The 60,948-nt window shown below is 45.1% G+C and overlaps 2 long non-coding RNA genes across 4 annotated transcripts; both read left to right on the top strand.

The window, feature by feature from the left end:
- The first annotated feature begins 3,341 nt into the window (after nt 1–3,341).
- LOC128334063 (uncharacterized) lies at nt 3,342–10,042 on the top strand. 2 transcript variants are annotated; one of them, XR_008311170.1, is made up of 3 exons: nt 3,342–3,446; nt 6,714–6,833; nt 8,024–10,042. It is a non-coding gene; the product is annotated as an uncharacterized LOC128334063 (long non-coding RNA). The 2 variants fall into 2 exon arrangements; XR_008311169.1 differs by lacking the exon at nt 3,342–3,446 and adding an exon at nt 4,318–4,488.
- Nucleotides 10,043–20,571: 10,529 nt separating this feature from the next.
- LOC128334061 (uncharacterized) lies at nt 20,572–26,742 on the top strand. 2 transcript variants are annotated; one of them, XR_008311166.1, is made up of 5 exons: nt 20,572–20,632; nt 21,895–22,114; nt 23,650–23,749; nt 24,994–25,113; nt 26,538–26,742. It is a non-coding gene; the product is annotated as an uncharacterized LOC128334061 (long non-coding RNA). The 2 variants fall into 2 exon arrangements; XR_008311167.1 differs by having other exon boundaries at nt 20,577–20,596.
- Nucleotides 26,743–60,948: the final 34,206 nt, after the last annotated feature.

The raw sequence follows: 60,948 nt of genomic DNA, 5'->3' as shown, positions 1-60,948 counted from the left end.
AATCAGGGGGCCTGAAGGGTTAAAAAAGGTGCCAAACAGCTCTTGAATCAAATTCTAATTGAATTTTGAAAATTTGAATTGAATTTGAATCAAATTGCCCTTTTAAGGGGTGATTCAATTTTATTTTGAATCACTCGAATCACCAAGCTTTGAGTTGAATCTATTCAAATTGATATGCACATCCCTGTTCACTGGAAATGAAAGTATGCAGTCTGAGAAACCAGGGTCCAAGCATCCCACCACACCTTAGATCCTATTGCCCTTCAAGACTGTGGCAAGCCACAGTGGCCATTTTGGATGGGAGCTGTAGTTCAACAACATCTGGGGACCCAAGTTTGAGAACTCCTGCCTTAAATTTTCTAACTTAGCCATGACTTCCTGCCATGATGGTTCACCACACTCACCAGGGGGATGTTTGTTTAGGAACGGTCTCCTGTGAGTGCATTTCTTTGTTTCTAGTAGCTGATGCTCTCAGATGCTATGATGGCAGGATGATGGAGAGAAGTGTTAGATTGTGTCCTCTCCTCCTGCTCTCCTGCTCTCCTGCTCCTGCTCCTCCTCATGCAAAAGTTCCATAGTGCTTTCAGTACTAAACCCTAAAGCTTCCTGTTCTGGAAGGCAGCCACTAAATTCAAACCTTCAAGCCCTGCAGTTTGGGAAACAGCATCTCCCATTCAAGACTAAAAGCCAAACAGTCCCAAAAGACATGATCTAACATTTCTCTCAGACCACAAAGCATACACAGATCAGAGTCAAGCCCATCTATTGTAAGCAAATTACTCCGTAGAGTACAGTGCCCTGTCAAAATGTGAGATATGGCCACCTGTGTGGCTCAGCCACCTTATTGACTTTTGTCTCTTGGGTTATGGATGCTGCTCTCCTTTGCAATGGGTAAGTCAAACAGAGCAACTTCAGTAGCTGGGGCCGAGTCCTCCGCGGCTTTATTTATTTATTTAAAATATTTATCCCCCGCCTTTCCAGTACTCTACTGCTCGGATCAGCTCACAACATGAATAAAACAGATACAATGTAAAATAAGAGATTAATAAAATTAAGCAAGTTAAGTTAACTCAAAAACCCAGGTTAAAACAATTAAAATAACCAAAAAAACGTTTAAAGTTTCAAATTAGAAGTTATTAAATTGCTGATGGGGCACGTGAGCATTTGATTCAGCAAATACCTGCTGCCAATATCTGATGCCTAGTGCTTCCTGTCCTTCCACTATAGACTTGTAGTGGCCAAGTAGACTTGACTACTGCAATGTGCTCTATGTGGGGCTGCCTTTGTATGTAGTCCAGAAACTGCAGTTGGTCCAGAATCCAGCAGCCAGGTTGGTCTCTGGGTCATCCTGGAGAGACCACCTGTTTTGAAAGAGCTTCAATGGCGGCTGAAAAATTTCCGGGCAAAATACAAGGTGCTGGTTATAACCTATAAAGCCCCAAACAGCCTAGGCCCTGGGTATTTAAGAGAACGTCTTCTTTGCTATGCCACCTAATGGTGCAGCAGGGAAATGACTTGACTAGCAAGCCAGAGGTTGCTGTTTCAAATCCCCGCTGGTATGTTTCCCAGACTATATCGGGCAGCAGCAATATAGGAAGGTGCTGAAAGGCATCATCTCACGCTGCGCAGGCAACGGTAAGCCCCTCTATCTATAAGTTATCTATAACAATTGATGATAAAATTCAGCCATCCCAGGTCCTTGGGAAGGACTCGATGTCTGGATAAAACAAACCAGCCAATAACACCTGCCTGACTGTGTAAACAAGAAATAATAATAATAATATTTTTTAAAAGGATGCAGAGTTGGCACTCTGTACATGCCAACAGAGCCAGCTGGCTTGGGATTGCCTGGTTACTGTGTGTACAAATCTAGAGTTCCTCCTATTCTACACACAGCCACAGCATTCCAGATTGCTCAGTGATATGTGTCATTTCAACCTGAATGCCCTCTTGCTTATGACTCCAAACACTCCAGTTCCTACAATGGATCTTATTAGAAAGAATTCTGGATGTGCTCCTCTTAATAAAACCTAGCAGCTATATAGTGCTTTCTGGGTGTGCAAACACTTCACCTATATTATCTTAAGGTAATCCTAAAAAAACTCTGGCCTGGTTCAGACGTAGCAGGAAATTGGAGGTCCCTTCATCTCCCGTTTCCAAAACTGAATGTCTGAATTTGGGTAAATGCAATTTGTGGGGGGATGTGGTCTATGGTTTCCCTCACCAAACTCAACTCTGAACCTTCAGTCAGAGTGGAATTTTGCCACAACAAATTCCATTTCTGCAGTTCAGCCAGTGTTACATCTGAACACTGGCACTGCGGTTTTTGATCCAGGGTCCGAGGGAAGAAGTTACTCCCTCGCTCCAGCCCGATTGGCTGTGTGGGCTGTCCTTCTGTTAAGAAGGAAGCCCGCACAAGCAGCTCCCTTGCCTCTCTGCAGTCTTGATGACTGCAGAGAGACTGCTCTCCCCAACATCCAAATGAGGATGGGAGATTGGGGGCACAGAACTTACATACCGAGTCAGACCATCTGCAACTTCATTGTAAGTCCCAGGGGCCAGTGGGCTCGTGTGAAGCTTTGGCCAAAGCTGAATACTCCACTCAGTCCCTCTGGCACCAAGCAGAGGTGACTGTTCCCACTCTGCAGTGCTGTGCTTTGCCTTGTGCAAGGGGCACAGTCCTCTAAGGGAAAAGGAGCCCTCTGGAACCCCTGCACCATCTGGGAAGGTATACACGGCCTGCTGGGGAGTGTAGTTCTTCCTAGGGTTTTCCTCCCAGAGCTCTTAAGAGAGGACACTCTCTCTCTCTCTTAAAGGGCCCTCCCAGCACTGAGAAAAGTGAAATACGGTGCAGAGGGCAGCACTGTGGGAAATGGTTTTCGGGGTGGGAGCCCAAGTGGGCCCTGTTTGAAAAACCATGAAGTCCACTGGGTCACTGGCTGACATACTGTGCAGGGAGCTGCGGATCCAAGGGGGATCTGTGCTCATGGCTTCTGAGGCACTCACCAGCCTGTCAATGCTGCTAGCAATGGTAGGGGCTGCTGCACCCCACGGACGCATTGCATCAATCCAGCGGTGACCTATTTCCATTAAGAATAATGGCAGAAACGGCACAGCAGTAATGGCACACTCCCTTGAACAGGGGTCCCCAAGCGGTGGTCCTTCAGATGCTTCTGAACTACAACTCCCATCATCCCCAGCTACTGATTAGTGGCTTGTGTCCGGCCCCGCCCGGCGGCCCCTCTAGTGATGCCCCGGGTGTGAGGCGTCACCCCCATGGGGGCGTGGCTTGGGCTCTGGAGAGACCGAGCTGCCCCCCACCATCCATTTCATTGCTGCCCCGAAGCTTTGGAACACACTTCCTGCTGAACGAAGAGCCTCCCCAGCTCTTACAACTTTTAAAAAGGCATTCGAGAGGCATCCGTTCACCCAAGCTTTCTAATTCGGTATTGTTTTCATTGTGTTTTTAATAGTTCTAATGTTTTGAATTTTAATGGTTGTAATGGTTTAACCTTTTTATCTGTTGTTTTTAAAAAATTGTTTTGTTGTAAACTGCCCAGAGACTTGCATTTTGGGTGGTATACAAATGTGTTAAATAAATAAATTAATAAATTTCAGGCAGTACTGCCTGACAGCCTTTATTTCTGTTTCTCTCCCTCCAGCAAAGAAGAGAAAGGGAAATAAAGGCTGTCAGGCAGAGGAGAGCTGGTGTGGTGGTAGCAAGCATGACTTGTCCCCTTAGCTAAGCAGGGTCCACCCTGGTTGCATTTGAATGGGAGACTAGAAGTGTGAACACTGTAAGATATTCCCCTTAGGGAATGGAGCCACTCTAGGAAGAGCATCTAGGTTCCAAGTTCCCTCCCTGGCAGCATCTCCAAGATAGGGCTGAGAGAGACTCCTGCCTGCAACCTTGGAGAAGCCGCTGCCAGTCTGTGAAGACAATACTGAGCTAGATAGACCAATGGTCTGACTCAGTATATGGCAGCTTCCTATGTTCCTAAACACTGCCTGTAATGGATGGGGGAAGAGCTCAATCGGGGCTCTCTTTAACATTCTTAAAGTAAAACTAGAAGTGGAAGGCAGAACAAACAATAAATTTATGGAATGGGGGACTCATTTTATCCCTTCCTGAGTGCTCAGTTGACACCTGCTCAGGCTTATCTCCATGCATGAGAAATGCCACCTACTTATTAAGCTGTTATTAAAAGCAAAGCCTCGAGGGCTGGCTGAAAGTTGGCAGCCGCACAGAAAAGAGAGGTATTTCTTTTAAAAGCTTAGTTGTTTGCCCCACCCCTGATTTGTGGTCCGATACACTCAGATTGTTCTGATGTTAATATAAATAACCATCAATTACTCACCGACTTGGATCCTGATCCACACCCCAAGCATCCTTTTTGCCTAGTACCAGATTTGGTCTGGGAGGAGAAAGCTTCAGCATGAATCCAATTTTGTCTCTTGGGTTCTGGGTGTTGCTCTCTTTTGCAACGGGTAAGTTTTGGAGACTTGGGCAGCTTTGATGCCTGGGGCTGAATCCTCAACTGAGCTCTCCCTCACTCTCACTCTCAGTTTGACTGGATGGTGGAATTCATCTAAACCAGGGATGGGCAAAGTTGGCCTTCCAGCTGTTGTTGAACTACAACTCCCATCACCCCCTGCCAGAATATATTGGTATAGGCTAATTTTTCTTCCAGCTAAAAGCCTCTGTTCGTCCCAGTTATAAGTGTTTCTTTTGACAACATTGGTTACCCCCTTTAAAATTTACCCGGAAGGCTGGGCTGGCCATTATTTTAGTTTTATAATTACATTTACAAATATTCTAAATGAGTTAAGGGAAGTAAGGAGCCTGAAGTGTTATATTTGTTTGTGCCTGAGCTGAACTGTATCTGGGGTTTATTCTGTCATTTGTTTTCTTTCCTAAGAAAGGTTAGCCAGCTGTGCTTGTGCCTCTTGCCTCCCACTGCCATTAGGCGGCTACATTTCAGTGTTATTTATGATTCATAAATGTTCCTGAAGATTTCAATTAGACTTTATACACGCTGACACCTTAAAATTCACTTCAAGCTTCCATATTTAGCACACTGAAATTGGTTTGCATTGCTTAGCGTAAGCATAGCTAGGGTGGTTGACAGAAATTCATTCAGTCTGAGGTTTAAAACAAGTCAATGGAACAACATTTATTGAACAGAAGGTTTCCACTGAGGTTTGTTTGTCTTACTTTATGCTACAAAATGGTAGAGTGTTTATGCTTGTTTGCTGCAACATTGCCTTTGCCACAACAACTTATTTGTCTTTACCGATACTTAGATTTCAGTGTAACAGATGCAGATTCATAGGTTGTGCTCTATCTATCTATCTATCTATCTATCTATCTATCTATCGCCAGCATGGTGTAGTGGTTAGAGTGTTGGACTAGGATTGGGGAGACCCGAGTTCAAATCCCCATTCAGCCATAAAACTAGCTGGGTGACTCTGGGCCAGTCACTTCTCTCTCAGCCTAACCTACTTCACAGGGCTGTTGTGAAAAAGAAACTCAAGTATGTAGTACACCGCTCTGGGCTCCTTGGAGGAAGAGCGGGATATAAATGTAATCATAATCATTATCATCATAATCATCAGTCTATCTAGTTAGCACATTTGTATACCGTCCCATACAAAAAGGTTCCTGGGCACTTCACAAAGTGCCCCCAAAAAGTCCACTTCATGCCACTTCTTATTAACCCAGCTTATACATAAAGCTCTCTTTTCTTTGAGACCTAAGAGAGGCTCTTCCCTGCGTTTCTCCTGACGCAAAGCCCTGTCTAACTGTTGTTCTGTCTTATCACTCCCTCTAATGGAACATTTTGATTGACAGCTCTCTAGATTCCAAAATGTCTAGTAAGCCTGTGCACAGCCCTAAAAACCGGAGTCAGGTCCAATCTGACCTTTCCCGACCCTACAAATGTCAGTTCGGGGTCCTTTGGACCCCTCCAAAAATTGGCAGTCAGAGGCAGGACAACGGAAAAAATAATAATAAAAAGTAACTGCAGCTACTCACTGTAAACCCGGAAGAAAAGTAACACAACACCAGAGAGTTTCATGGGAAGTGAGGTAACATCAGCGAGTCCAAGGGGACAATACCTCACACCCGAGAATCATATGAGAAACCTGGAAATTGGCTGGTGGGCTGTTTGGGAGTAAAAAAATGGACTAATTTTTTTTAAAAATGATGAGATGTGGGCAGGCAGGAAGATAGGGCAGAAGGAACACCCCCCCCAAACACAACAAAAAGCTTCTTGTCACATTGACATTTTAGAAGGGGTTCAGAAAAGTCCCATTCGAACTGGTGTATTTAACTTTGGGTTCTTCTTTCTTATTAAGAGGGGTTTGGATAACTTCATGGAGGAGAGGTCTATCAATGGCTACTAATCGGAAGGCTATAGGCCATCTCCAGCCTCAAAGGCAGGATACCTCTGAGTACCAGTTGCAGGGGAGTCACAGCAGGAGAGAGGGCATGCCCTCAACTGCTGCCTGTGGGCTTCCAGTAGCATTTGGTGGGCCACTGTGCAAAACAGGATGGTGGACTAGATGGGCCTTGGGCCTCATCCAGCAGGACTTATGTTCTTATGTTCTTATGTTCTTAACCCTATACCTGCCAAAATACCACTGTGCCATAGTATGGATTCCATTTCTTCTTTGCCTTCCTAATGGTTCCCCTCTCTCTTTGCTCTGCCCAGTGTGTGGTCTCATGTGCTACAGATGTGACAATGAGCGGTCAAATGGCACATGCTTCCAGGCAAAACCTCCCTGCATTGCAAGACCGGGAGAATCCTGCTACCGTCAGGAGCTCTACACTGGTAGGTGTCCACTCCAGAGGATGCTTGGATGACCATTCTTGGTCTTAATGGAGCTTATTCCTGGAACCCACGTTCCATGTCAGGGCCTGCATTGGTTTCAAGCACTTGTGAAAGGATGTGCTTCTGAGCATGCACATTGAGAGGCAAACTGAATAGGGCAGAGGCAGCAGCAAATGTAGACATAAATGGGAGTTTGACCTCACTTTTACATTTATTTGTAAATGAAATGTGTGTGTGTGAGAGTGAGGTGGTGGGTGCAGGGGTAGAGCTATAATTAGGCAGACCCGTCTGAAGAGCATGCACCTCCTGTAGAATCCTGAGGAAAGAGTTGTGGTATGCAAGGCCAAGGCAGTTACGGAGTAAAATCAGGAATATTAATGGTTTATTGAAATAGATATTATGTACAGAGAGGCAAGTGCAGACTAATTTTCAGTGCTCTTGCTGCTGGCTGTTTGTTAGCCCCGCCTCGACTCCAGGACTGGAATAAATGTAACTAAAGCACCATTCAAAAGCTGGCCTGGATCAAGGAATGGATTATCCCAAACCACCACACCTCCTCGCCTCCAGAGCCACTTCGCTCGCCTCCCCCTCCCCCTGCTGGTCAGCCACCCCTGCGGCTGTCAACCCACTCGCTTGCCCTCCACACCATCCCCTTGGGCGCCACTCCCACTGCCCCCTTGCCAGTTCCTCCCAGTCCAATAATTAATATAAAATAGCAGTCATTGAATCTTCCATTCAAATCTGGATGTTTAGAGCAGACTCACTGAAATAACAGTACTTCAATTAATATAAAATAGCAGTCATTGAGTTATAGATGTAGTTATAGATGTAGCTTTAAATACAACAGTTCAGTAGCCTACCCATCTGAGATTTGGGGGAAAAAGGAACGGAGAGACCCTGGAGGAGGAAAAAGTACAGGGATTGCCACATTGCCTGTCCTGCAGCACTACAACACTGGTGGGAAAGACACCTGCCTGAAATCTTGGAGAAACTGCTGCCAGTCAGTGTAGACAATATTGAACTAGATGGCCCAATGGTCTGATTCAGTATACAGCAGCTTCCGACATTCCTATGCTCCTAAGTACAAGGACTGCTATTTCACCTGGATTGGTGTACCACAAATAGGAAAATGGGAGGTTTTCTCTATTATGCAGGGGTTAGAGGCTCACAATCTCTCTCTTCCTTTCCAGAATATGTTCGCCTCTATAGTGTGGCAGGTTGTGTCAAGGATTGCCAAGAAATTTCAGGAGGGCAAAACGTCCAGCATGTCTACAAATGCTGCAGTAACGCAGATCTCTGTAACTTCTCTTCTTCCTAATCTGTAGTGGTGGAACAGAAGGGCTCAGCATGTCTTTCGTCGGACCTGAAGCGAAATGTGGGGAAACGCCATTCACTCTGTACTGTCATACCTTGTCCTGGTTCGTCTCTTCCTCCGTATGGCTCACTGGCCTTTTATCATGAATGCAGAAGAAAGCTCCCTCTAGAGCGGCAATGAACTGGGGGTTGCTCTTGGGGGAGCAGGTTGGATTTTGAATTCCTGGGCAACTTCTCTGAATTCTGGGACTGTCCCTTGATTAATTTGACCATATGAGTTGTAATTAACCAATTAGATTTGCACATGGGTAATCAATCAAAGCAAGTCAACTATTAGTAGACAATGCATAGTAGACAGTGAGGTTATTCTCACGAGCTCAGAAACCCGGGCAAGGGGAGCTAAGCATGGTTTTCGGAGGTCGTGTGCTGCAATGAAATACCCCTCCCATTAAATGGGTGCTCCACTAACTCAATTTCCCTGATCATAAGATGCCACTGCATGGGTCTGTGCCATGGTGACTTGTGAGGAGACCCCTGACTGGGAGGCTACAGCAAGCCTCCCAGCATTGGGGGTCTCCCCAGAATGCCCCATGCACTCGCGTGGGGCATTCTGGGAATTCTAGGGGCCAGGTGGCCCCCCAATCCCCACTTCCCCTTTCGGCTCCATGACAGAGCCAGTAATCATGTGGGCGGCCAGGGTGAGCTCCCTGCTTGTCTGCGGGGAGAGTCTGGTGAGGCTCTACACATGGATGTAGCACCTCAGAAGATTCATTCACACAACGCTCATGATCTGTGGTCATGTGAACTCAGAAAGCAAGGTAAGAAGAGGAGAGAGAAATCATGTGAGAGATGGATGGGATAGGGACAGCCAACCCACCTGCAGGTGGACGTGGGAAGCTTGGCGTCTTCTAAGCCTTCTGCAATCACAGTTGCAACACTGCTTTCCTTATTCACACTAGCATTGCAACTGTGATTGCAGAATGCTTAGTAGGCATGGAGCCCACCTCTGCAGCCAGGCTCATGGGCTTTGGAGAGCCTCAGAACAGCATGGATGTGTCTTCCACCCATCAATGGTTCTCTGTGCAGTATGTGAGTGGACAATAACTGGGAATCTTAACTTAAGTCAAAGAATCAGTATGAACTTGTGACCTAACTGATTAATTGGTTAAACATTGAAGCCCCTACTTCATTCCAGTGTGGACAGCAACCCTTAGAACTGATAATCTCCTTTGCTAGTTTTTTCAGCGTTCCCAGTAATGGCTATTGCTACATTTCAGTGTGTTTAAAAATAAAAGGTGTGGATTATTGTCAATTGCACCCTAACACTATCATCCTACCATTCATCAATAAAGCTTCAGTTCTGTTTAAGCATATATCCCTCTCAGTACAGAAATTGCTTGAAGCAGAGATGCCCGTCTTTTGCTAGATCATGAGGTCATTCGCACAATCTGTTTTCTACCTGGGTTTGGGAGCTTTGTGTGCTCCCAATTTTCAGTCAGGTGGAAGCAAGAAAGGAGGAAAACCTGAGTAGATGTGCTTGTGTGCAAGCAAGGTAGGAGGAAAACCTGGCTTCCCCAGAAGCATTTCTACCCAGGTTTTCCTCTTACTTTGCTTCCACACAACCAAAAATTGGGAGCACAAACAACACCCAAACCCGGGTAGAACACAGTTTTTGATTGTGTGAATGGTCTCCATGCCTTGTGTCTCTTTTCTAAATGCAACATTTGCTCTGGTGCTGGTGGTCCAGTCCTCTCTTACAGCAGCTTTCATGAAATATATTGTATTTTTTATTTTTTTTTAAACACACTTTTTTCATGGAGTACCATTTCCTCTGCCAGTCTCTAACTTTGGTCCTCTGTTGCCTTATCAAATAAACTTTGGAATCCTAAAATCTATTGTGGTTTATCTGATATTTTTAGCTGTCTCTACAGTATGGTTGTCACCTTAAGTGGTGCAGTGGGGAAATGCTTGACTAACAAACAGAAGGTTGCCACTTCGAATCCCCGCTGGTACTATATCGGGCAGCAGTGATATAGGAAGTTGCTGAAAGGCTTCATCTCATACTGCACAGAAGGAGGCAATGGCAAACCCCTCCTGTATACTACCAAAGAAAACCACAGGGCTCTGTGGGCACCAGGAGTCAAAATCGACTTGACGTCACACTTTACCTTTACTTTACAGTATGATTAACTCTTCTTACTTGTACTGTCTCTACAGTATGGTTAAGTTGGCCCAGGAACAGTTTAGAATGTGCCAGTACAGCAGATGACCAAAACAAAAAGCAGGATGGGATCCATAAGCATCCTACCTTACTTTTAACCTGTGTGAAATTCCTGCAAGAAAATGCCCTTAGGTATCCAGATCAGCACTATCCAGCTGATCAGTACTGTTTACCATTGTATTTCATATTTGGTTTGGCCTCATGGTCTGTGAATGCTGTTTCACACAATGAGGTCATTTATGCAATCAAAAACTGTGTTCAACCTGGGTTTGGGAGCTGTGTGTGCGCCCAGTTTTCAGTCATGTGGAAGCAAGTTAGGAGGAAAAACTGGGTAGAAGTGATTATCTGGAAGAAAAGTAGGAGGGAAACCTGGGTAGAAGTGATTGTGTGAAAACCTGGGTAGCCTTTCCTTCTAGCTTGCTTCCACACAATCACTTCTGCCCAAGTTTTCCTCTAACCTTGTGTCCACACAAGCACACAGAGCTCGCAATCCCAGGTAGAACACAGTTTTTGATTGCATGAATGTGTGTAGCAACATAGGTCTGTCAGTAGTGAGCATGCATGCAACCCTAGCTCCCTAACAAATGAATGCATGTGACTTTAGAGACAAATGTTTGCCACCTCCATGTGTTTGTCAGAGGCCCGAACTGGCTTGTATTTGAGCTGAGCCAGACCCTAGTCCGGAGAGGGGCAAAACTGAACCAGTCTAGTTCAAATTCAGTTTGATTCAAACTGAACTGGTAAAAATAAAAATAAAACCTGGTAAAACTGTTTTGCGCACATCCCTACCTTGGGCTTTCCCTGAGAAGAAACTTGTGAAGGAGACCTGAGGACAATTTTTGTGGTTTTCTTTTGTCTTCTTCAAGAACTGGCCACTTGGTTCTTAAAACACACCACATTTCCTCAGTTGTGTCCACGTCCCCACTTCCTTGATGAGTTTGGAGCAAACATGCCAAGGTGCTGGGGCACTGGCAAATTAGATCGTCCAAAGAAAAGGACATAAAACAGTCAGAAAGAAGAGAGGTTCCAGGATGATGAAGCTTGTTTTAGCTTGTACCAAAAGAAACGGGCAGGGACATTAACAATATGCCAAGGTGAACAGGTGCATGGGTTTAATGATGGAAATTTACCATTGAAAAGGCTCTGAAAATAGAAAAGGGGTGGAATGACGATGTCCGGAAACAAGGAGAGCACATGACCTCTGTCCAGCTGCATCATGGAAGAATCTGAACAGAGGTAGCCAGTGTGGGTTGTGGCTGCTCCTGGAACAAATATGAATAGCAGATGATGCAACAAACCACCAGCAACAAAGAGCTTTGCTGAACTAGATGCCCCTTTACACAACTTGGGGAACATTTCATGCCAGTCTGGATATTCTCTGTTTCATACTCATGCCTACTCACCTGGATAAAATGGTGACTCTGTCATTAGCCAAGGTCACTGTGCAATCCCAAGAGGAACCATGTAAGCTAACAAATGTCTGTTTAAGTGGAGAATGCATCTCCAGCATCATTCATGATCCAGACACGTTGTGCTGTGACCTGCCTTCGTCACAGCTGAAGCAGTTGGGAAGTCATTCCATCCTTCTGGCCGCCTATCCTGAGATCATGAGTCTGTTCTCGTGACCAAATGGGGTGGGCTGGAAGGGAGGCACATTCCAACCCTGTGTCTCTTAGGTGACTCAAACTAACCTACCCAGCCCCCAGTTGGGTTTTTAAAAACAACAACAAAAAAAACAACAAATTTCCACACAATGGGGCTGCTGTGTGCTCCAGGAGGGAAGGAAAACCAAAGCTGGGCCTGCCAGTATCCCACAAGGCACTGTGTGAGCAGTGGAGGGGCAACCCTTAGTGCAGGAAGAGCTCTCCTCACCCTGGCCCCACTTTCCACCCAACTTTATGGTTAAGATGGCCACTGGGAACCCCGGAACAGTTTAAAATGTGCTGGTGCTGCAGATGACGAAAACAAAAGGTAGGCTGGGCTCGGTTTGCATTCTGCCTCACAATCAATCAATCCATCCATCAATCCTTTATTACGGTAAGAGACCAGCATAAAATTGATGACGTTGTTATGACGATATGATGGTACATAACTTGACAAAATCTAAAATTAAGGATGGCTGCAATTTAAAAAGGCAAGTTAAAATACATATTAGTACATATCATCAAAAGGCTAAAACTTAGAAGGATTGCAGTTTAAATAGTAAAATAGATGGAATATACTCATTAAAATGAAATAAGCTAAAAACCTAAAATTGCTGAAGCTAAAAGAGACAAAATAATGATAATATAATGATACAGTTTCTATTATAGAAATGCCCAGAACAAATAAAAAAGGGGAGTATAAAATTGTAAAAGTCCAGATTTAAAATTATAAAAAGCAATAAAAAGAGCGGGGGGGGGGGAGGAAAACAATGATATAAAACAATAGATATGGAGGCATGGGCAAGTGCAAGGTCAACATTCTACCTCACGTTTATTCCAAGTTTGGAACTGCTGGGTTGGGAGCTCTCCCCCAGCCACAAATGGCCACAAGTTACTGGGTTAATCTCCTCCTACCCAGGAATCTTTGCTTGTCAGAACAGACTCCATATTTTTTTGGCATGAACATCAGTTTTCTGTCGTCGATTCACAAACGTATTCCCACTTGTGTTGGTATTTGGTCACTTACTAATACATGGAGGTGGCAAGCATTTGCCTAAAGTCGTCAAAGGGACAAAGAACGTCCTTTGAAGCTCTCAAGCTGTGCCTCACCAATCAGATTATCATCAAACCTTCATTTCAGGTGGGAAGCTCAATATGGACTCCTGGAAGGAAGTGGTCAACAATCCCACGGAGCTTAAATTAATCTCTGCCCACTTCTGGGAGCCAGTTTCTGTGTTTCCTTGGTCACTCTTTGGTTCCATTGAGAAGACTGGCTCCTCCGTTGAGTCGTTGGCTATAGTGCAAACAGAAATGATGGATAGGGTCCTGCATTTCAGCTTGATAGTCCTGCTGTGCTGTGTCTCGGGTGAGTACCAGAAACAGAATTGAGCAAAAGGAAGATGGGGAACAGGGGTATGTAGATACACCTTTCTTTGAAGGCAAGTTGTCAGTAGAGCCCTTTGCAGACATTAATATATCTTATTAGCCTTATCCATACATTATGTTGAACACTCGTCCAATGAGTGTACAGTGTACACAGGTACAGATCTGTGCACGGGTACAGATTCACACATTGTGTTGAACATAGGTACAGCAGTACACATTATAGATAGCTTGATAGTTCTGTATCCAGATTCACTTTTTAAAGGAATGCAGGTACAGCCGTTCATACAAAAATGTGCACGAGTTTATCGACATCTGTACACTTGTACATTACAACATTTTGTCTGAATTAATTATGTCCTCCAACGCCATTGCTGGCTGCATCTCTGGGCAATTGCTTGTTTGGTGTTTACTGGCCTCCATGTAAATATGCAGCCACATTGGAGCATGGGCAGCAGGCATTTCAGCATTGGGGGGCTTGGCTAAGAAACATGACCCTATGCTCACCCACATCCGTTCAGAGTGGGTGAGCATACTCTACTGAATGCAGAGTAGAGGGTTGCCAGAAAAGGACATGAGATAATACCTGAAGTGGTGGAGAACTGCGTGACTTTCTCTTCTTTTGAGTATAAGTTAAGTGCACATCAGGAATCAAAGCATGCAATGAGAAACATGTATTTTACCTTTCAGTTAGGTTCTGAGGAAATGTATTGAGCGGATGTTTCCCCATGTTCCTTGAGGAAGGAACATATGGTTGCCCTTGTCTTGCTCTGCAACCTTCTCTTTATCTTGCGCATGGAGACCTGTGGAATTACAGCCGATTGTAACTTACAACTCACTGGAAATTGGTTCCTTACTTTTCTGCAGCTGAAGCTCTCCGGTGCTGCACCTGTGAACACGGTATACCTCCTGTAATGTGTGTCAAAGGGAAGGGGAGATGCACAGCCAAGCCTGGACAACTGTGCAGATATACCTCCATTAAGGAAGGTATGTTCTCCCTGAAATTAACCACGCTCTGACCCCTACCAGAATTTTTCATTCTTTTTTAGTCTTAAGGAACCTAACCCCTGAATTCCCATAGGGGTAAGGTTTCTTTATTCACAGTTTATGTACTCCTGGTTTCAGGCAAGAATGGAACCCCTATGAATAAAGACGGTCTCCTGCATACCGCTTTTCAACAAAAGGTTCCAAAGCGGTTTACATAGAGAATTAATTAATTAATCAATAAGATGGCTCCATGTCCTCAACGAGTTCACAATTGAAGAAGAAACTCAAGGCAGATGCCAGCAATAGCCACTGGAGTGATGCTGTGCTGGAGTTGAATTGGGCCAGTTGCTCTCCCCCTGCTAAATAATCACTCCTTTAAAAAGGTGCCTCTTTGCTCAGTTAACAGGGGCTTCTCCTTCTCCAAAATAATTGTTAAAAAGAACCTTATCCCATAGAAACTTAAGCTCTTCTTTGGAGGCCCTGCTGCAAGACCCCAAATGAAGTGAGTTAGGTGGCTACTAGGGAGAGGGCCTTTTCAGTGCTGGGCCCCCATTTATGGAATAGCCCCCCCAGTGAGGTTCAATTAGCACCACTGTTATGGTCTTTTATGCACCAGGTGAAGATATTTTAATTCGCCCAGGGTTTTAAAAGTTTTGATGTTTTAAATTTTTTTCCATGTGTTTTTATTTATTGGTTTGTTTTGTGAGACACCCAGAGAACATTTGTTATGGGGCAGTTGAAAAATATATACACACTTTTACCCTTATATTCTACAAATCCTTCACCTTGCCACTTTAGAATAAACTGCCATTAAATCATGAAAATACATATAATCTCGATACTCCATCCAATACATAAAAATGCCATAAAACATTTAGCACCGTGATCTTACAAAACTGAAAAATGTGTATAAAAGTTAATATATGTATTATACTGAAACTTTCAGTAATTAACAAAGGGCTTCCAGTCAGTATAAAAAAAGGTTTATTTTGTATGTCACCAAGAACACAAACAAACTTGGGGTCAACAACTGTGCTATTTGCCACACGTTACCATTATTTTATAACAAAAGATTTTACATTCTGGCAGTGGCAATAACCACTTTGGCAGCTGTTAATAAATTTGATATTAAAGATTTATACTATACTGCTAACGGGTTTGTATACAGGAAGCAAACCCTGCTTAGAAATGGATTGTGTTCTAAAAGCTCAGTTGTAAGTTGGATGTTGATAACCTGGAATCCATATAGTTCCTAAGAGGGACAGATTGTATGTGTGGGTTGGCATTTGTAAGTTGGGGATGTTATGAAGGGGATGTAAGTTGGCATTTGTAAGTTGGGGATGTTATGAAGGGGATGTAAGTTGGCATTTGTAAGTTGGGGATGTTATGAAGGGGATGTAAGTTGGCATTTGTAAGTTGGGGATGTTATGAAGTGGATGTAAGTTGGCATTTGTAAGTTGGGGATGTTATGTTATGTTATGAAGCTTTGTTTGTAAGTATGGGTCATTCATAAGTCGGGTGTTCATAGGGAGTGCCTGTATTCTTATAATGACATTTTGGGGTCAAAAGCCACCTCAACATTAGTCATTATCGTTATATTTGATAATATTGATTTCAATTATTTCCAAATTATATTTGATTTACTTTTTCCACATATATACAACTGACAGGTATCCAGTATTGGATATGATAAAATGTATGTCTGTCTGTCATGCAAACTCAGATGGCAGGAGGAATTTAGTTGCGTTCCGTGGGTTGAAAAATTCCTTTGGATATGCCACTTTTGTCTTGACCTCTAACGTTTGTGTTTTTAACCTCCCCACAGGAAACAAACCACTATATGTCAAAACAGGCTGCTCAGAGCCAGGTGAACCCTGCAATTATGTAAGCCATGATAACAACAAAGTGACAAAGGTTGTGTGCAGCAGCAGAAACAAGTATTGCTTTTAACAGACTTCTTCTGCAGTAATGCGACTCTCAACTCAGCAGATCTTCATCTTCTGTGACATCTAAGCTCCCGAGATCATTTTGGCTCAGCTTTGAAAGCCTTTGCGGTGGAAGATGGTGCTGTGTGGCCTCACCCTTTTCCTGATGATTTCTTTTGGACTATAGAGACAGATATATTACTGCAGTCTGGCATAGATGCATCTGGCATGGACACCATATCAGTGACTGAATGCCCATCGGGTGTCATTTCCAGCAGGCTCACCCTAGAGGGCAGGGCAAGGCAGTGAAGCCCCCTCCATCAGGCCTGCTGAAGACCCATTGCCTTTGGGCTCCCCCCACCGAGAAAGAACTGTGTCCTCTTGCACAAGGTCAAGGCAAGGCTGGAGTGGAGCCTGGGACAATAAGTGGACTCCTGCCCACACTTCTTCTTCAGAGCGGTGGACGGAAGAGAGCAAAGAGCAGGCTTTCTCCCAGTCAGCAGGGCCCCACTCCCTCAGGGCCCCAGAGACATTTGCCCTTGGCTTGTTCAGTTGTAGCTATGCGACTGCTCCTGCAGCAGAAGCTGCAGCAAGGCCATGGGCCCCCCTCCGGCATCTTATCAAGGCCCAATTTGGCTCCTCCCTTCCAAAAAAGTTCTGTGTCCTCCTGCAGCCATTTTTGCAGGGCTGCAGCAGAGGTTGAGCAAAGATACCAAGGCCTCCTTTGCTGGCCTAGCAACAACCAGTATGATACTGGCCCCATTTGCATGTTAACACAAAACCGAGGTTCAATGGGGCAGAGATTGGAATTCCTGTATGTCCGAATGCATGAAACCGCACTTTCACAACAAAAGCAACCTGCAGTTTCCCTTGCCAAGGTTCAATTTGAACCTTCAGTTTGTTGTGAGTTTCAGCACTCCAACCTGTGGTTTGGGGGCGGCAGCATTGTGTCCGAACACTGATGCTGCAACAGATCATCCTGGAGAGAATCTATCTATGTCTAGATAGATAGATCTATCTATCTATCTACTAAGAGTTGACACTGACTTGACGGCACTCAATCTATCAATCAATCAATCACCACAATCCAAAGACTGACGACTGTAATCGTTTGTAATATGTGTTCACAATCTGTCTTCTTGTGGCATTGCCACTTTTGTAAGCCAGCTTGTGAGGCGCTAAGAGGCAGGATATAAGTATTTTGAATAAATAAATAAGATTTCACTGCAGAAGCTACAGATTCAAGATCTAGCAAGGATAGTGGGCACTCCCTCCAAAATATTTCCCACTCCCTTTTTTGCTTTACAGACTAGAACTTTGCAGCAAAGTGTCGGACAATGTAGTCATAGTGTATTAGGGTCCTATAGCTTGAATCCATTGTTTAAATAAGCCTCATTCATTCACTCCTCTGCCCCACAAGAAGCAAGGGAGGGGACTTCTCCAACCTCCCAGCAGCCAGGCCAATCCTTTATCTTCCATCTTGGCCAGGAACTCGGAGGGATGAGACCATGTGTGTAGGGGTGGGGGCGGTTCAGAGTCATTTCCCCTGAAGATTTCAACTGTCTTGGTAATGATCTCTCCCACTACCCCAGGCTTTCCTGCCACATGGTCTTGGACAGGAAGAGAAAACCAACCTGGATAGCACCAAATCCAAAAAGGCAATGAGGCCATTCACACAATCAAAAACTGTGTTCTACCTAGGCTTGGAAGCTGTGTGTCCTCTCAATTTTTGCTTGTGTGGAAGCAAGGTAGGAGGAAAACCTGGGTAGCTTTTGCTCCTACCTTGCTTCCACACAACCAAAAATTGGGCGCACACACAGCTCCCAAACCTGGGTAGAACACAGTGAGGCACTTCACACAATTGCTGTGAAGCTCTTTCAAGAGGAGGACACAGCACATGATCACTCCATTGCAGCACATGATCACTCCAAAGCGGGCTGGGCTCCCTTAGCCCATTTTTGGGTGATTGTGGGAATAGCCTCTGCTTTTGCTTGTGTTAATGACCTCAGTGTATAGCAAAGTCCTCGCTCCCCTAATAATGTTCTTTGCCTCTCCTTTGGTCTCTCAAACTAGTGCCCTGCCGGAATAGGGACCATATCTAAGCTGCTCTGAGCTCCTTGCAGACAGCATGGGGTATAAATATTAGGGGTGTGTATTTGTTTGGGGAAATGGTAACATGTAATGAGCAGGGTCCATTTTGTTCTCTTTGGTATCCCTCCAAGCTGGAGTACAAAGGCCACAAACCAGTCCCGAGGGAGCAATGATCCATTTTGGTATCATCAGGTCTAATCAGGACCTCAGCCTTGGTTTCAGTTCTCACCTACACCACAGCTACAGAAGCAGGAGAAGAGAGAGAAGGCCAGATGTGGGACTGATCGCATTAAGTCTCCAATCCTGAACTCAAACATATTCTTGCCAAAACATCCAAGCACCTGCCAGGGCTTCTTGAGATACAGAAATTCCAAACACAATAACAGAGAGGCAAGGGGGAAAGCAGGTCGAGAAAAAGAAAACGTAAGGACAATATGTGCTCTTTTTATTCCATCTGGGTAGGTCAGGTCATGAGTGGGAGGAGAGGGAATGGGGAAAACATTGCAGTTTGTGGTTGGTGCTTTGCTCTCTCCCAAATATACACATGTATTTAACTTCTGTTTTGCCTTTTCATTCCATAACTGCATGTCTCTAAGTGTTGGTCAGTGCGTTTGCCGTAACAGATTTTTTAACCTAACCCACTCTACCACACAATAAGCCACTTCTGATTATTGCTAACTGGGTAGGTAGGTCAAGCATCTTACTAGCTTCAGGAGCTGTGTGTGCTCCTGATTCTCTCATTTGTGAATAAACAACTACTACCCTTAGGGGTACTTTAAGGCTTCCTCCTCCTCGCGCCCCAGGCTGCAGCTGCATTACAGGTTGAGTATCCCTTATCCGGACATCCCAAATCAGGAATGCTCCGAAATCTGGAAACCACCACAGTGTTCACCGTAACAACAACAAAAAGTCTCAGCTCACTCGCTCACAGTTTCCTAATTTTGCTGCTTAACATGCAGTCAAAACTTTCTTATTTCAGAAGGCTGTTAGTGACGGGGTTTGTCTGGAATTCTCTCTAGTTGTGGCTTTGTTTTTATTGTGAAGCTTTTTAATGTTTTTTATGTTCTCACTTTGGCACTAGAGTGAAAAGGGAAAGCCCCCCCCCTCCCTGCTCAGTTTGGCGCCTGCTCTGTTGGCTCCTTAAAAAAATAATAATACAGTAACCTTTCATGTTTAAACTTGGATCCCATGCCCAAGATATCTCATTATGCAAATATTCCAAAATCTGGAAAAATCTGAAATCTGGAACACTTCTGGTCCCAAGCAGCCTGAATAAGGGATACTCAACCTGTATTTAGGAACATAGGAAGCTGCCATATACTGTGTGAGACTATTGGTCTATCTAGCTCAGTATTGTCTTCCCAGACTGGCAGTGGCTTCTCCAAGGTGGCAGGCAGGAATCTCTCTCAGCCCTCTCTTGGAGAAGCCAGGGAGGGAACTTGGAACCTTCTGCGCTTCCCAGGGCAGTCGCATCCCCTGAGGGGAATATCTTGCAGTGCTCACAGATCAAGTCTCCCATTCATATGCAACCCGGGTGGACCCTGCTTAGCTAAGGGGACAAGTCATGCTTGCTACCACAGGACCAGCTCTCCTCTCCTCCACCACAAGCCTGGTGGTTCTCATGAGTGAGCAAAACCGGGCTAAGGAAGCCCAGCCTAGTTTTGCTCGCTCATGAGAATCGCCTCATTGTGTCTTTGGCAATATTGTTTTCACGTATTTTTAATTGGTTTTAAATGGTCTTAAAATTGTTTGTATATTGTTTTAAGTTGTGTCTTCTAAATGATGTTTGTTTTTTGTTTTCTAAACTAGTGGTGCACCGCCCAGAGCCTCTGGATGGGGAGGTTTATAAATGCAATAAATACATAAATAATAAATAACAATAGCTCTGCCTCTGCAGGGAGAGGAAGGTGAAGACCCTCCTCTTCTGTTCCTGATTGGCTGGCTACATGATGAAGCTCAGCACGTTTTTCCTGCCTCCATTAAAGCCTATGCTGGCAAGTGCTGGCAAAGTTTTACCGTGTGTGGCCAGCTGGACAATGAAGTCAGAATGCTGACATGTTTGCCAGTACTCTGTCCTTGGCAGGGGTTAGAGGATTCTATTGCCAGTGCAGTGCAATATCTATTCCGTTAGTTATGGAATGTGAGAAGTCTCACAAAGGGGGGAGGGGAGACATGGAATGGATTGTTGGGGAAAGCCAGGTAGATAGTTGGAGCTGAAGGAGGGCTTACTTCTGAGTAAGGCTTTCCAGGATTGCTGCATCCTTTTTTCCTCCTCCCACCAACCTCTCTTGTCAGTCAGGCAGAGAGTAACCTCCTCATCCTTCAGAATTACCTCACACTTCTCTCAGTTGACACTGCCTTGCTGCCCATCCCCAGTGTCAGAATTCAGACAGGAAAACTAGTCTTCTGTAATAAGGAGGTTCCCATTGACTTCAATGGAGTCAGCCACTCTAATTACACCTAATTAATTTTTTTAAAACACTGAGGGAATCTCAGTGACACCTTAAGTGGCGCAGCGGGGAAATGCTTGACTAACAAGCAGAAGGTTGCCGGTTCGAATCCCCGCTGGTCCCGTATCGGGCAGCAGCGATATAGGAAGATGCTGAAAGGCATCACCTCATACTGCACAGGAGGAGGCAATGGTAAACCCCTCCTGTATTCTACCAAAGAAAACCACAGGGCTCTGTGGGCTCCAGGAGTCAAAATCGACTTGACGGCACACTTTACCTTTACCTTTAATCTTAGTTAAATCTAGCCTACTTAATGCCTATTTACAAAGCTCAATTTATCTCACAATTCCAGCTTGCTATTTCTCTCTCTCCTGTCTCCTACCCAACTCTTAGCGGGGGGCGGGGGGAGTCTTTGCTTTTATGGTGGAAAAACTCCATAGGAATTAGTATCACTATTTTTACAAGTAGGGGCACTTTGGCAAAAATCCTCCAAAACCTTTCCTTCAGTGCAAGATACCAACACCATGGGGCATCATTGCTGGTGTGAGGCACTCCATCCGCCTCATTTTGTGTTGGGCCTCAAAGACCAAGGGAAGGTGTGGGTGCATGGTGGGCACATTGTGAGTGAGAACAATTTGTGACATTGCACAACATCATTACTGATCATGTGGCACATCTGCTAGGTAACAATTTCTGTTTTTTAACAAGGCAATGTAACCACTCCATTACTGTCTTACAGTCACACAGTGATGGGTCTAATGCATTACATTGTTATTTAAAAATATGGCGGTGATCTACGAGGCTGAAACAATGCCAGTATTGATAAATTTAATACCATGCTATGCCTCCCCCACAGAGACTTGAATATTGATATCTGCCAAGCCACTGGGCCCAGACCCACCTATTCTTAATGCCTCAACTCATTAATGATAACTTTTTAATTTGACCTTCAAACAAACGATAACTTCCAAATGGACATACAGTGTTCTACTCATATGCTGTGGCTTTCTGATGAGGCTTCAGTTATTTACCATTTTCATTGTGTAGGCTTGGCTTCCTGTACCAACCTATTTAAACCCATCAACTCCTTCAGGGGTAACCGTGTGAGCAGTGAAACTTAGACTAAGGATTCCTTTCTCCATTCCTATTCTCCATGTCCTGTTGAAAAGACCGTGTTTATCTGTCGGATCCTTACTGGCACAGAGAAAGGAAAAGATGAGTAAAATTCTGTTTCTCAGTATCTTCATCTTACCTTGTTGTATGCTGGGTGAGTAGCAGAAAATACCGCAAACAAGACCAAGAATGGAGGGATTTGTGTGTGTGTGATGAAGAAACAGAGTTCATGGCTTTAATGTTATGTATTGAATGGAATCGATCAGAGGGTAGGGATGTGCATGGAACCGGTGGTTCTGCCAGTTTGACAGTGGGGGGTGTCTCGCTTTAAGAATGGGGGAAGGTACACTTACCCCTCCCGCCGCTCTTCCCCTGCCAGTGACCGTTTTCATAAAAGCTCATTGGGGTGGCAGCATACCTCCCTGCAGCCCCATTGCCTGGATATAACCAGAAGTCTCCGATGTGCCTGTGTGCACTAGCACATGTGTGGGCACGCGCACATTGTGCTTCCATGCTAGAGCGTGCAAGCGCGTTGGAGACTTCCCAATATATCCGGACACTTGTGTTTGTCTAACATTTACACATCCATCTTAAATCAGGATGGATGACATCATCACAAACCATGTTGTTGAGGTGTCCCTATGTGTCCCCCTACAACTGTACCCAAGTTAGTTCATATTGATCCAGGCATTGGTGGGTCAGTGGGGGCATCTTTCCACCTCACCGGTGCCTCAGTCTCTTCTCACCTCACCTGCCTCACCTCATGGAAGGACTTCCCTGGTGGAAGGGGAAGGCAGTCTGATCAAAAACTGCATGTCTGTAAAAGCCAAGAGTTAATTTAAAAGGTGCAGGAATACAGGACTATACAAAGACAATTAGGAGAGTAAATACAGGGCATTTGGGTTCCAGGGCAGGGTTGCAAGGATGATGTAGGCAGCAAGAAGGATGGGCAAAGAAATAGGAAAGCTAGCAAACTAGGAGCAAAGCAGGCAAGGGATGGAGAGGAGAGGCAGTGACATCTTGAGCACAGCTGCAAGGTCACAAACGCCAGAATCTATTTCTCAGACATAACCTGCACATATACATTCCATCCAGGTCTAGACAGACCAATGGACTGCCTTGAGTGGCTAGAATCCCGCCAGGAGCTAGAAAAACTACTGTGCTCCATCTTATATGTACCGAAAGATGGTGACTAACGGGACATGTGGCAGAGGTCTCTGAAATGATGCATGGTGTGGAGAGAGAAGTTCTCCCTTTCTCACCACACTAGAACCAGAGTTCATCCCATGAAACTATTGCCAGGGAGTAGAATACGAGTCACTTAACCACTTGTAAAAAGCTGAGGGAGACAAATAACCCAGAACCACCAAGCTCCATGCACTTACTCAGAACAAGGCCTTTTGATTTGTTTGCTAGTTCCTCTTTAGACTGCTCCTAATTATGCATGCCTTTAATCTCTGTTTAATTGGAGGTGGGCAGTAGACATTGTGTACTCAGTTGAAGGATATCACTGGGCAGGGAATGTTCTTATCTCAGACTATGCTTTGAGGATAAGATTTGAGTTCATCATCTTTTCAGCTGGGAAGGTTCAGATCCATGCCAAGCATATAAGCCCATCTCTGGCCCTTGAGTTACATGTGAAGCTTGCAGAATCCATCCTTCATTCATAGGTCTTTATTCTTCTCACAGGACTTTGCTCCTTCCACTTGGTCAGCAACTGCCGAAAGGAAACAAACAATGAATAAGATTCTTCTTCTCAGTTTCTCTATCCTGATCTGCTGTTTTTTATGTGAGTAAAAATAATAATCTTTGTTGTTTCAGGTAGGGCTAAGAAAGGTTCCTGTCTGAAACCCTGGAAAGCTGCAGCCAGTTAGTGAAGATGATATTGAGCTAGATGGAACAATGGTGTGACTTGGTATAAGGCAGCTTCCTATGTCCCTAATGAGCCAGCATATCGTAGTGGTTAGAGTGTTGTACTAGGACTGAGAAGACCCGAGTTTGAATCCCCATTCAGCCATGATACTAGCTGGGTGACTCTGGACCAGTCCTGTATCTGTCAGCCTAACCTACCTCACAGGGTTGTTGTGAGGAGAGAAAAAATAACCACGCACACCATTCTGAGCTCCTTGGAGGAAGAGTGGGATATAATAAATAAATAAATAAATAAATAAAGATAGATAGATAGATAGATAAATCCTGATATTTGGAGAGATGGAGGCTGTAGTTCAGTGGTAGAGCATCTGCTTTGCAGGCAGATGTCTCAGGTTCAATCCCTGGCGTCTCCAGGTAGGGCTGGGAAAGGCTCCTGCTTGAGACCTAGAAGAGTCACTGCTAGACAGTGTAGCAGTGAGTTTGATGGACCGATTGTCTAGCTTAGTAAAAAATGAAGCTTCCTATGTTCCTATGATCGAAGACAAAATGAGCCATGGAGGTGCTGGCTGATATGTTTCACAACCGTATTTATTATTTATTTTATTTTATTTTATTTTACATTTTATATCCCGCTCTTCCTCCAAGGAGCCCAGAGCGGTGTACTACCTACTTGAGTTTCTCCTCACAACACCCCTGTGAAGTAGGTTAGGCTGAGAGAGAAGTGACTAGCCCAGAGTCGCCCAGCTAGTATCATGGCTGAATGGAGATTTGAACTCGGGTCTCCCCAGTCCTCATCCAGCACTCTAACCACTGCACCATGCTGGGTAGACAATGGAAGAAGGGCTTCCTGCCCACAGAAAGCCTTCACCATCCCTGGACTAAACGCTTCTTGTGCAGTGGACTATGCATGGAAGAGAGAGCAAAAGTCCTTTCCCTATGCCTAAATCTGCTCCTGAGGGTTGTCCAGCCCTCAGGATTCACACACAACGCCCTGGCCAGCCCTGATTCCTCCTGCTCAGCTAGCAACCCTAAACCTCTATAACTACAGTTATGGCTACATCCTTTCTCTTCTTTCATGCTTGTGGGCAGTTCTGGGATGATGATGGCTTGTCCTTTCCTTTTGCTGCCAATGAGATATATTTCTCTCTCCCCTTCCCACAGCTGAAGCTCTCGTATGCCGCGTCTGTCAACACTATGAACCATTTTGGGGCTGTCGCACCAAAAAGGAAATCTGTCATCCTGAACATGGGCAGCAGTGCAGAGTTACCAGAATCATTCCACGTAAGTTCCCCTTTCCCTAGAGTAGAGCCCACTTAGATTGCCCCATAAATGACATCTGTTTCATTTTTGGGCACAGGTATAGCTATACCATATTTGCCTGAATAGAAATCGACTCTGAATGTAAGACAGCCCTCTTAAACAATTCAGGTTAAGTACAGGTTATATCTGCCTTTATCCCAAAGGAAGAAGCCTCTGAATTTACGATCTCCCCTGCCCCATTTTTAATATCAAAGAGCTTGGAAAAAACCTAGACTTGGATTCAGGTAAATAATACAGTAATTCAACAAGGAAGGACAAAGGAGAACAAATGTCTCTGGGCTCTGGAGGGAGAGAAGTCTCACCAGCTGAGCAACTTCACCCTTCTCCTAGTTCCCTGCCAACTGAGCAAAGAGGCACCTTTTAAAGGTGATGATTCTCTTTATTTAGCGGGGCGGGGAGCAACTGGCCCTATCCATCCCCAGCACAGCATCCCTCCAGTGGCTGTTGCTGGTATCTATCTTATGTTTCTTTGTTAGATTTTTTGTCCTTTGGGAACAGGGAGCCATTTTATTTACTTATTTTTATCTATGTAAGCCACTTTGGGAACTTTTGTTGTGAAGCAGTATATAAATATTTGTTGTATTCATTTGTGGTATTTGTTGGAACTTTCCGACCACAAACTGTTCTGCACATCTCTATGTTGTGAAGGCAGCAGTTGAGTAGGGCGTGGGGCCCGATGGGGGCTCAGCAGTGGGTAAGTGGCAGGGAGGCATCAAGGGCTGTGGCAGTGATGCTACGCAAAAAAACCCCCCCAAAACTGAACACAGACTGCTGCCAACGTTACTATGCCGCTGGATCTGAAAGGCAGAAAATGGTTTTCATTTTCTAATTGGATTTTAAAATATTCTAATTGGATTAAGTGAATCCACAAGAATCTGAAGTGTTATACTTGTTGCTGAGCTGCAGTCTGTCTGGTTTTCTTTTCTTTTCATGTTTTGTTTACTTCTGCAAAAATGAAAAATACAATGATTAGAAAATAAACCGGTGCTTTTCTGCTGCACTGGTGCAGTTCGTTAGGAACTTCTGTTAGGTTTCTCGCTTACTTTGCTGGTGCATCCTTGCTCTCTGTGTCAGCCACTAATCACATAAATATGACATTTATGTTAGGGATGAGCAGAACGTTTTGAGCTCAAAACAGAACACCCTTCAACTGAAAGGTCTGTTTCGAGCTTGGAAAGGAACAACCCCATTCCAAGTCGGAATATTTCAAGTTCCTAACTTCCATGTTGGATGCCTGTTTTCCCCTTGCTGACTGGTTTTGGCACTGGCTTCCGATTGGCTTGCAATTCCCTTGCTTCTTGGTTGGCTTGTTATCATGCAAATAAACAAATCCCATGCACATCCCTGATGTATGCTTGTGATCATTTGTTTCTGTTCTTCCATAGTAGGTGCAAAACCCTTTGTCCTAAAAGGGTGCTCCTTGAAATCCAAGATATGCAACATTACCGATCATGTTCCAGGCTTCGGTGTTATACGGAGGAAATGCTGTCATAACAAAGACCTTTGTAATGTTTATTTATGAAAATTCAATAAAACCATTTTTTTTCTTTAAATAAATATGCATTATAAATAAATAGCATCAGCACAGCACTGGGCCTCCAATGAATCTCTCCCTTCTGGGAGATTTGAATCAGTTGAACTAGTAGATGAATTACATTTAAAAAAATTAACTGGTGGGCCAGATGAATTTGGTGATGGCATGTTTTCATCGGTGAGGCTGTCTGTTGACAGGATGCATTTCATTTTGTTTGTTCTGCTACATTACTGTTATAGGGAATGAAAAAGCAAATATGACTGGCCCATCAGGAAAGGGGCTCGTGATATGGACCTGTCTTCAGGGCCTTCTGCACTGCAAAACAGAGGCCAGCCAAATCTTCAGGCAATGCCCAGATGCCACCAGCCACAGCCCTGACTGCTGGCCATACCCCTCATCAGGGACTGGGCCTATCTACCATCTTCCCACACATTTCCTCCACCTATCCCAGTGGCTTGCAGTCAGTATGTTAGCTGGGAGGCTTTCTTTTTCTAGAAGCTGGCTGGGAGAGGCTGAGAAGGCATGTGAAAAGGAGGCATGTTAATATCAGGAGCAGGCCTGTTCTGCCATGCCTCCTTCATGGAATGCTGAGCCAGGCGGGCGAGAATCAAAACAGTTCCCCTAACTCAGCCCTGACTTCTCAATTGGAAAAACTGAGAATTAAAATCTAACTTCTACCAAGTCAGTGAGCCCATTTAGCTTGGTATTGTCTATACCAGGGATTCTCAACGTTGGGTCCCCAGATGTTATTGGACTTCAACTCCCATAATCCCCAACCAAAGGCCACTGTGGCTGGGGATTTGAAGTCTGTGGATGGGAGTTGAAGTCCAATAACATATGGAGACCCAACGTTGAGAATCACTAGTCTACACAGACTGGCAGTGACTTCTGCAAGGTTCAGAGCAGGAGTTCAGATAGGCAGATAGAGTTCTCAGCCCTATATTGGAGATTCCCGGGAGGGAACTTGGAACCTCAGATGCTCTACTCAGAGCAGCCTCATCCTCGAAAGGGATTAGCTTACAGTGCTCACACATGTAGTCTCCCATGCAAATGCAAACCAGGGCAGACTCTGCTTAGCAAAGGGGACAATTCATGCTTGCTACCACAAGAGCAGCTCTCCTCCTATGAGATATCCCATGAGACATCCGCAATGGCCTCATCATGAGTAATCAGAAGCCAGGCTGGGGCAAGCAAGCCACTAGCAGGATACACTTGTGTGAGTGGCCAGATTGTGCTTGAGCAAAGTCTCCCACATGTGGCTGTACTAAACCAGGGGCTTGAGGTAGTGATGGGCTGGATGTGGGCTAGCAAACTGAGGTTAAATCCAGACAAGGTGGAGGTGCTGCTGGTCAGTAGAGAATCCAGTTGGGATAGGGTGATTCAACCAGCTCTGGATAGGGTTGTCCTCCTCTTGAAAGAGCAAATGCGCAGCTTGCATGTGCGGCTGCTGCTGGACCCGGCTCTACTTTTAGATGCCCAGGTGAAGGCAGTGGCCAAGGGTGCCTTTGCACAGCTTTGCCTAGTGCACCAGCTGTGTCCCATTCTTGAAAAGGCAGAACTGGCCATGGTTACCCATGCCTAAGTCATGTACAGTTGGATTACTGCAATATGCTTTGTGTGGGGTTTCCCTGGAACAATATTCTGAAACTTCAGTTGGTGCAGAATGCAGATGCCAGGGTTCTCTCTGTGGAACTGTGCATGTGGAGCCTATTACATCTGTTTTGAACGAGCTGCACTGGCTGCCAATTTGTTTCCGGATCCAATTCAAGGTGCTGGTTATCATCTTTAAAGTTCTTAACAGTTTGGGCCCTGGATACCTGAAGGACCACTTGCTTCCAAGGGTTTTGCAACAAGGTTCTCAGAGGGACCTTCGCTCCATGTACCCAAGTTGGAGAGGCTAAATTGTCATGCACACAGGACAGGGCCTTCTTGGTTGTTGCTCCCAGGCTCTGGAATGTCCTCCCAATGAATGTCTGCTCTTTGACATCTGTGGAAACTTTAAAAGAACAACTAAAGACCTTTTTATTTGTTCAGGCTTTTAAACCTGCTGGGTCTCCCAGCTTTCCTGCTTCTGTTTGTCTTATTTATGGGGTTTTTTTGGGGGGGGGTATTCTATGGTTCTTCTTGTTTAACTAATTTTAAGATTTTAAATGTGATTTTTATGGAGTTTTATGGTATTTTAGATTTTGCAAATCACCATGGGATGCCTTATGAAAGGCGGTATAAAAAATGAACAATAAATGTGGTTGGTTGCTCTGGATGTCAGCCCTAAGTACAATATTTAGCATAGCATCTTCTCTAGTACAGCATATGTAGAGGCGAGATTCCACCATAACAAAACTTGAATGCAGCAACATGTAACAAAGTAGAGAATGCAGTCTCCAACATTTGAAGACCTGCCCCTTTTGCATCACGATCATCCTGATAATTTCACCTCTGGGTCATTAATAAAGCTCATTAATTTGTGTGCCAAGCATTCAGCCAAAACCTTCAAGCTGACATAGAATGTTCTGCTCTTGGGCTGATAAGATTTATATTATTGACCATTTCCAGTGTAAAGAGTCACATGGGCTCTTTCCAGGCTTGGCTTCCCCGTCGAAGGTTTAAATTCAGAGTTGCTCCAGGAGCAAGTGTGTGAACAGTCCGACCGACCCATCCTTGCTCTACTCCCACAGTCCTGCAGACAAAACCTTGTTTCTCTATCAAATCAGTGGGAGAAACCAAAAGATGAATAGGACCCTGCTTCTCAGCATCTCCATCCTGCTCTGTTGTGTCCTGGGTGAGTAGCACAACATAGCAAACAAGGGCAAGAGGGGCTCCATGTGTGAGGCAGAAAGAGAACTCAACTAATTTCCATTACCTAAGCCCCAATTTTGTGTGCATGCAAAACAAAATTAAAAGGTCCTCAGTGGGATAAGGGAGGAAAAGGAAGCATCCAGTCAGCGAAGAAAGTGCTTTGCTGTCCGCAGAGGGCGAGGGGCTGTTGTGTGCTTGTTCCCAGCACCGGCATCATGACACGGGGAAGGGGTGTGGCCAGAGTGCTTTAACAAACCCACCTCCAGTGAGGGAGGGTGGGGAGCACAGCAGGGGGAAAGGGGGCAATGGAGCAGGGTAGGGGGCACGCTGGAGGCGGGTTTGGAGAATTCATGGCAGCCCAACGCATCCTGCATCCTAGAGACATTTCCCGCCCCGCCCCCCACAACTCCATTGTCCCTGCATATGGAATGAGACATTTCCCAAAAGGACTCATGATCTAAAAAGAAATACAGGTGAGACACAAGCAACAGCCACTGGACAGATATTATGCTGGGTTGAAAAAGGACAGTTGTATTCTCCCTCTGTTCTGGAGTCATCCCTTTAAAAGGTGCCCCTTTGCCCAGTTAGCAAATGTATTGTAGAGAGAAATGGATATTATGCTTCTTCAAAGGATTCAGGTGGAAGACACGTGTTTTCAGAGTATTGAAGGTAGTTTTTAAAACAAAGGATCACAGCTCATGCTCGACACACACATCCCCCTAAAACTTGCTAAGAGGTTTTTTAGGTTTAGGTTATGTTAGGACAATAGGCAAAATGGTGGACCTGAGGTCGCCATGGGACTGGGACAAAAGAAATGGTCAAGGGAAGCCTATGTGAAACCATTTTCAACTCATTCAAAAACCATTAGGGCTGTTCTCACAATCGACATTAGGGTAGCAGAAGCTTCCAGCCCTAATTCGGGAGACTTGTGTTCTCCTGATTGGCCATTGTGAGAATTCTGCAAGGCTTGGAGGAAAGGAAAATGCTTGTCTGCCAGCTGGAGATGGAGTTGGGAGGCACAGAGAGCGCTTTCCCTCCATCCTCACTCTTTAGGTGGGTACAAGTTCTGGGTTCACTGTTGCCTGCCTCCATCTCCAGCTAGCAGATTATTAATTTCCCCTCCTCCTACCTTGCTTGTAGAATTCTCATGATGGCCAATCAGGAGTGCGCATGGCTCCCAAATTTTCCTACTCCAATGCTGATTGTGAAAACAGCCCTATAACCTGCCTCCAGCCTTGATGGGAGAGAATAGAGTTGGCACTTCCCCAGAAAGCCTGGCCAATTTTTGCTCTTTGCAATAATGTTCACATCACATTTGTTTTGATGAGTTTTATGTGAGCTGCATTGAGCTTGGGGAACATGGGATTAAAAGGTTTTAAGTGAATACATCAGTACAGGAAATGTTGCGATTCTAGTCAGTTGTCACACACTCTCTGGACACTGGTGCTCCTCTTTCCAACAGCGGAAGCTCTTGTCTGCCGTTCCTGCAAAATAAATAGAAAAGGTCTTGGTTGTACCGTTGGAGAGGCAACTTGTGAACCAGAGGAAGGGGAACAGTGCAAGACAGTTATTATCTTTAAAGGTATGTTTGCTCCCAAATGAATGCTTGCCTGTGTAGGGACAATGGATCAGGAGCCTGGGGAACAAATGTCCATGGGCCATCTGTATCCAGCGGCCACTAGAGGGCCCCCTTATCCCCCAATTGGCACACAACAACTGGCAGATGCATGGCCCATCTTTGCTCAGATGCTCACCAGCTGGGAGAGGTTGATGGGCAACACATCCATGTCCCATTGCTGGACACCACCACCCCTGGTATTTTTCCACCCTTGATAAAATGCCGAAAGCAAAATGTAGGTTGGCGCGCCCATCCTACTCAGCTCCCACATAATCAGTCTTCTCTCCTTCTACCTTGATCTTCACAAACAGATGGCCGCTGATCACAAGCACTCATGGCTTGCGTACCTTGTCTGCTCCTTCAACCCTGTTTAGGGTCATGAGAACAGCCCTTAACTCTGTTCAGTCTCAGAGCGGGTATTACTGAGGAACTGCCACAAATAAACTGAGGATCTGCCATGATATAGGAAAACAACATGGGTATACTAATTCCTCTCTTTTCCTCTTCTGCAGAAGATGTACGCAATTTTTTCAGACAAGGATGCACGAAGCCTGGTGATAAATGCGAAACTTCTGTAGTAGATCCAATGTTTGGCAGGGTGACCACCAAATGTTGCAAAGACCGTGACTATTGTAACGACGGATGAAATCAGACTCAGAACAGCTCCAATGTGGCTGTAAAAGAAGGCCTTTCTTCTCTCCCATGTTCAGCTTTCCAAAGACTCTTCAACATTCTCTGGTAAAGTTTCCAATACCTCAACTGAGAAGACAGAGGTGCCCTTGATTTAGGGAGAAGCTTCAACCTCTTCTAAATGGAGGAAGAACTCTCCCTGATGGAGCAGCCACACTGTGTGAAGGGTGCCTTGCTCCTGGAATTCCCTCCCCAAGGACATTTGTGCCACCTCTTTCCTTCTGGCCTTCCAATGGCGGTTGAGACCTCTTTATTCCACCATGCCTTCAGGACTGAAGGAAGCTGCGGGTTGTTCTGAATCTGTGTCTTTCAAAAACGTTTTCTTTTCTTTTTTTAAACTGGTCTCTTTCTTACAGTCCTATTGTGTTTTAAAGTTGTTTTTATTGTATTCATAGCTTTTGTCGATGTCACTAGCTGCTTTGGGGCTTGCTGTGGAAAGTGGTATACAGATTTAAACATAATAAATTTTTTGGGGGACAAATGTGGAATCCAGTGCATAATATTACCATGAAGCAGAGACTAATATCACCATAATATCACCAAGAAGCAGAGGCTGCTTTTGCACATAACACTAAAGTGGAGGCAAACGAGGCAGAAGTTTGATTTTGTGGCCATCTGAATGTGTGAAACTGTAGTTTTGTCTCAAAAGTGACCTGAGGTTTGCGAGCCCAAACTGTAATATGAAGCTGCAGTTGGTAGTGCGTTTCGTTGGCCAAACCTCAGGTTTGTTAGAAGCCATCCTCAATGTCACCCAGCGATGCCCACCCAGAAGCACCCGGACAGATGGAGCAGCCCGGATTCCTTAGGACTCTGTAAGGGTGGAGCGGAGAGTGGAATGTGTGGAATATGACTTCTATTGTTAGAGATACCAGGGGGCCCTGGCTGCATCCTTGATCCCACATTGGTGGGGCCCCCTATAGTTGGATGGGCAATCTCATGACAGTGCAGTCTGACGGAGACCTGAAGCTCATGGAGCCTTCTCAGTGCACTGGTCCTCTCATGTGAGGGCTAATCCTTGGTCAGCAAGCCAACAAGGTGGGGCAGGAGTGTGTCGGGGCTTCCTGGACTTCTTGGCCCAGGTCTATGAGTCCAAGGGCATCCTTTGTCACGGTGGTCAGAACCTCAGGATCCTTTGCCTGCCCTCATATACATCCTAGGAAGTCATCATGATCCCTTCCTGGAGTAACAGAGAACTAGAGAGCCCCTATGCATCCCCCGATACCAGTATTTCAGCTCGTGCAAGACTTTGCTGCCTTGAAGTAGAGTTGGTCTTGTGGTAGCAAGCATGCCTTGTCCCCGAAGCTAAGCAGGATCTGCCCTGGTTGCATATGAATGGGAGACTTGATCTGTGAGCACTGGAAGATATTACCCTCAGGGGATGGAGCTGCTCTGGGAAGAGCAGAAGGTTCCAAGTTCCCATCTTGGCTTCTCCAAGATCGGGCTGAGAGAGATTCCTGCCTGCAATCTCGGAAAAGCAGCTGCCAGTCTGTGAAGACAATACTGAGCTAGATAGACCAATGGTCTGACTCTGTATACGGCAGCTTCCTATGACAGAGGGGTTTAAATACCCTTTTCCTCCTGGGGGTGGGAGAGCGATGCCAGAAAGGCACGATCGCTCTTGGCATATCCCCTTGAAAATAATGGCCAATGGTTGCTGTCCTGCAGACATCCTGACACCTTGTCCTCAGTCTGGTGATGCGAGTGCTACAGACCTCGCTGGGATGCAGCTTTGGTGGCCCACGGGGAGGGAGGGGCTCCTCTGCCCTGAAACTGGAGACTGCCAGGCCATGGCTCAGCGATAGTCTGTGGGACGATTCCCAGCTTCCAGATTTAACCTATGGCTGAAAGTGGCTTGAGCCTCACAGCAGTGCCATCTACTTCACCACAATGTACATGGAGCTCTGATGCTGATGCAGCACAATGGTGTTAGGCTGCACATAGGCAGAGACTTCTGGGATATCTGCTGCATATCTAGGGACATAGGAAGTTCCTTTACAGTCATTCACATGGTCCATCTAGCTCAGTATTGTTGCCATTGACTGGCTGTGGGTCTCCAGGGTACATGGAGGTGATAGATTTCCCCAGGCTTCTCCCAGGCTGCAGCCTTGATCCAAATTGGCCTCCCTTGCTGGCTGCTGGAAAAATAAAAAGATGCTGGGAGTTCAAATCACAGAATTCACACATGCTGCCCTGTGCGGCCCTGATTTGTTAAGGAACATAGGGAGCCGGCTGCTAAGTGTCCAGCTGAAGCTCGCCTACAGGCAGGGAATGTTCTGTTCCAGCCCTGTGTTTTGCTGATAACACGTTACTTATAATTTGGGCTGGAAAGGTTCAGGTGGATCCTTTGCTGAAGATTGATCTCAGGGCATTCAGCACAGACCTTTTGTCCTTTCCCCCCACACTCCTGAGTTAGTTTAATATTTATCTCTCCTGCTGTTTGATCACCTACTGCGAGAAACCAAAAGATGAACTGGATTCTGCTCTTCAGTTTTTCAGCCCTGCTCTGCTGTGCTTTGAGTGAGTACCAGGAACAAAAAGGGGGAAGGGGAAGAAGTGGGCAGATGACCACCAATGTCTGGAGACAATTTATCTCTTTACAAAGTCACTCCTACCCCTGGTGCCCCACATAGTGTTGGGGGAGGGGGCATGGCATTGTGACCGGCACTGGATGCTGTCCACAGGGCACATGACACTGCATGTCTAATTGGCTGCTGGTGGGTCCGTGGCTTTTAGAAGCTCTAGATGCTGGATGCAGCAGTTCAACACCATCTCCACACCCAACCTCCCACTGACACATCCAGCATCCAGAGCATCCACCCACCAATCCACCCACTGATCCACCCAGTCTCAGTAAAGGAATAGCTGGTCACTTTTCTAGAGGCTAAGTAGGATTTTTTTGTTCCTACCTAGTTGACCATTGGTGGTTGGGGTTTTACGCTACTTCTCACCGAGTGTGCCATGGGCCTAGATCCCTTAGGGGCCATGTTCATTAAATAATGTAGTCCTGGTCACACTGGCAAGTGAGTGCAGGCACTGAGGGTAGTTCCATCAATGGTGTCCAACTGGAGGGCATGTTCCACTAAGAGTTTTTCATGTCTGGTTTTTAGCTTGCCTCTCGTCTGGAATGGAGGGTGTGTGTTAGGGGAGAGAGGGCCCATGTTCACCCCTTTCCCTGGTGCCCCCTCAGAGTGAGGAAGATGATGAAGAAAATAGGGAGGGGTGGAGCTGGGGTGCCTTCAGGAGCTTGAGCGCCCGGGTTCTTTGAACCCATCCACTCAATTATAGCTACACCCCTGTTGTGCGTTCAAATATCAGCCAGATTTACCCCAAAGTTCCTGTGAGCTATTGGAGAGGAGCACTTCACACATGATTCGGGCATTTCATTGCTTGTTAGAGTGTAGTCTGGTTTATATCCAGGGTAAAAAAAAGAGCACATTTTGTGTCGGGTTTTGGGGGGAATTTTGTACTTGCAGTAAAGCCTCGCAGTAAATCCACGGTAAAGCCTGCTTTCTGGGAAAGCTCATAGAAGAGTCACTTAGAGTTTTGTGTCCCAGGGAGTCTGGGAATGGCTGAACAAACCCTTTGAGGACATGTTCAGCTCACCCACACAGAGCTTTGGGGCTCAGGGAGAGGTGTCTTGGGCAATCCTTGATCAACATGCAAAACTGTGTGGCAGGGAAGAAGCTCTAATGGTTAGGGTTATTACCTGGAAAAGATCTCAGCTGGAATCTATGGAGTTGATGCTTCCCAATATGCCTTGAGTAAGCAAATGTGGTGGTATAAACTTTCCTCTTGGGAACTCTGCAGCTGGTTGTAAGTTGTTTCTTCCTTCCCTTGCAGCCGGAGCTCTCAAATGCCGTGTCTGCAGACTAATCAGTGGCTGTCCTAGTGGTAAAGCAGGGACCTGTGAAACACTACCTGGAGAACAGTGTATCATTGAAAAAGTCATCAAAGGTAAGCTTGTTCCTCAATGAGCATTTGCCTATGGTGCTCCTGTCCATTTTTCCTTTTGGGATATGTGGCAAAGATCTTGGGAACCTTGCAGTATCTTTGCCTTTCTTTCACCCACTTGGGTATATCCATCTGTTCCATTGGTGTGATCGTACTGGAAAACCAACCAGTGACTCATTCCTGAAGCTATCAATAGACAACTCCCACCAAAGCAGACATCAAACTTGCCAGTGGCATATTGCTGTTTCCCTTGGGACTCTTAAGGAGACAGTTTGGATGATTCAAGACTAGATAGTTACCCCTATTTACTCAAATAGACGACAACTCTGTATTTAAGATGACCACTTTAAAAAAAAGAGAGATTAAATGCGGCAGCCAGATTGGTCTCTGCGACAACATGAAAGAGCACATAACACTGGTTTTTAAAGGACTGCCCTGGCTGCCAATATGTTTCAGGGTGAAATCCAAATACTGGTTATTATCTATAAAACCATTAATAGCTTGGGTTCAGCTATTTAAGAGAGCACTTCCTTTGTCATAAATTCTGCTGCCTGTTGCGATCTTCTAGAGAGCTCCAGTTACGGTTGCCACCAGCTAGTCTGGTGGCGACCCAGGACCGGGCTTTCTTTGTGGCTGCCTCAGGACTTTGGAATATGCTCCCTGCTGAAATAAGAGCATCTCCTTCTCTGTTTGTTCTCAGAAAGACCCTCAAGACTCTCCTTTTAAGAGTTTTAAATTAGAATTTTAATTAGAATTAATTCTAATTAATTGGATTAATTAGAATTAACTTTAATGCTAATTATTATAATTAACAATTAATTAGCTGCTAATTAGAATTAATTTTAATAATGTCAATAATTTGTTTTAATAACTGTTTCATGCTATTGTTTTTATAGTGTCATGTATCGTAATCTGTGTGGTCTTTTAAGTATTTTAAATTTTGTATGCTGCCAAGAGATGTACATATCAGGCAGTATAAAAACATGATACATAAATAAATTATACATAAATACAGTTTATACCTATAATTAGCCAAAAAGAAGGGGACTTTAAATTTAAGGCAACCCCCCTGATTTCTAACAACAAAGAACATGGAAAAAACCTAGTCTTGGATTCAGGTAAACACAGTATTTCTTTCCACCTGGGAAGAAATAGTTGGGTCCAATGCCATTTTCTAATATTCCTCTAAACAAAGCAGAGGAATATGAAACACTATTTCTTTTCTTCTCGAGGAAAGCAGCAAAGAGCAATATTTTTATTCCTGCTAAAGTACAATGTAAATATTACAGAGTATGGGTATATTACTTCTAAAGTTAGTATAAAAAATTGTTATTGGAAGAAGAAGGAACACCGGGGTTTTCATCCTCTAGATGTGTGTTGATACACTAATGCATTTGCTTTCACTCCTCTATAGAAGGCGTACGGAAATTTCTCACAAGAGGGTGTACTTTGCCGGGTGACGCATGTGGCATTACTAGACAGGATGCGGACTGGGGCACGGTGACCAAGGAGTGCTGCAGTGACCGTGACTTTTGTAATGATGGAGTCGGAATCCCCACCAGCACTGTTGCCAGCACCACCAACGCCATCACGACAATCACACCTGAAGTCCCTCCTTCACAACCTTCCGGCTCCAAGGATGACCCCAACACTTTCTAACACAGCTTTGAAGCACTTCTTAGTAGAGGATTATTTGAATCAATCCACTCAGAACCTTTTGTAACCTGCTCTTCAATGCAAATATTCTCAGGGTGGGGATCAACAGGGACTGTGCTCTGTCAGGACTGCAATCCTGGGAAGAGGAGGATCTGGTGGGGGTAATCTCAGGAGGAGGGCTGGGAATGAGGCGTGATCATGTGCTTTGAGCAATCCCAGTAGGTTGGCATGTGTGCAGATGGACTCCTCCATCAAATCCCAGCTCACTTATATCAGCTGCTACGGCTGTATATAAATCGAATACATAAATAGTGACAACCTATTGGGATCGCTTCCCAATCCTCCTCCTGTGATTACCCCCACCCATGCAATCACTTCTCTGGAGCATATGTGTCTCCTGAATCCCAGCTCCTCCAGGGATGGCAGTCGTCAGAACACAGCCAATATAAAATTTAGAAAGTAATCAATATAACATTGGTGTTCCTGAAGACTTGGTGGATTAATATCCAGACATGAATCCTTGTTAAACGTCAAAGAAAGAAACTAGAATTCAATCAAATCCCATCAATTAATTTCTGGAGATTATAAGGGCTGGTATCTGCTTTTATCACATTGGCTGACATCCAGATAATGAAGATAGGAACATAGGAAACTGCCTTATACCGAGTCAGACCATTGGCCCAACTAGCTCAGTATTGCCCACACTGACTGGCAGCAGCTCCTCAAGGTTTCAGGAAGGAGTCTTTCCCAGCCCTACTTGGAGATGCTGCCAGGGATTGAAATGGGGACCTTCTGCATGCAGATGACCTTCAACTGAACAATGGCCCCATCTCCTACAATGAACAAAGATGCTGACATGCACGGAGGTTGTGTAGCTGAGCAGATGCTCAGAGGATAGCAGAACAGGAGGTGGGTCTCTGCTCCTATCATAGATGCCCACCTAGTTGCCCTAGCACAACACTAGTCTGGAACGAAGACTCCTGACATAGAACATCTAGTTAGGGCAGTATCTTTGCTCTAGCATAACAGATATTTGTAAGTGCATTGTTAATCTGGATGTCAGTCATTAGGTTTAAATTTTAATATCTTCCAAACGTAATTTGAGGATAATGTGTACACGTGTAACATGTCTCTAAGATAGAAGTTCTGTACCTTCTTCCTTTCTGATAATAAAAGAAACCTAAAACACAATTAAACTACCAGTCAATAAAGATAATTATTTTGAAGAACAGTGGGAAACAGTGATTGCAACTCTAATTTCTAAGATTATCTGGATGACAATGATGATTTATGTTGGTGGGCAAAGGGAAGATTGTTGCAAGCTGAGTTGGGATGGTGGTCCGGGTGATGCGTCACAATTCTTTGCTTAGAATTCCCCAATGTTTGCGGGGCAACTGAGCCCTCGCTCTTGCGAGAGAGAAACATTGTGCAACTTGGCTGTAGGAGTAATATATTATCCTATAATAATATGTTAGTACAATAAACTGCTTTGCTAACTTTGTTGTTGTTGTGAAGCTGTTGTTCTGAGCATCTGGCGGGTGGTTCGTTACGTCTCCCCCTCCACTTACTATCTGTTTATTATTCCCTTGCTTGTCCGGTGTGTTCCCTGTCCTACTTTAGTAACAAAGAACCAAAGAAATACAGCTGAAATATCTCTGTCTGCTGTTGTTTCAGTGAGAGATTTGCTCCATGACATGTGTCTGTCCTCTCAGCGGCACAGTGTGCTGTGGTCTGACTCTGTGCATTCTGCATGTACACTCAAGGTCAGGGGCACCTGGTGGGCCACTGTGTGAAACACTGTGTGAAACTTGAGGACAGGAGAACTGGTCTTGTGGTAGCAAGCATGACTTGTCCCCTTAGCTAAGCAGGGTCTGCCCTGGTTGCATTTGAATGGGAGACTACATGTGTGAGTACTGTAAGATATTCCCCTCAGGGGATGGAGCCGCTCTGGGAAGAGCAGAAGGTTCCAAGTTCCCTTCCTGGCAGCATCTCCAAGATAGGGCTGAGAGAGATTCCTGCCTGCGACCTTGGAAAAGCTGCTGCCAGTCGGTGGAGACAACACTGAGCTAGATAGACCAATGGTCCGACTTAGTATATGGCAGCTTCCTATGTTCCTAAACAGGATGCTGGACTAGATAGGCCTTGGGCCTGATCCAGCAGGACTGTTCTTGTATTCTTCAGTCCTTTTCACAATTATTCTGCAGCTGTTGCTATGGAATAATTGTGTGTGTGTGTGGAGAGCAACTTGTGGCACTGGCGATGATGCATCAGCAAGCATTGGGCAGGGCAGGGCACCTGGCACTGTGTGGCTGGCACAGAATCTCGGCCAGTGATTCTTTTTTGGTCCATTTTGCACCATGTTTGTGGGGGAATCACTTTTTAAAAAATGTGCATGTGAATTTTTAGCTTGTGTGTGCTGTGCTGTTTCTGGTTCTACCATAGAGAATAATGCACATTCAAACTGGCCTATTATTCCCTATGGGTAGTGCCTAGGGACACCAAAATGGCTTGGGGTACCACATGATGGGTGCTATGCATCACCAAACCCACAAAGCAATTTGGCAATCAAGCCATTTATAATGAATTCTTGAATTTTTTCAGGATCAATGTGTTGCTATCCCATTTTGGTGTTCCTAGGCACTACCCATAGGGAATAATGGGCCAGTTCAAATCCTCGTTATTCCTTAATATTACAATTAAATATTACAATTATTCAAAAATTATAATTATCAAATACAACAATATTCAGAACAAGACAGTACCATTTTAATTTAATTTCTCACTAATTATTTCCAGCTCATTAATTTGACCATCAAATATTAAGCTGAAACCTCCAAATGGAGATACAATGTTCAGTTATGTACCATTTCCACTGTGAAGGGTCGCCTGAGCTGTTTCCTGGATTGGCTTCCTGTATCAAGCTGTTAAAAACCTTCTCGAACCTCCTTCATGGGAACATTCTGTGTTCCTATGTTCCTCATTCAAGCTTGTCTTCTTTATTTCCCATACTTTGTGTTCTGCTGTACAGACCTTGCAAGCCATCGGTATTAAGCTCCAGTTTATCTGCTGTGGTCTTAATGTGGGTTTTGCAAGGCAAGTCCACTTCGGCCATAGCTTCTCCTGTAGCACTCAAATCCACATCTTAATATTTACTTGTGATCCGTTGAAAATCATGGCATGCCTCCCCCAAGAATCTTGGGTTTTGGTGTGTGCCACATTTCCTCTTTGGGCTTCACCCCACCAATAATTAATGCCTGGCTCATTAATCTGAGTATCAAGCATTCAGATGACATCTCCAAATGGACACACGGTGTTCGACTCCTAGACTGTAGCATGCTAAGTTATACATTATTTACCATTTCCCCTGTGAATGGTCACATGAGCTTTTTACAGGATTGGCTTCCTTTACCAAGGTGCTTAAAATCCCATCTCCTACTTCATCAGTGAAACATAGACAGCACAGCCCCTTCTGCACTTTTGTAGTCTGAGTTGTGCTGAGAAGACCTCTTTTTTTTTTTTTTTTTTGCATTGGATCCTTAACTGCAAGGAGAAGGGTAAAGATGGATAGGATTCTGTTTCTGGGCATCTCCATCCTTTTCTGCTCTGCTTTGGGTGAGTAGTAGATAATGTAGCAAACAAGAGCCAAAATTGGAGGAATGTGTGTGTGAGGAAGAAAGAGAGCTCATCTCTTTAATATTATGTGGGTGTCCCCTGATTAAGCCAAAGAATGGAGCTACCTACTGTATGTACACACAACAAATCCAAGGTGCTGGTCTTGACCTTTAGAGCCCTACACAGCTTGGGGCCGGGGTACCTGTCAGACTGCATTCGCCCATATGAATCTGCCAGGGCCCTCCACTCACAATCTCAGGCCCTGCTCATGGCCCCACCACTAACAGAGATCCAGTTGATGGGGACTAAAGACAGGGCCTTTTCAGTTGTGGCCCCTCGGCTTCGGAACACCTTCCCTGAAGAGCTTCGCCATGTTAACCTTCCCTTTGTCCTGATTAGACAGATTCTACATGTTTTTGGATTGTTGGGAAAACATGTCAAGTGGTTCAGCAGTGGTAAAAGTGGAAAAAACAATGTGTGTGCACACCAGTTTTTGCTGTCTGCAACTGTATCTCTATAATATTTTGCAACCTGATCCTATCCATATTTACATGGACAAAATCTCAGTGGGTGATAAACAGACTAAATTACTCCTGAGCAGTCTCACTGAAACTAAGTGGTCACTATACCGTTAGTTACTATAACTTAGTCTGGAATGGATGTCAGCCACTGAGTGCAAGGGGTCCCAAATATGGATGTATAGGATTGCCTCCTTACTGTGTTTTATGAAAGCCACATTGAGCTTTGGAAAGATGGGATGCAAATAAGTTTTGGGCGATATAAAAATATGTTAAATAAATAATAAATAAATAAATACAGGTTTTATATAAAATGAAACTGTGGACCTTCTGTTGCATTCACAATGTCTGGGTTTTGGTTCTCCCCTCTCCAGCAGTTGAAGCTCTTACCTGTCATACCTGCAGAAAATATAGAAAAGGCATTGGCTGTATCCTTGGAGAGGGGACTTGTACAGCTACGAAAGGACAACACTGCAAAATTGTCATGACCACAAAAGGTACAGTATGCTTGTTCCCAAAGGAAAGTGGACTCTCTTTACATGCATACTTGTTTTCTGAGTCCTGGGTCAGCACGGGGTATTCCAAATTTCCTGGAAACCTGCAATACATACTAAGTGTTGGGAATTCTTTCTGGTAAGAGAAACCCTTTTTCATTATAGCAGAGTGCACAGAGGCACAACACAGCAGAATTTAGTTAGGCATGTGTGTATGCTGTGAGTAAAATAACTTGGAGCCATTTCATAGTTTCAAATCAATATAAGTAGTATTTATTAGAGAACTCCATTCTAGATAGGAAAGTGAGGAGATAGAATATCTAAATCTATCTAGCTAGTTGGATGCAGATGGATTCTGCATCTCTGCACACATGGTGCAGGGAGAGAGGAGCTTGCATGTTGCAAGGTAGAAGGTAGGAAAGAAAGAAGGAAGAGGAAGTGGCAGGAAGGGAGGAAGTCCCTGAGATTAGCAATCTACATATCAAAGGGATAGTGTCAGAGCAGTAGAGAAGGGATGACCAATGTCTTGACCCTCTAGCCCTCTGACTCACTAGTCTGTCCTCCTATGTCATTGAGACAAGAGACAGCGCATAGTCCTTCACTTCCAGCACTAAGGCAGTTTACAAAACTGTTTATTAGGTGGAATGAGCCTCCCATCCAGCTTTGGGAGCTGTGTGTGCTCCGAGTTTTCAATCATGGGCTAGCAAAAATCTAGGTAGGAGGAAGGTGGGACATGATTGGCTGAGCTGGGTAGGATGGTGCAATTCTACACAGCACCATGGGCATCCATGTGGTGGGGGACAAGGGGACAGTTGCCCGCTTAATTCAATCAGATTGTGAAGAGGGACACTAATTGGGAGGCATCATCAACATCAGATACAGGGAGATGTGTCCTGTATTGGGAAGAGGGGCAGCACCATTCCTCTCCTGATTCTCACCAGTCCACACTTCTTAGTGCTGACAGGCAAAGATCTGGAGAGCCGTGGAGTTGCCCCTCTTCCCAATGGTGGCCACACCTCCCTGAGTCCGATTTGGGGGCATGGTTAGGGTGTGTGCATGCTAGTGCACAGGCACACCCCATTCACAATGGGGTAAGGGCCACCAACGGAAACACACACACCCCGTAGAAGAATTCCCACAGATGGCCATATCCAGCACTTGTAGCCAGCATTTCAACGAGGAGAGCTGGTCTTGAGGGAGCAGGCATGACTTGTCCCCATAGCTAAGCAGGGTCCACCCTGGTTGCATTTGAATGGGAGACCACATGTGAGCACTGTAAGATATTCCCCTCAGGGGATGGAAGAGCACAAGGTTCCATGTTCCCTCCCTGGCAGGATCTCCAAGATAGGGCTGAGAGAGATTCCTGCCTGCAACTTTGGAGAAGCCGCTGCCAGTCTGGGTAGACAATACTGAGCTAGATAGACCAATGGTCTGACTCAGTATATGGCCGCTTCCTATGTTCTTATGAGGTAGGAGGGAAAACTGGTATGTTCCTAGGTTCTGCATTGGTTCAAAAATGATGTCAGATCTGCAGGCTACATGAGCCCTGATGTACAACATTTTTTTTTTAAGAGTAACCTTGCCTTCTCCTTTCTGTAGTCCTGGAGGAATGGCAGCAGAAAATCTATCTATCTATCTATCTATCTATCTATCTATCTATCTATCTATCTATCTATTCGATTGATATACCGCCCTTCCAAAATGGCTCAGGGCGGTTTACAACAGGATAAAAACAACTAAAACCAGCTAACAATTAAAATCTAAACTATAAAAACAGAATGAAATCAATTTAACAGTCAAACAAACAAAAATTCTATTTATTTATTTATTAAATTTGTACCCCGCAAAAACTTACTTCTCTGGGCAGCCATTTGTCCAACTCTTCCCACATGAGCTGTGGATTTTGGTATCCCAATTACACATAGGAGGTGAAATGGTTTCTATAATAAGCCCCTGGAGTTGAGTATGTGGAAAGCCTCTTCATCACCTGACTTAACATTTGAATGGAAATCATCCTCTTTTTACCTTCAGTGGTAGTGCTTGGGGCACTGCTTATAACTTCAGTGAAGAATGATCCATCCACCAGTGGAGAGGAGAGCTAGTCTTGTGGTAGAAAGCAGACTTGTCTCCTTAGCTAAGAGGGTCTGCCCTGGTTGCATATGAATGGGAGAAGTGTGAGCACTGTAAGATATTCCCCTTAGGGGATGGAGCTGTTCTGGGAAGAGCAGAAAGTCTCAAGTTCCCTCCCTGGCATCTCCAAGATAGGGCTGAGAGAGATTCTTGCCTGCAACCTTGGAGAAGCCACTGCCATTCTGTGAAGACAATACTGAGCTAGATAGACCAATGGTCTGACTCAGTATGTGGCTGCTTCCTATGTTCCTATGTTCCTATGATTAACACATAGAGTGTCTCCCATCTGCTCTCTTATTCCATTCTCTGTGGAGAAACTGGAGCAATTGAATGAGTGCATATGCATTGTATCTGCATTTCATCTATAAGATCTAATCTCTGGACCTGGATGCAGAGCAAGGAAAGGAAACCAGTGCACTAATAACCATTTACAGAACATTCTCAGGGGGTAGCTGTGAATGAGGATCTCTTGAGGAACCAAGTGATGCGATGATCCTAAAATGGTCCCTATACTTTCTTTCTACAGATAACTTAGAAGGTAATTTTGTCAGGAAAGGATGCACTAGGCCAATCAGCCCATGTGGAACGTCTCAACTGGATGACAATGTAGGCGTTATAACAACAAATTGCTGCAATGATCGCGACTTCTGCAATGATGAATGACATCAGCAAGAGATTAGCAGCAATAGCTGTCGAACCAGCAGATCTTTCTTCCCCACCATGTCCAGTCTTTCAAAGCCTCTTCACCATCCTCTAGCAATACCTTCACTATTGATAATCATCCTCTGGTTTCTGGTTTTGTTTTTTAAAAAAATAATTATTTGGGATGGCTACTTTAGTACGACATGCATACTTGGGTGGGGGGTGGGGGGGCATTGCTCTCAATAACCCTAGGAGGAACTAGTGGTGATAATGTTCTATTATTAAGAACATGAGAACAGCACTGCTGAATCAGGCCCAAGGCCTATCTGGTCCAGCATCCTGTTTCACACAGTGGCTCAACAGATGCCTCTGCGAAGCCCACAGGCAGGAGGGGAAGGCATGCCCTCTCTCTTGCTGTTGCTCCTCTGTAACTGCCATTCAGAGGCATCTTGCCCCTGAGATTGGAGGTGGCCTATAGCCTTCATACTAATAGCCATTGATAGGCCTGTCCTCCATGGATTTGTCTAAATCTAAATTTGTCTAAATGGATTTCCCCTTTGAAGCCATCCAAGCTAGGGGCTGCCACCACATCCCATGACAGAGAATTCCATAGATCAATTATGCGCTGTGTTCAAGTTCAGTTCTGTAGTTCATCCAGGAAACTCTCAGTTCTTGCAAATGAGTTATTACATTTGAAGCTTTAGTTTTGCTGTATGGCAGTTCCATTAGGACATATATAATACAGGACTAGCACAGGCAGCTATTGGATGCAATGGTACATGAACAGCTGCAGCAGCTCAGGAAACCAGTGGTTTATTCTGTGGATTGGGCAGGAAGTGATTCCAAATCTGGTAGTCTGAAACAACCAACTGATAATCTGATTGCTATCACGTGATTCATGTGCGTCATTGCATGATCTTCTGAATCCCTCAAATATGTTTGTGACAAGACATCGAAGAATAATGATATTCAAAGTACAGCTGAAATGAAATGTGCATCTTCCTTTCCTAACAATCTTGGACGCTGATAATCTTGGGTGCCTTTGTCAAGGCAGAAAGGCAGCATAAAAATGCAATGAATGAATGAATGAATGAATGAATGAATTTCATAAATTAGATTGATTAAAAATCCTGTGTTAAGATCTGAAATATGTGTTATATAAGCTGGTTCCAACACTCTTGTTTGTTATTTGTTTTCGTGTCCCACATATCAAATCCCAAAATGTCAACGATTGATTTTCTGTGCTGGTCTATGATTGTAAACAATAAACCAAACTAAACAACTATTAATTTGTCCAATTGCCTCCAACCATTTTTTGCCTCAAATATCATTCCCTGACTGCACAGCCATGAGGAACAGATTTATACAATTAGAAAGGGCTTTTGAGGGAGGGAGGGGATGCAAAAACGACTCCCCTCCCACTCCAAGCCCATTCCACTGTAGAACGAAACCTTCAATAGAGAGTGGCTAAAGGTTTCTTGCAGGTGCACTGTAGAGATGTTCATGAACCAAGGTTCATGCATTAGGTTGGTGCTGCTGGGAGGGGAGCGGCAAATGGGATCTTTTTTTAAAAGGAGAGCAGGTCCTTACCTGCTCACCACTGCCACATGCATCATCCTGCTGTGGTGGCACTTGTCCCAAGTACCCACGCACGGCACCAGCACACACATGGCATCCACACAAGCACAGGCACCATTTGCATGGTCAGCATGGTGTTGCTGACCATGCAAATGGTACCTGTGCATGCACAGATGCCATATGTGTGCTGGCACCTCATGCAGGTATTTGAGGAAAGTGTCACAACAGCAGGAAGCAACCCTACACCACAGTCCTCCTTCCATCCCTGGAGGGCTGTGGATCATGTTGGCCACTGTCAAATATGAAACACAATTACGTCTTTGCTACCTTATACTCGAAACGGCTCATTTCACAGTTGGAAAGTTTTGACCATGAATCATTCTTCACATCCTTCTCCTGGCCCTTCGTCAGTTGTTCTCACTGAGGAAGAGTCCACCACTGATTCCACTCTCTGGGCCCCCTCCTAATGAGTTGCTGCTGCCCCACCCTCTGTCCACAATCCCTACAGGTCTTGCAAGTGAGTGAACGTTCTTAGCACAAAACTATTCTCTTGGGAGAGCTCCAGATCTGTATTATTCATCTCCCTCTTTTGTCTGCTTGGAACTGCCACCATCCCTTGAGATTGTGCTCCAGAATTGTAACTTGTAATCTGAGTTTAGAATTCTGTCAGTTCTTGGAACTGCATTATTACATTTGAATTCTACACCTGATAGGACCATTCCTCAGAACCTGTACAAACTTCATCCTCAGTCGTGGGGTAGATTCCAACCTCGGCTGCATAAATGTAGCCTACACATGCAAACTACTCCATTCCCAGCAGTGTCCTCTCTAGTTTTTTTCATCTGTGTGCGGAATGAATTTTGTTCTGGACAGCAGTATCAAGGCATTTGTGCACACATGGGAGATTATTTATTCAACCTGAGCAAGATCTAAAAATAACTCAGCGGACCTCAAAAAAATGTGTGAGCATGTATACACAAGCACGCCTTAGAGGGAACACTTACTCCCAGTTATGTCCTTGCTATTAAATTGTTACCTGCACTTGATACAAATCCAAAAGTTTGGCCACTCACCAATTATGATATCCCTGTTATAAATTTAAAAACATTTAAATATGACATGGGGTAGAAACTCACCCCAAAACGCATGGACCTCCTCCCATGAGGTGGGATGGTTTCTGTCCAATATTTAACCAATGTTCAGTCCGGTGTTTAGTCAATTGGCACACAGGAGACGGCATGTTCTTCCTCCATTAGGGTAGTTTCTGTCCTCACAGAGACTTGAACTTTGGTGATTGCCAGCTTTTAATTTTTGGACTCAGTCCTATCTATACTTAATGTCTCACTCATTATGGAAAGCTCATTAATATGAACATCAAATATTAAGCTGAAACCTCCAAATGGACATACAATGTTCTACTCAGATTGTCACTTGCTGAAGTTATTTACCATTTCCACTCTGAAGGAACACCTGGGCTGTGTCTCCTGGATTGGCTTCCTGTACTGAGCTTCCTTCTCAAACTTCCTTCTTAAACCTTCTCACTTGTGAGAGCAGTGAAACACAGACCACACAATTCCATCTCCACTCCTATATTCTGAGCCCTTTTGAGAAGACCGTGTTTAATCTGTCGGATCTTTAATTGCCCAGATAAAGGAAAAGATGAAATTGATTCTGCTTCTCAGCATTTCCATTCTTCTCTGTGGTGTCCTGGGTGAGTACCAGGAAATACAGCAAGAGAGAGAGAGAGAGAGAGAGTGAGTTTTGTGTGTGAGAGAGTAAGGGAGCCCATCTATTTAATATTGTGGAATTAAAGCCATCCACTACCGAAGCCTAAGGACAGAAACATTTATGGATACAGATCAAAACTGGAAGTGACTTAAGGTGCTGTTAGCAATAGCAATAGCAATAGCAATAGCAATAGCACTTACATTTATATACCGCTCTATAGTTGGAAGCTCTCTAAGCGGTTTACAATGATTTAGCATATTGCCCCCAACATTCTGGGTACTCTGTTGTTGTTGAACAACATTCTGTTGTTGTTGAATGGACTATATAGGGAAAATCCCCCAGAAATAAATCTCAGTAGCATCCAAACTAGTTAGTCATGACTCAATTGCAGGTAAGTAGCTCCTTATCCGCTCCTTCGCCACCCCATCACTTTTCTGTGCATGGTGCTCGCTCAATCAAAGTCTATGCGCGGGGCTGAGGTGCTGTTCCCTGCAGTCTGTGCATGACATCTGCATGCACATGGCTGCCATGCATGCACAAGGGCAATATGCACAGTGGCAATGCGCAGGGGCAGATTAAGTTTTCTGCCTCCAATAGGCAACCAAAGATTTGCCATCCCAGCAAGGATTTCACTTTACAAGTAAAAGGCTTTGGTCCCAAAGCATGCCAGATCGGGCCATCTTCGTGCATACGGTGGGATGGTGGTGGCCGCAGAGACAAAGGTGAGAGTTCCTCCCATGGGCCAGCCTGCCTCCCAGATCATGACATGCCGGGCCGTTTTCACACTGTTTTGGGCCTCTGCACATGCATGTGCTGAGGCCCAAAATGGGCCCCAAACAGACCGACCTGTCATGATTTGGGAGGCAGGTAGGCCTACTAGGACCACTTCCTGCTGTCCCTGCCACGCTGCCACACAGCAGTGGTTCTAAAAGGTTTTAAAAACAGATTGAACTCCCCCCTCCGCAAAGTGCAAATGGTGGATTCACGCATGGGCAAATTTGCAGCCCCTCAAAAGTAGGCAAGTGCCTACTTTCCCTATGCATTAACCTGTCACTGCATGTGTGTGTCCACACCACACGCTGGCTGGAGGGAATAGTGCCACACACCCCGCAGCCTTTTGTTGAGCGGGTGCCGCACCCGGAAAAGCAGTTGGGTGGTGGAGGAGCAAGTATGAAGCTGCTTATCTGCTTTTTAATGGAACCGCTCCCCACCCCGACCTATGGCTGTGCCTGAGCCATATCGGGCACATCCCTAGTTAAAACATCTATCAGGATTATTCTGGAGGACATGTCTCCATTTTAAGAAGTCCTCAGCTCGCTATTTCCATCCAAATTTTGATAGCACGAAGGAGAGCGCCTACTAGGTCCTCAACTAGGGAGAGGGCTTTTTCGGTGGTTGCACCCCCTTTATGGAATAGCCTCCCCAGTGAGGTTCACTGGGCTTCTTCACTTTGTTCTTTTAGATGCCAGGTGGTGACATTTTTATTCACTCAAGCCTTTTATATTTTGATCTGATTTTAATTGATTAAAAAATGTATTTGAATTTTTTTTTTTGCATTTTCTCTCCACCTCCCCCCGCTTTTTTTTTTTGTCTTTTATGATTTAGTGTGTTGTGTCTTTTTATCTCATGTTTTTATGCTGTGTTGTAAGCCGCCCAGAGAACAATTTGTTATGGGGCGGCTAACAAATAAAGTTGATTTTAATTAATTTATTTATTTTCAGCAATCATAGCAAGATGTGAAAGGCTAATCTGTGAATCAGAAATCTGACAAACAATTTTGAAACAGATTCATGTATGTAAGAGCAATATTAACCGAATTAAGGATTAAAACTAGATTTGGCAACTATCCTCATCCATGTCTATCCACCCCGCACCCCTCTTATTACTGGATTAAGTTTATAAGTCAATCTCTGAACAACTATCTTGTGTTTAGAAGAAAATTCAATGACGTATTTAAAAAGTTGTTACAGCGAGACTCTCTAAATACTGGTTTTCTCCTCTTTCCAACAGCTGAAGCTCTTCGTTGCCGCCGATGCAGTAAATACGAGAGAAATGGTGGTTGTGCTGTCAGAGCTAGATCTTGTAAAGCTGGAACAGAACAACAGTGCATGAAATTGGAAACCACTCTGTGTATGTTTGTTCCTATGTACAGTGGCTCTGCTTAGATATTTGCCTATCTGGGGGCTCTTGGATTAACAAACTAGTATTCTGGAGTCATGCAGAACCTGTGTGCTTTGTCCTCATTACAAATCTATTCTTCCTTTTGGTATATTTACAAGGAGACGCCTATAAACATGGCACAGGTGGCTGAACCTACCATCCCTCTGCTCCAAGCCCCCATGGGAGTTTCATTCCCACTGTCTCCTGACAACAGGACCTTGCCACATGTTAAGGCATACCCATCCTTCTGGGTAGAGACCCAGCCAGCATACTGACAACTAACCACTTGATTACTTGATGGGACTACTGAGAACCTCTTCTCCTAAATACTCTTAGGATACGAGGGGTTTTCACTCGACTAGCAACAGTCTGATGACATGAAGGAGCATTCTGTGGTGGGAGAAATCTGCCCTCTGTTTGACCAACCACTAGCCACACACCATTGCTATAGGGGTGTGCGAGCTGGATCGAAATAGAACTGGCTCACACTTGAACTGGCTTGCCTCGAAGGTTTGACCTGAAACTGAACCAGGTCTGGTCTGGTTCAGCATCAAGCCAAACTGGCCGAACCAGCTTGGGCCCAGTTCAAAGCCCCTACCACAGAGTTAAAAGGGTTTCAAAAAAATTCTTCACAGTGGCCATGGCGGCCATGGGGGAGGTTCCCCCCTACCCCCACCAGCCTCCTTCTGAGCGTTGAGGGCCAGTCTGAGCCTGATTTGGGGCCCATTTGGGCTTCTGCAAATGTGTAGAGGCCAATTTTTTATCTCCATGCATGCGCACTGGCCATCTGCATGACCCGGGTGCTTCTCATGACCAGCCCTACCCCGGCTAACCCTGTCCTACTCAGGTTGTGCTGGTCGTGAGAACAACCTCAGTGAGTTGGATCCAACCAGTCAGTTGTACAAGCAAAGCAGACAGAGACCATGACTTTACCAATGTATTGAACTCTGGCCAGGTTGTTATAAAGTAGATCTGTCAAGAGGCAATGCTATAGTGATATACTAAGATCTTTCTTTTCCTCACATTCCACAGATACCGAAAGGGGTTTTTCCAAATTAGACTGCAGTCAACCACATGATGCTTGTAACACGGACCGATTTGATGAAGAGCATGGTCTTGTGCAAACAAAGTGCTGTAATGACCGTGACTATTGCAATGAGGCGCTGTAATGACCATGACTACTTCAATGACAAATAAAATCAGCATTTAATCAGCACAGGTTATGTGTCCAGCAAATGAGCAAACCTCCCTTCTCCACCGTGTTCAGTCCTCAAGGCATCTTTATGCTGAGGAGTGTCAGGAGAAACATTAGAATCCCCACAATCCAGAATATGCTCTGGTAGTAAAGACATTTAGCCCAAGAGATTATCTGGAAGCAGTAGGTTGCATTAAAAAACAAATAAAGATGTTTAAAGAAACCAAGCATTGCATACTGAGAGAGAGACAGAACAACATACCCAAACAGGCAATAGCCTTCAACAACTGAAGAGTTCTAAGTGACTCTATTAACATCTCATCCTGCTAACGTGTATGAGCACTATAAGATATTCCCCTCGGGGATGGAGCCACTCTGGGAAGAGCATCTAGGTTCCAAGTTCCCTCCCTGGCATCTCCCAGATAGCGCTGAGAGAGATTCCTGCCTGCAACCTTGGAGAAGCTGCTGCTAGTCTGTGTAGACCAAGGATTCTCAACGTTGGGTCCTCAGATGTTTTTGGACTTCAACTCCCATAATCCCCAACCAAAGGCCACTGGGACTAGGGATTATGGGAGTTGAAGTCCAAAAACATCTGGGCACCCAACATTGAGAATTCCTGGTGTAGACAATACTAAGCTAGATGGACCAATGGTCTGACTCAGTAGAAGGCAGCTTCCTATGTTCCTATGCTTCTAGTTGCCAGAAGAGGCAAGTTCGGTGCTAAGAGCAATGCTTTAGAATTCTCACTTTGCACACTTTAGTACTCTCTAGCAATGCTTCTGAAGTCCTAAGAACTTAAGAACAGTCTTGCTGGCTCAGCTCCAAGGCCTATCTAGTTCATCATTCTGTTTCCCAACGTGGCCCACCAGGTGCCTCTGGAAAGCCCAAAGGCAAGAGATGACATCACAGCCCCTTTCCTGCCGCTGCCCCTCTACATCCTGTCTCAGAGCCTGGGGATAGCCTCTAGCCATCAAGACTAGTAGCCATTGATAGATCTACCCTCTATAAATTTGTCTAAGCCCCTTTTAAAGCCATCCAAGCTGGTGGCCATCTTCACATCCTATGGCAGAGAATTCCATCGATTAATTAAGAACATAAGAACAGCCCTGCTGGATCAGGCCCACGGCCCATCCAGTCCAGCATCTTGTTTCACACAGTGGCCAACCAATGGATGCCTCTGAGAAACCCACAGGAAAGAGGTGAGGCAAAAGCATGCCCTCTCTCTTGCCGTTGCTTCCCTGCAACTGGTATCTGCTGCCCTGCAACTGGTCTTACATTTCCTGGCTAATTATTTCATGGGTTGACCACTGGTTCAAGTGTTCTGAGAGAAGGAGAAAAAACCATCTCTATCCATTCTCTCCACACCATGCACAGTGGTTGCGGGGGTCGAAATAAATCCATTCTTCTGACACCATGTAATGTCGGGCTGTGCCCCAAAGTTGTAGCAGAGAGTCCAACACACAAGAATCCGTATTTATGGAGGACAGTTTTATTGCTAAGGAGGAGAGGAGATGAAGACAACGCAGGCCACCACGTAAGGCCTCCCAAGATGCAAAAGCCTGCCTCTCCCAAAAGGCATGCTCCTTAAGTATCTTTCATGATCCACAGGTGTGCTAGAAGAGCACACCTCCGAACCATTCCATTTAAAGTAAAACATACATCACAGGCATGATGATATACACAGTTTTATTTTCAGCCCCCTTCCTAATGATCCTTAGCATGGAACTTGCCTTTTTCACAGCTGCCGCACACAGAGTCAGTAATTTCAATGAGCTGCCCACCACAACCCCAAATTCCACCCCCCAAGTCTTCACTATAGAAAATCATCTTCTGGGTTCTGACTTTTAAAATTGTTGATATTGAGTGGCAAACTGTGGTACCACATGTATGAATGCATCCTCCATTCCTATCAGTGACTCTGGAAGGACATGTTCATGATGATGATCCATAGTCTGTATTCTGTGATTATCTGTATTCGGGGTTAAGAATTCTCCCAGTTCTTGCAACTGCATTCTTACATTTGAATTCTACACCTGATAAGAAGATTCCTCAGAACCTGTGCAAATGTCATCCTTAGTCGTGGGGAAGATTCCAACCCCGGCTGCATAAATGTAGCCTACACATGCAAACCACTCCATTCCCACCTGTGCCCTTGCTGTTACATTTTTACCTGCACTTTGTGCACAATATATTCAAAGTTATGGCCACTCACCAGTTGTGATATCCCTGTTATTAATTAAAAATATATTAAAAATATGTCATGGGGTAGAAACCCACCCCAAAATGCATGGACCTCCTCCCATGAAGTGCAATAGTTTCTGTCCAATGTTTCATCAATTGGGACTAAAACCACCCGAAACTGCATGAACTTCTTCCTCCTAGTTTCTGTCCTCACAGAGACTTGAATTTGGGTATTTGCCAGCTTTTATTATCAGCCTCAGCCTCATCTATACTTAATGTCTTACTCATTATTTCCAGCTCATTAATTTGACCATCAAATATGAAACTGAAACCTCCAAATGGTCATACAGTGTTCTCCTCATAGACTGCCGCTTGCTGAAATTATTTACTATTTCTGCTCTGAAGGGTAACCTGGGCTGTTTCCAAGATTGGCTTCCCATACCGAGGTGTTAAATCTTTCTCAAACCTCCTCCATGGGCACTCATGAGTGCGGTGAAACACAGATCACACATTTCCGTCTCCACTCCTCTATTCTGAGCCGTATTGAGAAGACCGTGTTTAATCTGTTGGATCTTTAATTGCCCAGATAAAGGAAAAGATGAAATTGATCCTGCTTCTCAGCATCTCCATCCTTCTCTGTGGTGTCCTGGGTGAGTAACAGGAAATACAGCCCCCCACCCCAAAAAAAAGATTCACAGGAGAGAGTTTTGTGTGTGAGAGAATAAGGGAGCCCATCTATTTAATATTGTGGAATTAAAGTCACCCACTACCCAAACCTAAGGATGGAAACATTTATGGATACAGATTTACATTTATGGATACTGGAAGTGCCTTAAGGTGCTGTTGTTGAATGGGCTATGTAGGGAAAATCTCCCAGACATTAATCTCAACAGCATCCAAACTAGTTAGTCATGACTAAGCAAACTGATATCACAAAGATCCTGGTTCAGAGGTTTATCAGGGTTAATGAGCCATGTGAAAGTCATTGTGAGAACCTGGAGTTTCTGAGCAATCCTGAACAAACTGCTCTGGTAACCAGCATTTAACCAGGATAGAAGGTTATTTCTCCTGGTTAAATGCTGTTTGACTGGAGCATTTGACCAGGATTGCTCAGAAACCCCGGGTTCTCACTGTCACAATCCACTCCCCAGGGCTCACTAATCCTGGTTTTTAAAGCAGGACCCTTGCGATTATGTTAACCCCAGCAGAATGGGACAAGTTAATCATCACTATTTTAAGTTGCATTAATTTCAGGAGGACTCAATAACGACTAACTTAGAGGTCATTCACACAATCAAAAACTGTGTTCCACCCTGGTTTGGGAGCTGTGTGTGCTCCATATTTTCAGTTGTATGGAAGCAATGTAGAGATCTAACTTGGGTAGAAGTGATTGTTTGGAAGCAAAGTAAGAGAAAAAGCTGCCCAGGCTTTCCTCCTACCAGGTTAGACATTGCTTCCACACAAATGAAAATTGGAAGCACGGACGGCAGCTCCCAAACCCAGATAGAACCTAGTTTTTGATTGTGTGAATGGCCTTGTATTGTACATTAAATTAAGTGTTAAAACCAGATTTGGCAACTCTCCATCTCATCCATGTTTATTGGCTCCCCTTCCCCATTTACTGGATTAGGTTTGTGAGTTTATGAGTTGATATCTGAACAAGTATGTTGTCTTAAGTATAAATATTGGATGTTCTTCTCTTTCCAACAGCTGAAGCTCTTCTCTGCCATCGATGCAGTAGATACAGATTGAAAATTGGTTGTACCCATAGAGTACTGGTTTGTAGAGCTGGACCAGGAAAACAGTGCATGAGCATGAAAATCTCTCATAGTATGTTTGCACCCAACTGCATGTTTTATTGTGTTAATTGTGTACAGTGGCTCGGTTTAGCAGTTTACCTATTTGGGGGCTCCTAGAAACATAGGAACGTAGGAAGCTGCCATATACTGAGTCAGTATATGGCATTGGCCGATCTAGCTCAGTATTGTCTTCACAGACTGGCAGCGGCTTCTCCAAGGTTGCAGGCAGGAGTTTCTCTCAGCCCTATCTTGGAGAAGCCAGGGAGGGAACTTGGAACCTTCTGCTCTTTCCAGAGCTGCTCCATTCCCTGAGGGGAATATCTTACCGTGCTCACACTTCTAGTCTCCCTTTCATACGCAAGGTGGACCCTGCTTAGTTAAGGAGGCAAGTCATGCTTGCTACCACAAGACCAGCTCTCCTCTCCTCTTGGATTAGCAGATGACACAACTAGTATTCTGGAGTCATGCAGAACTTGTGTGCTTTGTCCTTATTGCAAACATCCATGTTTCCTTTTGATATATTTACACTACAAGGTGACACCCATAAACATGCCACAGGTGGCTGAACCTATCATCTTTCTGCTCCAAGACCCCATGGGAGTTTCATCTCCCCTTCTCTCCTAACAGGATCCAGGCACATGTGAAGGTACAGGCATACTTCTAGGCAGGGATGCAGCAGGCATACTCACAACTACCCACTTGATGGGACTACTGAGGTCCTCTTACCCTAATACCCTTAAGATACTAGGGGTTTGCACCTGACTAGCAACAGTCTGATGACATGAAGGAGCATTCTGTAGTGTTTGACCTACTACTAGCCACATACCATTGCTATATCTGGTTTGTTCAGGATCTGTTGCATGTATGAGCATCAACGGCAAGACACTGAGGCTGTTCTCATGACCAAAGTGGATTGGATTGGAGGGAAGACAGGCTCTTACCTGCCTTCCCCCAAATGATCGGGGCCTCCTCTGGGCTCTGCCACTTGTGCACTCACATGACCGGCATGGTGGCAGACTCCCAAAGTGGGATCAGGAGGTTTTCCCCACACAGAGGCACATTTACCCCTGGACTACTGGGCCAAAGTCCAGGGCCTTCACACCTCTTGGGTGCCTCCAAATCCTCAGCCTTGGGTGGCGCTGGGGGGAGTGGGGAAAGAAACACATGGGATGGGAATATGTTAAGTTGCGTGTTGACATGTTTCTGCTAATGCATATTTTATGTTCTTACATTCTTATGACTTTAGTTGCTGTTTGTGCCCTCCAGAATCCACATGTTTAAAATGCTTCATGTGTCACAGTGTGAGAGTGTGTGTGCGCAGGGGTGTGGTGGTGGGGGGTTTGCTTCAAAGCAGGTGGGGCCCCTCCCAAGGCCTTTAGATCCAGGCTCCAAAATTACCTAGGTGCACCTCTGCTGCTACTGTCCCAGATCAATTGTTTGAGCTCAATTGTTTGTCCCAGAACAGGACAGAGTTCTCCATGCTTTCCTTCTTGCTTGTAGACCAGCAAAAACAATCCCCACAGGTCAGTTATCCAGCCCCTAGGCCTGATGCTGGGCACAGGCCTGCTCTAGCTTATTTACAAATCAGTGTAGAAATTACTACCCTACCCACAAAGCAACCTTTCAAGGTGCCAATTTCCCACGCTTACCGCATACCCTAACACACCATACGAGCAGCAGAGAGGAAGCCTGCAACCGTAAAGCAGCACTCTTCTCCCTGGCCTCACTTTCCCCAGGCAGGCAGTCATTTTTACCACTGTGGTGCTCCAGACAACCACAGAGTGCTAGCAGCCCGCTCACCTAAACGTCCGATGGAGGAGTGAAGTAGGAAGTGCATGCCCATAATTCTATCTTACTGTAAGTCTGGATAGAAAAGCAGGGCTTACTTGCTAGGGAAGGACTGGTAGGACTGGGAACATCCCAAGTGCTTCTCATGACCAGCCCTACCCCGGCTAACCCTGTCCTACTTGGGAAGGGTTGGCCGTGAGATCAACCTTAGTGAGTTGGACCCAGTCTTACGTATATGCAAAGCAAAGGCAGAGACCACGACATGATCACGGTTTTGATCCCTGGCCAGGTTGTTATAAAGACGATCTGTCAAGAGGCAACAATATAGTGATATAGTGAGATCTTTCTTTTCCTCTTGTTCCACAGATGACAGATATCCTGCTTACAAACTCGACTGCAGTCAATCATATGGTGAATGTTCCCTGAATAAATTCGGGAAGGAGCATGGTCATCCGAAAGCAAAGTGCTGTAATCACCGTGACTATTGCAACATTGATCTGTAATGGCTGTGACGATTGCAATGATAAATAAAGCCAGCATTTAATCAGCAGAAGTTATGTAGCCATCAAACCAACAAAACCTTCTTATCTACCATGTTCCTTCCCCAAGGCAACTGGATGTTGAGGGGAAACATTAAAATCCTCACACAGCAGCGTATGTTCTGGCGGTTTTAGCCCAATCCGTTATCTTGAGATGGTCGGTTGAATTCAAAAACAAATAGAGATCGATTAAGAAACGACCAGTGACAACCAAAGGGCTCGGTGGTCGCCAGGAGTCAACACCGACTCGACATCACACTTTACCTTTAAAACATCACAATTTCGGCCACAGCTGAAATGAGCTGCAGCCGGCCCAGGAGCCCTGTGGGAGGGTGGAAGGAACCCCTGCTGCTGCCCCCATTGCCATCCCCGCACCCACAGCGCCCCCTGCTGCCAGATAAGAAGATAAGAACTCCCCCCACCCCCGCCGCCGCCGCCCACTGCAGCCCTTTCCTAGTGAAGGGAAATCCTTGCCTGATTCCCCCTCTACAAGTATAGCCGTCAAGCTGGCTCACAAGCAGGATCCTGGCTTGACTTGCCCTCGGACCACCCCTCGGGTGAACCTTCAAGCCAACGCGGCTTGAGTGTGAGTCCGCCCATCCCCATAACTGCAGTCTTGTGCTGCTTTTGGACCCGCAGTCATAGAGAGGGTGGCCCAGACCCACCCAGGTACGTGGAATCTCTATGCCTGCTCTGGCTCTCAGTGGCTGCCTCTTGGTGAAATGCCCCTTCCATCCTCCTTTCTCTTTCCACCTCTGCCTGGCAATAGTGACACCACAGCCCCACATTTGGATGATTTGAAGAGGTATGGAGGCTATTCACTTCCGTGTACAAATCTGGGCTAAGAAAGCCCGGCCCGGTTTTGCATATACGTGTAGGATCGGGCCTGATCCTGGTGGCACTGCGGCAGCAAACCCGCCTGTAGGGCCTCCCTGCGGTGCTCCTCAGGATCCCCCCAATACACTGTGCCCTCACATGGTGCATGTGATACAGCAAATAAGATCTCTCTAATATTGTGCAGTTGAGACTCTCCATTGCAGATGCTGAACTGGGACCTTCTACATGCATAATAGGAACATAGGAAGCTGCCATATACTGGGGCTATTCTGACGATCAGCAAAAATTAGGCTAGCTGATTTTTGCTGGTCGTCAGAACCACTGGGCTCGCAGCCGAGCCTGGTGGTTCTGGAGCGGCTAACCTGCTCCTGTAGCCCGCCCCTTAGCCTGGGTTTGCAGATGCAAGAAAGTAGCATCTAATCTGAGTATGTTTGCTCCCAACTGATTGTTTTCTTGTCTTCATTTCCTGTAGTGACTCTATATAGGTACTTACCTGTTTACTGATATCTGGATTAACATAGTACATAACTCATAGGCCGCATTCGCACATCACACAGTTGGACCCACGGTTCTACTCCCTCGCACTCTCCTGTCCACATTCGGATGATAGGGAGAACATCCTCTCTGTAGTCAGCAATATTGGAGAGAGGAGGGGAAATTGGTTGTGTGGGCTTCCTTCTTGCTTGAAGGAAAGCCCACACAGCCAATCAGGGAGGGAGAGCAGGAGGTGCTTGCTCCCTCAATCCCAGTCCAGCTGAACACAGCCTCCAGTGCTGCATTCTCGGTTTACCGTCGGTTTGGAGCAGTGAAACTCACGACAAGCTGAGGGTTCAAATTGGAGTTTTTGGAGCGCAACTTCGGGTTGTGCAAATGGACAGGACCAGAGTTGCATGTGTTTGGACATCATGGTAAGGAAAATGCAGGTCACTGGAACTCCGGCCCCCATTACATGTGAATGCAGCCGTATTCTGGAGTAATCAGTATTTGCCTTTTTAATAGTGCTCACTACAAACATGCATTTCCCCCTTTGATGTATCCACGCTGCAAGCTTGTTAGAAGGTGAACACACCAAGGGGATCTGGACCTACAACCTCCTGCAGTCCTGAGGCAAGTGGGGGTGTGTGTGCTGTGGGTTCCTGCCCCCCAAATTCTTCCTCTGCCCCTCTAGTTTTTGGGTTTTGTTTTATTTTTACAAATAATTTTTAAACAACTGAATGTTGCTTGGACTTAGGACTGATGGGGACCAGATAAGCTGCCTCTCTTTTGACCCCTAAACTTTCTTGACCCCTAAACATTAAGGCTGTGGTCCTGCCCTCCTGCTCCAAATCCCCACTGGAGTTTCATCCACCTCTCCTGACAGCAAGACTTGGGCAAATTTGATGGTTTAGGCATGTTTCAAGGCAGGGACCCAGCAGGCATACTTCAACTAATCAGTTGCTGACTGATGGGACTACAGATCATGGAATACACTATGTAGAGGTATAAGCATATTACCTTGGGTTTGAACTACAGAGAATTTTGTAGGAACTCGATCTGTTGCTATCTGTACTTTTCAAACACTGGCAGCAATAGATTATGAATTATTAGGCCGTCTTACCAAGGGATATGTATTTTATTGAGGTTCCACCTCAATAAATTTATCTCTATATCAAACCCTTGGAAGGAAGCCTGAGCAAAATCTAGTTGGGTTACAAGCTTAGCATTCCAGCAGTAATGAACGCAGAGAATTGGATTCAAGCCACACAAGCAGCCTTCTCACAAGCAGCCTTTCCCAGGTTAGGGCAGATCCAAGCAGATCCTGGTGCTCCTGAGCAGTCTAACCTTACTTTTAAACCTGGCTTTTAGAGAGGGCTAAGGGTGTGAGTGCACCTTTAACCTGGCTGCCAGGGCCATCTGCCTTTTCAGGATGCACGCAGCCCAAGGATTCACAGAGATGAGTGCCTAGAGCACCTGTCTGATGGGGGAATCCCCCAACGTACTGCTCTTGGCATGTGGTGCATTGTGGGATATGTGGAGGTCTGCGGTGCATGTAGCAGTGTAGATCATGTGGGAGCGTGGTCCACGAGGTGATTGGGAGGTAGATAGATTTTGTGCAATCTCCCCTCTCCCGCCCACCTGCCTGCCAGCCACGTCAGTCATGTGAATAGCTTCTATATGTGAAACAAAAATGGAGGCCAATGCATGATCAATAGAGTGATCCCTAGCCAGATGCTATAAGTAGAATATATCAAGAGACAATAATATATTGATTAAGGCTACATTCTCATGACAAAAACAATTCTAAAAGACTTAGCTGGAATCATCAAACACCGTGAAAGTGTGCTAAGCCTGTCGTGAGAACACGGGATTT

This window comes from Hemicordylus capensis, chromosome 8, assembly GCF_027244095.1.
Source record: "Hemicordylus capensis ecotype Gifberg chromosome 8, rHemCap1.1.pri, whole genome shotgun sequence".
In the NCBI taxonomy this organism is placed as follows: domain Eukaryota; kingdom Metazoa; phylum Chordata; class Lepidosauria; order Squamata; family Cordylidae; genus Hemicordylus; species Hemicordylus capensis.
Note: the sequence above shows the minus strand (reverse complement) of the source record. Positions and strands in the feature narration are given on the sequence as shown.